At 41.9% G+C, this 72,089-nt stretch overlaps 1 protein-coding gene across 1 annotated transcript; it reads left to right on the plus strand.

Annotated features, from left to right (window-relative positions):
- The first annotated feature begins 200 nt into the window (after positions 1 to 200).
- On the plus strand, positions 201 to 43,091 carry NR1D2 (nuclear receptor subfamily 1 group D member 2). Its single transcript, XM_027872372.1, has 8 exons — positions 201 to 274; positions 18,152 to 18,403; positions 19,042 to 19,130; positions 23,323 to 23,467; positions 25,421 to 26,052; positions 28,817 to 29,002; positions 35,950 to 36,160; positions 39,557 to 43,091. Exons 1-8 carry the CDS (start codon positions 259 to 261, stop codon positions 39,751 to 39,753), a joined length of 1,728 nt encoding a protein of 575 aa, XP_027728173.1. The 5' UTR covers positions 201 to 258; the 3' UTR covers positions 39,754 to 43,091.
- The last annotated feature ends 28,998 nt before the right edge of the window (positions 43,092 to 72,089 follow it).

Here is a 72,089-nt window from a genome sequence, read left to right on the forward strand (position 1 = left end):
CATCCGCGCTGCGCAGCTTTGCAGGAAGCCTCCGCCGCCTCCTCCTCGGCCTCGGCCGCCGCCGCCGCCGCCGCCGCCTTTGTTGCCCGGTCCCCAGCGCGGCGGTCCCCGGAGCTCCCTCCCTGCCCGCCGGTCTCGGTCCCGGGGCGCCCGCCCGGCCCATGAAGGGCGCCCGCAGCCGCCGGCGCCGCCGCCTCCTCCTGCTCGGGCCCCGGGGGACGCAGGACTGAAGCGCCCGGGGCGGGCCGCGAGGGCACCATGGAGGTGAACGCGGGTAAGAGCCGGGGTCGGGGGCGCGGGGTCCCCCCCCTTCCTCTTTTCCCCCCTCCTTTCCCCTCCCCCAGCGGCCCGGCCCGGCTCGGGCCCCCCCTCACATGGACCGGCCGCGCGAGCCACGTGCGCGCTGTGTTTACGTTCGGTGGCGCGCGGCCGCGGGTTGGCCCGGGGAGCCCGTGACGCGGCATTACATAATGGGGGCCCTGGCGGCGGCGGCGGGGACACGTGAGGCCGCCGGGCTCCCTGACCCACATTCCCCGGGGCCGCAGGGACACGTGGGGGCGGGGCCGCAGCCCGGGAGGGAGGCGGGGAGAGGGCAGCCCCGCCCCTCTGGAACGCTCCAGGGATGACGCGGACCCCCGCTGCCCCTCCCCGCGGGCCGGCTGGCCCACTGCGGAGGCTGCGCGAGGGGGCGCGGGGCGCGGGCCGGGCCGGGGGCGAGTGCGGGAGTGCGCGCGAGGGAGACCGCAGTGCGCCGGGCGCCGCCCTCGAGGGGTCAGCGCCCCCCCCCGGACGCCCAGACGTCCTTTGTCCGGCTGCAGCGCAGGGGGAGGAAGCGAAATGACTGGGCAGGGGCACCGCGTCCTGGTGGCGTCACCGCCCCGTGCCTCAGTTTCCCCACCTGTAAAACGAGGGGTTCGGCCCTTTGCGGCGCCACGTCCGATGCCCTTGTGCGCCGGAGAGTGTGCCTCGGCACGAGCTTTGCCCCGCCCCCCCCAGCTCTGGTCGGTTCCGTCCGCTGCTCCCGGCCCCGCGGACCTTTTGGTGTGGCCCCGGCCTCTTCAGACTAGGCCCGTCTCCGGACTCCTGATGGGGATGACTCGGAAGGTGATGGCAGCCTCCCTGGCCCCGGGGCTGTCCACGGGAAACATACAAAGTTGGGGGATTTGGGTTTCTCGTGCCGTTGGCCCAGAACTGGACGGTGTGAGAGGAGCAGGACCCCGCACAGCGAGAGCACTGGAGCTTTAATGAGTGGAAGAGAGAATGGGGTCGTGGGACCCCACGACCCCGCCCCCGGGGGGGGGGATGGAGGGATTGTGGCCATGAGATGGAGTCGGAGGGAAGGAAGAGCTCGGGTCTTTTATTTAGACCCGCAGAGGAGTGCGGAGGAGAGAAAGGACTGGCCGGGGCTGCACCGCTCCTTAGAGCCCAGGGGTGGTGGGATTTAGCGGGACTCACTGTGCCAGGAAAGTAGGTAGGACCAGGACCAGCAACGAGAGCTTGAAGGGCGCCTGGGAGTGCCCTGGGGCTGCGATCTTGGGCTGCCTTCTGGCCTGCCTTTCCATAGCTCATCAAAGTGACACCACTTGGCTTTCCCTTTCACTCTCCCAAAGTCGTTCAGTTAATAAGCGTTGTTTTAATCACCTCCCAAGTTCCAGGCACTGCGCTTACACAGAGTATCCAAAAATAGGCCAAAGACAGGCCTCACCCTCAGGTAGTTCACAATTTAACACAGGAGACAACAAACACATATGTACAAGTAAACTATATGCACTGGAATTAAGAGGCATTGGGAAATATTTCCTGTAAAACGTGGGGTCTTAGTTGGGACTTAGGGAAGCCAGGGAGGTCAGTAGGTGGAGCAGGGGAGCGAGAGTTCCAGGCATGGGGGATGTCCAGAGAGAATGTCCAGAGCTGAGAGAGGAATGGGGTGTCTTATTCATGGGACAGCTAAGAAGACACTGGTATCGCTGGATCAAAGAGGATGTGGCAAGGAGTAAGGTGTAAGAAAGGCAGGAAGGGGCTGAGTTGGGAAGGGCTTCAAATTTGAAGCAGAATATTTTATATTTGCTCCTGGAGGTGATAGGGAGCTTGTGGGGGAGAGGGGGTGATAACAGTCAATCCTATGCTTTAGGAAAATCACTTTGGTGGCTGGAGGATGGACTGGAGGGGGTGGGCCTTGAAACAGGCAGATCCCCCCAGCAGCTATTGTAATAGGCCAGGTATGAATTGATGAGAGTTTGTAGGGGTGGGAGTGTCAGATGAGACAATATGGGAGAATGTATTAGAGAGATTGCACAGGTGAAATCGACAGACCTTGGCAACAGATTGGACATGGGAAGGGGCTGAGAGAGAGTGAGGAGTGCAGGATGACACTTAGGAGGTTGTGAGCCTGAGGGATTGGGAGGATGGAGGTGTCCTGTGCTGAAATAGTTAAGGTGGGAGCAGGGGGATGGTTTAGGAGGAAAGATAGTGAATTTAGTTTTGGACATATTGAGTTTAAGATGTCTGAAAGGCAGCAGGAGATTATTGGAGGTCAGCAGAGGGACTCGGGCAGGAAAGAGAGATTTGAGAATCATCATCATAGAGATGGTCAGTAAATCCATGGGAGCTGCTGAGATCACCAAGTGAATTAATAATAGAGGGAGAAGAGAAGAGAGTCCAGGACAGACCCTGTGGGACCCCTATGGTTAGAGAGTGTGGTCTGAGTGGAAATCCAGCAAAGGAGACTGACTGCCCTTAGGGATCATCTTTGACCTGCAACTCAGTGGTATGACCAGTTGACAAGCACCAACAGAAATGGGTTAGAATACTCTTCATTTTCTTACGTAAAGTATGACAGTCTTTTTAAAAAATATCCATTTCCCATTATTTCTTATCAAGAACCTATTTAAGTGAGTCAGATCCTTTTGGTTACATGATATGTCTCATTTTTAGTCTTTCTTCTTTGAAGATAATTTTGATATTTGTGCTCCTACAGTGGTCTGATTATATGCACAGTTGATTTGGGAATGATGCCATGTCTGTCTAGTCATTTCTTGTTTGGGTGAATCTAATTTCATTAAAAAAAATATTTAGTGTCGATTCTTTTTAATGCCTCCCAATTTTCTTGAAGAAAGGGAAAAATAACCAGCCTAGTTAAGTGATTCATTGGTGCAGGGAACTCCCTGGTGAGGAAATTCCCTCTCCCAATGCAGTTTAGCACCTCTGTAACTGAAGAGTTTGAGAGAGTTGTGCAGAGTACTGAGGGGTTTGACTTGTTAGGGTCCACCAGCTCACATGTGTCATGGGTGGGATCTAAAGCAAGGACTTCCTTGTTTGGAGGCCAGCTCTCTGTCCACTAGCCCAAGAAGCCATCTTGAAGATATTTATGATCCATGGGTGTGAGATTTCTGTAAAGTTTACAAGCCTTTGACCTGTCAGGTTTGCTCTTCTTGAACCATGTTTCCCACCTTTTTTGGTGGCCAACCATTGATATTACTGAATATTGAAAAGGATGTTGATTTAACTTGGAGGGCATTAGCTAGTCATCCTTCACATTTCTCTACTGCCTCATCTTGTGCAGTAGGTGTTGGCTTGTGAGGAGAGAGAGAGAAGGGAGTCCAACCAATGGAAACATGCCTGTTGTCCAGACTGATGGACATTTGGATGAACTATTTGTAGAGTTGTATCTTGGACAGATGCTGTGGAGGGAGAATGAGCTGGGTCTAGGATGGATAGGTGGAGGAAAGCATGCTTGATTGCACACAATTTAGGAAATTGTGTGGTGCTTTTATTTTATATTTTTAGAACATGCTTTAGTGATTTTTTTCCTTCTGTTATGTCATTATCACTTCCTATTGACAGCCCTCTCCCCACCCACAAAATTGGATAAATAAGTACAGTCTACCAGAACAAAACATGTTGGCCATGTCTGCAAATGCTCCTCTTGCAGGAGGCGTGCTTCACCATCAGCTCTCTGAATTGTTACTGGTCGTTGTATTCACATTCTGCAGTTTTGTTGCCTTCTGCCTATTGTGTGGTTAGTGTGTGAACTATTGTCCTGGCTCTGCTTCACTCTCATCAATTTATGGGGCTTCCCAAGTTTCTCTGAATTCTTCCTATTCTTTGTTTCATTTGTAGACCATATCCCCAACATAGTATTCATATGTCACAGTCAGTCAGTCTCCAATCCATGGACATCTCTTTTCTCTGTAATCCTTTGCTATTACAAAAAGAGCTGCTGTAAGTACTCTTACATATATGGGGCCTTTTCCTCTGTCCTTAATCTCCTTGGGGTGCATATCTAGTGGTATCACTGGATCAGAGGGCATGTTCAGAAATTTTTTAGTATAATTCCAAATTGTTTCTCAGACTGGACCTACAGAGCTTTAGGCTGCCTGCCTTTCCAAAGTCTTTGGGATATTTGTGGTTTTGATTTTTTTTGTCAGCTTTGTCAACCAATTGGCATGACGTGAAACCTCATAGCTGTTTTCATTTGTAATTTCCTTGGTGATTTTGAGCATTCTTTCATATGGTTGTTGATAGCTTGCATTTCTTCTTTTGAAGACAGCTTTTTCATATCCCCTAACTACGTATGTTTTTGAGGGATGGCTTTTGTTCTTTTGTATTTGTATCAGTTCCCTATATATTTTGTATATCAAACCTTGATCAGATATTTACTGAAATATTTTTCCCCTGTTAACTTTTCTAATTATAGTTATATTGATTTTGTTCAGTCTTTTCAATTTTATGTAATTGAAATTTTCCACTTTATCATCTCTGATCAGGTCTACTTCTTGTTTACTTAAGAATTTTTCTCCTATCCAGAGTTGATCAAGGTATCTCCTTCCATTCACCTTTTTTTTTTTTTTTTTGGTGCTGTGACCTTTTATATTTAGATTATGTATCCATTTGGAGCTTATTATGGTATATGGTATAAGGTGTTGAACTAAACCTCATTTCTACCAAAATACTTTTTGTTTTTCTCTATCAGTTTTTGTCAGAGGTAGTCCTTTTTCCGTTAGTTGGAGTTCTTAGGATTATTCAACACTTGACTGCTCTGTTCAGTTATTTCATTATCATTTATGTCATCTGTTCCATTGATCAACTTTTATGATTACCTTTTATAGGGTTTAGCTTGAGATCTGATAATGAAAGTTGTGTATTAAATAAATGATTCCAAGCCTCTTCCTGAAGCAAAGACTCATCTTTTCAACTTTAATTTTCTTCTAGTGGTGCTGTTTGGATATGGGTGATGGAATACTATGGAATTAATGTGATATGTTATAGTGGAAAGGCCCATAGTGGGCACAAGCAGATTATGTCGTGTCATTCCTGAAGTACTGAGTAGCAAACAGGAGAAGCAGCATCGGAGATAGGGTTAGAGAGATGTATTACTAAGAGAGGACATGGCCCAGTCACAGAGTGCAAGTTAAGGATGGCCCACTCATAGCAGGACACGTATGGGATGAGAGGGCCTGAGTAGGTCTTGATGTGCACAATCGGAAGTAGTACCCACATCAGGGAGGTCACAGATCCATCCAGACTTTGAAAAATGGATATCTTTTTAATCACAAATGAGCTTCGAATAAGATTGTTAAGGAAATAATTGTACCATAGAAGAAAGCATAATTTGAAAGAAATCTCACCTCAGACATTAGCTGTATTACCCTGGGCAAATCATTTAACCTCTCTCTGCCTCTGTTTCCTCATCTGTCACATGAAGACAGTGTAGCACACAATGGCCTCTCAGGTCCCTCCCAGCTTTCAATCTGTGATCTGACGATCCTCTAAGGTTGAAGTCACATTGTGGAAGTCCGTGAATATCTGACCATGGGCTCTGTAGCTTGTTTGGTAGACTTGGAGGGAGCCTAGATCTAGGGTTTCCATCTGAAGACTGACTTTGTTACCTCTCACCTGGCCTGGTGGTCATACCACTGAGAGTGTCAAGGAAGGGAGATGGATGGGCTTGAAGATGTAACTGATTGGTGAGTTTGAAAAAAGGCTGAGTGACTATTGGTAGGTAGTGGTACCATCAATAGAAAGTGGGAAGTGAGAAACTGGAAGATTTTTTTTTGTTTTTTTTTGGAGGAAAACGATGAGTTCTGTTTTTAACATGCTGAATTTGAGAAAGTAGGACAGCAGGCAGTTGAAATAGGAGATTTTAGGCAGGTTTCTTCTATCTGGAGATTTGGGAGTCATCTGCTTAGAGGCGATAATTGAAGCTATGGATGTGTATGAAGTTGCCAAGAGATCTCTCTCTTGTGTAGAGAGAAAAGGGAAGAGGGCTGACTGCCCTTGTGGGATACCATGCTTAGGGGGAAAAAGAAAGGGAATTAGTGCAGGAGGCAGAGGTGTAAACAGGTAGAAGTCAAATGACCAAGTCTCCATGTTTCCAATTTCCTCTCTTGCCAACTTGACTTTACAGGCAGATGCCAAAATAATCTTAAAACACAGATTTGAACTGTATCCCTTCCCTATTCAAAAGTCTCTTGCCTTTAGAATAAAGTAGTGTTCTGAGTTCGATGTATAAAGCCCCCTGAAATTTGGCTGTTACCTACCTTTCCAGCTTTCTTATATTATTATTTTTTTATTTACATTTATATATATATGTATATATATACGTATGCACATATATATATACACACACATATATACATATATATATATTTTTTTGGCGAGGCAGTAGGGTTAAGTAACTTGCCCAGGGTCACACAGGTAGTAAGTGTTATATGTCTGAGTCCGGATCTGAATCCAGGGCCCGTGCTCTATCCACTGCGCCACCTAGCTGCCCCCAAGTTTTCTTTTATTACACTCCTTCACTCACCACTTCAGCCAAATCAGTTTATTAGGTGTTTATTCTGTATGTCATACCTTTGCACCTTTACTCAGGTAGTTGGTTGGTGAGTCTCCCCTGTCTGGGATGCACTCATGCTTCACTGGGCTCCTTCAAATCCCAGGTTAAGTGACTTGCCCAGGTTTACACAGCTAGTAAGTGTTGAGTGTCTGAGGTCACATTTGAATTCAGGTCCTCCTGACTCCAAAGCCAGAGCTCTATCCACTGCACCACCTAGCTGCCCCTGAAATTGATATGTTCTTGTCTTTCTATGGGTCAAGTCCCCAGAAGAGAAGTTGCACTGAGTAGATGCTTCATATTTGTTTCTTGAATTGGAGGTGGTGGGTAGTCAACTGTGTCCAGTGGCTTAGCCTGCTTAGGAGGACAAAGGTCATCTTATTTGGTAAATTAAGAGGTCATTGGTGACCAGAAGGAGAGCACATCTTAAATAGAATGGTGAAGATCAAAGGTAGATTTCCGGGAGTTTTGTTTTTCAATTAAGATACCTCAATATTTCTAGGCATAGGAGAAGAAATTGGTTGATAGAGAAAAATTGAAGGTGAGAAAGGGCAGGATTGAAATAGTATATTCCCCCAGGAGAGTATGAGGGCCAGGACAGTGGTAGCTTTGGTAGGAGGGACCATCTCATCTTGTGAGAGCAGAGGGAAGGAGGAGGAGCTGGAGATTGGAGGAGAACAGGCTTCGGAGCTGAGTGGCACCTTGGAGGTCATTTCTCCTCCAGCCTCCTCATTCCAGATTTGAGGAAATGGAGTCCCACAAAAGTTCAAGGACATGACTAAAATAGCTTATACTGCAAATAGCAGACCCAGGGCTCGGACCCAGGCCCTTCTGACTCCACATCTCACACACTATGTCGAAAAGCAGAGAGGAAAACACTGAGGCTGCATTGCTTCAGGAACTGACATTTTCATGGAGGCTTTCTTTGTACAAAGCACATAACTGGCTATTGTTCACGCTAGACTGTTCCTGCCATCTTAGAACTTACTGTTTGAACCATTTGGCTCATCATTCTCCTTGCTTTGTGGGATAGGAAAGGAAAGAAAGAAAGAAAGGTTGGAATAGAAGACCCTCCTGATAGTTTTCTGCTCTGCTTTTCAGGAGATAAAGATTTGATTACAGGGCTCTTGTCAAGGTAGTATGGCTCATTTATATAGCTCCCATAATCCTTCACAATATAGTTGTTGAACAAATGACTGACTATATACTTATTACTACTACCAAGCAACACTGGTTAATTGATTTTGCAGAATAATTTCATAAAATGTAGGTAATTTTCTAAGTTATCCTTATATACAGTATTAATTTTTAAAAATAAAATTTTATTAATGTTTTGTTTTTTAAACATTGACATACTTTTCCTTAAGTATCTCTCTCCTTTTCCTTTCCAGAGTCATCTCATATAAGAAATAGTATTTTTAAAAGACAAAAAAGAAAAAGAAAAGGAAAAGTCAGCCTCAATGATTAATAGGTTAGAAAATCTGAAAATCTGTGTAATGTGCAACTCTTGTGGACCTTCCACCTCTACCAGAGAATGGGGGTGGAAGTGTCTTCTTGTAGATCTTCTTTTGAGCCATGCCTATTATTTGTAATTTTGCAACATTCACTTTTGGTTTTTTGTTGCTTCTTTCATTTACATTGTTGTTGACTTTGTGTATGTTGTTTTATATACAATATTTTTAATGATAAATTTCTTACTAGAGGTAATTGCCTTTGAGAGGGTGTTAATTGTCTTTAATGTAGAAGTTAGGAAAGTCCCATTAAAGAGGAAAAAAAAAAGTAGGTATTAGTTCTTTTCTCTGTCTTCCAAAGATGTTGGGGACTGTCTCCCAGGAATGGAATTAGCATACAGTATGTATGGATTATATTCTGAAAAAGGCAAATGTCTGTGACACTCTCCTGAGGATAATTATTGAGAAATAAAGAAATTGTAATTAACTCAGCATCCAAGTAGGTGGGTTGGGGGCAGGGGGAGCTGACTTTTTTTTACTCTTAGTAGCCTATTTTTATTTTTCAAATAACAAGTAGTTTTTCAAATTGATCTGTCCCTCTAACTGCTTCCCTAACCCCAAGTGGATGAAATTTAAAAACCAAAAAACAAACCTGAAAAGCAAATCCTTCAATACATGGTTACATAGTCTAGTAAAACAAATCCTCACATGACCCTTGTCTAAAATTGTATGTCTTCTTAAGCATTCTGCATTTGTAATCTTCTGAAAGGAGGTGAATGGTGTGTTTTATTTTCATTCCTTTGGACTCACAGTTTACCATTGCATTGATTATCATTCTAAAATCTTTCAAAGTTGTTTTTCTCTATAACATCATCACAGTATAAATTGCTGTAGTCCTCTTCACTTTTGCTTTGTATCAGTTTGTAAAGATCTTCCCAGTTTTCTCTGAAATGAAAAATAGTTGAGGAAATATGCCCATGGAGAATTAGGCATGAGATTCAGTTGAGCCATATCACCCCTGAAGCATTTCTAGATGAAATATGAAGAACGAATGGACCCAAAATAGAAGGAATCTACAGGCCTTGTTATATTACTCTGATGTAACAGTGGTGCTGGGGGAACCACCCCTTTTGACTCTTCCAGTATAGCACCCATCATACTCTGTGAGGAAGTGGAGTGATACTCAAGCATTTTGAAAGAGCAGATGGACCTGCCCAAAGGTAGGAGGGCACACAACTTTACAAGTGGTTAAGGATGGATTTTCAAGATATTTCCAAGATTGAATTAGTGGAAAAAATTATGGAGGATGCTTTTGCAAAAAAAAAAAGTGATGGCTAAGTTGTAAGCAGCTTCCAACTCACATGCTCTTTCTTCTCTCCAGCATTTTGTTTATATGACTCTATAAACAAAATAAAACTAAGAATACTTCTGAAAGTAACTCACATATATGTTAAAGTTATACAAGATGATGAAAAATGTGATTATATAGAGAACTTTGTTAGGTGATCTGCTGTATGTTACTATCAAATGAGGTGTTGAACAGGAAAACATGTTAGCCTAATTGTTTTTTGGTGTTCTGGAAGGTCACAAAGTCTTAACAAAAGAATCTCTGTTGATCTCAAGGTTTTTCCAAATTTGCACACTTCCATAGATTCCTGAAACAATGCATAGACTCCCTAATGAAAGATATTCACGTTGTGACATTGGTGTAATCTTCCCCATTGGAAATGAAGTAGATGAAAAGCTCCCATCAGACTGTCATAGCTATATATTACAAGTTTTTTTTTTTTTTTTAGTATGTATGTATGCTTCTGTGTGCTTTTACTAACTACTTAGGACTTACCTACTAATTCATAGTCAGGTTTAACTCTGAGAGCTCCCACACTGGGAGTTTTCCATACTGATGAAATTATAATTCTTTTGTGTATTTATGTATGTGATCACACATATAGGAGGACTGATATGGCATGGTGCCAGAATGAGACAGTAGATTGGCAGTGCATGATGTTCTAATACCCCAGAAATGATAATTTTTTATTTCTAGTTTTCAACAATCACTTCTTATATAAGCTTTTGAGTTTTAAATTTAAATCTCCCTCCTTTCCCGCCTCCCTCCCTCCTCGAGATGGCATGCATTCTGATATAGCTTTTACATACACATTCTCATTAAACATATTTTCACATTAGTCATGTTGTAAAGAAGAATTAGAACCAGTAGGAGGAACCACAAGAAAGAAGAAACAAAACAAAATAGAAGAAAAAAAAGCAAATAGTATGTTCTGATCTGCATTCAACTCCATAGTTCTTTCTCTGAATGTGGATAGCATTTTCCACCCAGAAATGATAAGAGGGAGGGAGGGAGAGAGGGGGAGAGAGACACCCACGCACACGCACACGCACACACATACACATCAAAGGCCTCTAGTGTGTTGAGGAGATCATCTGTGAAAGATTTATGAAGAAACATAGATGGGATGCAAAGGAAAGGTGTTTATATTAGTATTGGTGGAGGAAGTACATTAATAAAATAAAGAGTCCACCAAAGTACCATTAGTAGTTAGTGTTAGATAGTGCATGGGACAATTTTATAGCAAAATGGTTAGAGAAACTGCAGAGCCTGAGATTTTCCCATCTCAGAGCATTGAGTAAGTTAGGTTGTACTCAGAATGGCTACCTCCTTAACCTCCTCCCCCTTTAAAAAATAAATAAGGATAGCATGAAATTAGCTAATAGTTTCTGGCATGAAAGTGTAAATGTTCCCGATTGAATGGAGAATTTCTTGAAATAATCAGTTGTTATTCAGTTTTTCAGTTGTATCCGACTCTTTGTGACCCCGTTTGGGGTTTTCTTGGCAGAGATACAGGTGTAGTTTGCCATTTTCTTCTCCAGCTCATTTTACAGATGAAGAAACTGAGGCAATCAGGGTTAAGTAACTTGCCCAGGGTCACACAGCTAGTAAATGTCCAAGGCAGGATTTGAACTCAGGTCTTCCTGACTCCAGGCCTGGTGCTCAATCCACTGTATCACCTTACTGCTCAAAATAAATAGTAATCTGTCATATTTTCAGCATTTGTTTATTATAGGATATGAATTTAAATGTAGAAACTTCTTGTAATGCTCTGTATGGGAATTTGACCAAATTCAGTAGGTGAAGAGAAAACCACTGAAATTCTTTTGTTTTATGAATAGTTGAGTTTCTAACTAGTGCTGTATCATTACTTCCTCTGATTCTCCTTTCCTTCTAAAATGAAGGGCTTGAACTAGGTTATCTTTTCTGTTATTTTAGTTTATTTGTTATTCCATGTAGGCAGTCCCAGAGTGACTAACATCCAGTTTACAACTGCTGCATTGATAAAAAATGGCCTGTGATCTGCTGAAACCCCTACTTACCTAGATATACTTTAAGGTAGCTTTGTCTTTTCTGATTTTTCCCTAAACTTCCTCTAGACCAGTGGTGTCAAACTCAAAATAAACCAGCACATATTGGCTTAGTTTTAAAATGAAAGATTACCACGTTTATTGTATTTTTTTTTGTTATTTAGAAGAGGATGACCTAATGGATAGAGTGCTCCTTTGGGAGTCAGAAAGACCTACATTCAAATCTTGCTTCTGGAATGCTTGGCATCTACTAGCTGTGTGACTGTGGTCAAGTTGCTGAGTATCTTCAGTCTTAGCTTACTCATCTGTAGAAATGGGGTACTCTACTGCGAAGGTTTTTATGAGGTTCAAATGAGATGTTCTAGATGAGCTTTACATTGCAATTATTATCATTATTATTTTTGCACTAGACTTGTGGCCAAGTCTATTAGCAGCTCTTCTGTAATTTATGGTCTTGGAAAACAAGGTATGTTAGAGGTAAGGCTTGAGTCCAGGTTTTTTCAGGCTTAGTTATATTGGGTATTGTTTGTCAAATGCTATTTTTCTTCCTTCCCTTCTTATTTTACACCGATGTATTAACTAGAAGTTGCCCATATTTTGTCATTCTTTCCTATTTCAAGAATAATGATGTCTCACACTTAGGAACAACTACATTTCTATAGTAAGATAAGGAGAAAAAAGCATTTATATAGCACTTACTATGTGCCAGGCACTGTGTCATTTGATTAAGTATTAAAACAAGGGGTTTCGTCTATTTCCCTGGAAAGTATTCTTATATCCATTCATTAAATAATTATGCAGTATGTACTGTATCTGAGACCTAAACGAAAACAGGAAGCAGAAACAAAAACAAAATACCCACTGCCATGTATTTTAAGAAAGGTGTTACTGTGGTGTCAAAGACCTGTGCATCTTTGCATTTCTTCTTTAAGTTAGCTACTGTCATTTGAATTGTTGTTGCAACTGAGTGACCAGGATGGTTGATCACCACATTGAAAAAGGACATTTCTCATAGTGTTTGCTGTCTGTGAACAAGACTGAAGGGACCAGTGGCTCCATTTCTTTTTTTTTTAACCTTTTTAAAAAAAAATTATTTATTTTTAGTTTTCAGCATTCACTTCCAAGAGATTTTGAGTTCCACATTTTCTCCCCATCTCTCCCCTCCTCCCCCAAGAAGGCATACAATCTGATACAGGCTCTACATATACATTCATATTGACCCTATTTTCACATTAGTCATGTGGTAAAGAAGAATTAGAACCAATGGGAGAAACCACGAGAAAGAAGAAACAAATAAAAAAAATAAAGATCTAATAATGTGCTTTGATCTGCATTCAGACTTCATAGTTCTTCTTTAGGATATGGACAGCATTTTCCATCATGAGTCCTTTGGAGTTGTCTTGGATCCTTGCATTGCTGAGAGGAGATGAATCTGTCAGAGTAAGTCGTCGTACATTGTGCCTGTTATTGTGTCCAGTGTTCTCCTGGTTCTGCTCACTTCACTCAGCATTAATTCATTTAAGTCTTTCCAAGGCTTTCTGAAGTCTGCCTGCTTATCATTTCTTACAGCACAATAGAGTTACATTATATTCATATACCACAATTTGTTCAGCTATCCCCCAACTGATGGGCATCCCCTCAATTTCCAATTCTTTGCCACCACAAAAAGATGGGCTCCATTTCTGACTGTTAAATACTAGGTTGGTCAGTTTGCCTGTGGTTCCCAGTAGAACAGTCCCAAGTGGTACGGGGGGGTAAGCACCAGCTTGAGAGCAAAAGGATGGGATCCCCTTTCTACATCCCCCCCAGCTTTGTCATGTCCTTCCTGTGTCCGAGAGGAGCAAGTCATTTCGTGGCCTTCATTGCTCACCTCCTAGAGTGGTGGTGAGTGTCCAGTGAGATGATGCACATGAATTACTTTGCACGTCTTAAAGTACAATAGAAATGTCAGCTGTAGTTGTCGTGAACACTGTCACCATTAAGTGGCTGATCCTTGTTTTTTTGATCTGTGTGATGTGTGCACTGCCTGGTTCTAGATCACCACAGAGCCACTGCTGTTGGGGTTAGGTAGCAGTATGTAGCCTGTTGGGGTTGATCACTTGGCTGTCTTCCAGGACCCTGGTGGTACTTCTGGCCTGTCATTTATGTTGAGGTTGTCTCACAGTCAGTAGAGATGAAACTGCTCAGGAAACCAGAGGTGCTGTCAGGAGGAGGTCCAGATCTGGGAGCCACATGGAAGTTTAGATACTATTCTGATGAGCATCAGGATAAAGACTAATACCTTTGAGGAGAATTTCGCAGTATTCTTAGTGATTAACATTTTTTTTTTCTGAACAGTTTACTGTCTCGCTCAGTTTTGGCTGATGGCATATGTTTGTTGAGTAGAATTTGGAGTGCATTCTCTTTGGCTGTGGAAATGACTGGCTCATGTGGAGAGATGAAATCCACAGTCTTAAGGATCTCATCTCAGGCTTTTTAGAAGCGTAGAGAGCACCTCATTCAGTCTCCTCATTTAACAGATGAAGTAATGAAGGCCCTGAGAGCTTGGCTGGACTTGCCTAGGGTGAGAGCTGCTACTGCAGCTGCTTGGTGCCTTCCTCTTGTGACTCAGCGTAGGGCTTTTCCTGCTGTACCACTTGCCTCCTCAGAGGTTAGGCTCAAAGCGTTGTTTCTACCTCCTTCCCCCCCCCCCCCGACCCCTCATGATGAATTAATTTTTTTTTAAAAAATCCTGCAAAAACAGTGGTCCCAGCTCTAGTTCTCTCTTGGGTTGTTTTGGCTGTGAGGTTTACAAAATGTATTAGGTAGTTTAAGAAATGTTAAAACCTGCAGGAACTCAAATCTACCAGAAACCTACCTCATCAATTATCATGTGAAATTCTCAAAATTAAAAAAAAAAGAATCTTCTTCCACATCGAAGTCTGTGCGTCTGCCAGGTCCATTGGGTTCTGAGCAATTACTGCCACATTTGACAACGGTGGATCCCTTGTGCCTGTGCAGGTACAGGGGCTTGGGAGCATTTCTGTTCATTCAATAAGACAGCCAGCCATCTGGGGAAAGGTCTGCTAACCATTATTCAGAAAAATCTAGGTCAACCCCTGTGTCCATTCAACTCATGGGGTAACAGAACTAATCAAGCAGAATGACTGTAGTTTTAATTAATCTAGAACCTTGGCAAAAATGCTCATTTATGCATGACAGATATAGCATTAAAAAGTAATGGTAGGGAAAATAATATCTGTCATGTAAGTTTCAGAATCACAGAATTTCACTGAGAGCCCATCTAATCCTATCTGTAGCAGACTGAAAATCCATTCTACCCCCGAAAGGGGCATCTAGCAACTGTTTGAAGATCTTCAGCAGTTAAGTGTTCCCTGCTCCAGTTCATGGCCCAGTCTGTTTTAGGACAGTTCTAGTTGATAGGAAGGTAGGACAGGTAAAATGAATTTCATGTAAGAATTTTGTTCTGCTTGATGCTTCAGTAAATAGCTTTGTGGACAATGATGAATAAAACGAAGTTGTTTTTTAAATTAAGTTAAAAAAAAAACTTTTTCCACAGCTAAAAATTGTTCAGTGCTGTGTCTAATAAAATGAGAATTCAGGAGTAAATAAAACATCACTGTAGTCCTCAAAGAGTTTTATTATTTCATTAGATAAAGCAGATAGAAAAATAAATAAATGTAGATCAAAGGGCAGTTCTGTAGTGCAGTGGATATGGAAGAAGTAAGTTTAGTTTTTTAGACACCAGGCATGTGACTGTCCTTAGTTTCCTTGTTTGTAAAGTGAAAAGATTGGGCTTGAAGCCCTCCAAGGTCCCTTTCAGCTCTCTGTTGATGATCCTATGAGCTTCCTGACTGAGGCCTATTCTCCCTTAGGTTCTTAGTCCTTAAGACGTTGGGATAATTAGAAGTTGGGAGCATGTGTGTGTATGTGAAGGTTCTATTTCTGGAGCCATGAGGGGCTCTTTGGTGATCTCTGTGTGAATATGGCAAATTGATCTCCAACCTCTGTTACTGTTATTGTTAGGGAGGTTGACCCTTCTAAGAGGGTGTTAGTAGGAACTGCATATATAAACCAGACTATAGGATCTTTGGATAATGGAATGATGTAGAATGTAGTGAGATTGGGGAGGAAGTGAGTGGTGATGAGAATATTTAGGGAATGGCAAAAGGCATAAAAGTTTGGAAATAGTTTCAAAGTAGTACTTTTTAAAATGAATTTCCTCTTTCAGAATTACTGCTATTGCCTTACTTTTGAACAGTGGCATATAAATGAAGGAGTAAAGCATTTATTGAATGCTCACCATATGTAAAGCCCTGTGCTAAGCATTGGGGATACAAACAGAGCAGAGACAGCTTTGCCCTCAGGGAGCTCCCATTCTAATGGGGGGAGACAGTAACATGGAAGGTTTCAGCTATATGCCAAATGGAAGGTCAGCCCCTCTTCTTTAATATCACTTCCACTGTAGTAGGGGTGGTGGTCTGGGAGACTCTGTTATTCCCAGTATCCTGAGTTGGTGGCAGTGTTTGGACTTGCCTGGCCCTTGTCACCTCCTGTCTCTTTTTTAGGGTCCTTTGTTGCTTTATAGTGGATAGAATGTTGAAATTAAAATCAGGAAGACCTGTGTTCAAATCTTACCTCATATTCTAGTTATATAACCCTAGAGGAGCTGCTTAGCCTTTCAATATTTTTAGTTTCCTCGTCTGCCGAATGGTAATGATCAGTCCCGTCCCATGCTTTGCACACTTTAAAGCACTGTGTAAGTATTACTGCTGTTGTCATCATAATCATCACCACCACTTACATAGTGTTTCCCTTAGGTTTTGACTCTTTTTTTTTTTTTAGCCACATGCTAGAAGGTGTGTAGGACCAGCTTTCTGTTCTAGAGTTCTCTAATCAGGACTGGTGTGTTAATGGAGGGGTCCACATTGGAAGGAAGAGCGGGTTTCCTTGCCTCCAGTTGTATTTCATTCTGAACAGTAGAGTCATTCAGGATTTTCATTTCTTTGTTTTTGAAAACATGGAAGAAAAGAAGCCTTAACTTTGTTGGTCTCCTTTATACCATGTATGCCTACGTTAAACTAGCAAAAAACTTCTCACTGTGGAAATCCACGGTGTCTTTGTTGGAGCTGGGAACAGAAAGAAGAGAAGGGAACTGTCTTTTAGTTTTAATTTCAGCATTTACTTGGAATCACTTGTCTGTTTTTAGTGTTAGAATGTGGCGTCAAAATACATCATCGTGGTTTATGCAAGAGAAGAATGGGGCACAGAGAGTTACTTTATTGCACACTATCCTTTTATATTTCATTCCAGATTTTCATTAAGATTCTGCATCAGGCCCTGTGCTGATACAAAGGGGGAGACAAAGACCAATGTGAAATAGTCCCTGCCCTCAGGGACCTTACATTCTAATTGGGGAGAGAGCATGTATGTATCCAAGTATATACAGAGCAGATGCTAGGGGCCCAGCAGTGCAGGGAATCAGGAAAGACGGTGTAGAAGGTGGTACTTGGAGTGACTTTTGAAGGAAGTGAGCAGTTTAAAAATGAACGTGTGGTACTGCCCAGCTCTTCACCTTCAAGTCCTCAGGTATTAAAGCAAAAGCAAAGTTTTATTGAAAGACTAGAGAAAAACAAACTGAACTCTTGGAAAACTGGGAATCCTCCAGTTCACAGTTCTCTCTCCAAGGCCCTTTCTAAGTTCCTGATCCTTCAGATTCTTTTCCACTGCTGTTTTCTTGCTGCTTCCTGCAGGTAGTTATTTCCAGGTGGAATTCTCTGACATGGAGTTGTCTTCTCTCAAGGCAAATGTTGCTCCGTCATTGGATCCAGTATTGATCCCCACAGAAGGGACGGTTTCAAGAGTTTTCTCCTACTAGCAGCATCATAGCCCTACTGATAACAGTTCTACACTGGTGACTGTTTGTTTGCCTTTGTTGCCACTTTTGCTGACCCGGTCTCACAAAAGATTTGCCGGTGGAGCAGTTTTCTAGGTTTAGATATGGTGGTGATAATATTAAAAATAGGATTTACATTGTGCTTGAAAATTTGCATTGCTTGAAAGTTTGCATTGTGTGTGATCTCGATCCCCACAAACTGAAGGTAGGTGCTATTATTAGCTTTGTTTTACAGGTGAGGAAACTGAGCAGCATTAAGTGACTTGCTCAGGCTCACACAGGTAGGAATTGTTTGAGGCTGGATTTTAACTTAGGTCTTCCAGATTTCCAAGTCCAGCACTCTCTTGACACTCGGAGACTCACAATTTTGATGGCCTTCTGCCTTCTGCTACCTGAGAAGGGTGTCCTGCACCAGATGGAGTTTGCTCTGCTTGTTCTAGGATTGATCGAGCACCTCACTCACTCCCAAGTATTGAGAAATCTTTATTGAGTCTTTGGTTGGGATTTCTCAAATTCCTGTCTTTCAGGACATTGCCCAAGGGAGCACCTTTGGAGGACTGACTCATGTAACCATGCTTTCCTTGTCCCTTCCAGGAGGTGTGATTGCTTACATCAGCTCCTCAAGCTCAGCCTCCAGCCCTGCATCTTGTCACAGCGAGGGTTCGGAGAGCAGCTTCCAGTCCTCTCCGTCTTCGGTCCCATCCTCTCCAAACAGCTCTGCGTCATCAGATTGCAATGGCAACAGTATTGCTGAAGGCACCTTGAAGAGTGACCGGACAGATGGCCCCTTGAAAACCAGCAAGTCCGGTGTCACCGGGATGACTAAGGGTCCTGCAGGGGCGACAAGTAAGTGATTCTCACGGTTGGTTTGGCCTTATCTGCTGCCACATGCAGCATTCAGAGACCCCTAACCCCTTGCGTCATTCTGTAGACTGTCATATTCATTGGCTCTAATCAGCCCATTTGGCAGTCACGAGAGTTGTCAGTCATTGTCCCATGCTGGGTTTGGTCCTTTTCCTTGGCCCAGCTTAGCGCCTCTCTTAGCTGAGGTCACAAGTTGCATGGTCTTATAACCCTGCCAGCCTGCCCTTGTCTGAGTTAGCCCATCTATCTCTTTGCTACTAGCTTCTTTTCATCTAAACAACCTTTTCTGAGTCCTCTCTGCCCATAGGGTTTCAAGTAGTTGGACCCAGTACGAAAGGCCCTGTTTTCATATTATACCTCGGGAAATCAGAGCTATAGGATATATTTGGGGCAGTTTCATAAAATGTCACTGTGAAAGCAAAGCCTTATAAGATACCTTTGAGTTTGAGAATTGGTTGGTACAAATTACTATTTAATTTTAAAAGCAAAGATTTATTTTGTCCCCTCCAGCAGTTGATGCTTTCAAGTTGAATGGGATCAAAATAGTTGATTGCAAAAAAATCCTTAACTCCATGAAGTGTTTGCACCAGCTTTTCACCTGCTGTCTGTTTGTGCCCTAGAATTCAGTGGTATGGTTCTACTGTGTAAAGTCTGTGGGGATGTGGCGTCAGGATTCCACTATGGAGTTCATGCTTGTGAAGGCTGTAAGGTAATGCATGCTACAGTTCTTGTGCTGGTGGGTCTGCATTCAGAGTGGTGGGCTTTGGGGGGCCATACTCAACTCTCTGCACGAGGGAGAAAGAAATAAACAGTAACTGCTCCCTTTTATTTATGAATTGTAAGCCTAAAACATTTTGGAGTGCAAAAATATCTTGTTTAGACATCTGATTTTTAATTTTGTGAAAATATTCTTCTTTTCTCCTGACCGTTCTTAACAAATAAAACCCCAAACCTTACTGCTGTGGCTGAGTGAAATGTATCACTGTGCTGTCTGGACAGGGGAACAAACCCAAGCTAAATTGATCTTGAGCTCCTTGGACAAAATCCATCAGGCTTGATTGGCTCTGGAGAGAGGTATGGTGGATTGGCACTTGTAAATATGAAGGTCTTAAATCTTGGGGCAAGATTCTTCCATTGATCCACACCTGAGGCACTTTGGAAAGTGCCATTGACCCTACTCGAGCGGGGGTGGGGGTGGGGCAGAATATCTTCCTTCTCCTGAAGGCTTCGTCCGTCAGAGGAGCCCGAATGAATCGAGGGTCCAGCCACATACTTGCTCCATTTGGGTTTAGAACCTCAAACAGAAATAATCACATTTGGCAAAGTGGGCCAACCAAGATGATGAGTTCACAGGGTGAGACAGGAGGGCTTATCTTGGGTATGCTGAGCAGTTGCAAGGTTGATTATGTAAGTCTGGCCAGTTTTATTTCCTTAAACTAATTCAGCACCTTTTTTTCTACTATTTCTAAAGATTCTGTTTGTAAATAGAGTTAATAGCAAAGCCAAGTCTTACTGCTCTCATTCTATAGCTGGAGAAACTGAAGTGAGAAAGGGGATATCTTGATGGAGAGCCCATGAAAAGTGCCTCTAGACCCAGGTTGTCTGGGCACAGAGGGACTCCACAGTGCCAAACAAATGGTTGACTGGCCTCTGTTTGATGACATCCTTTCTGGAGGCAGACAGACCCTCCCTCTTTGGACAGCCTGAATTGTTGGAGGTTTTTTTTCCTGACCTCAAGCCTGAGTGTGTTTCTTTGCCCCTTCCACCTATCGCTGTGCCTGTTTCTGTGCCCTGAGGGCAAATAAAGCAAATCTAGGATGCATGTCAAACTGTTTCTATATTTCTTCTCCTTTTTTCACAAATTCTAGGATAAAGTGTTTACTTTCCCCCAAGGTTCCCATCATTTCAGCACCAGTGATGAAGTTCTCTTTGTTATGTTAGTAAGACTCTGATGCAGAATAGAATTTCCCCTAGTTGATCCTTCCACCTTTTGAAAGATGAAATTATTTCTTAGACAAGTCAAGAAATGATTAGCTGTTTTGCTTTTAGAAGGGAGAGAGAGCTCCAGTTGATGTCTGGATACTTGAAGTTCGTCGTCATTATTCTAGCAGGCCTTTGTTCTGGCTTGGGAATCTGTTTCTCAGACTCTTTCTGTCTAGGTGATCTGACTTGTTTCTCCCTCCTTTCACCTTCAACCACATTGTTCTCCTTCTCCCCTCTGATTCCTCGGTTTCGCTCCCATGAGTCGACCGCCTTAATATACCAGTTGGGGTCACCCCTCTGGCACGCACATGGGAGGCACTCAGTAAATGTTGACTTTGCTGTAAGGAATGCTCATCCAGAACTGTAGTCCGCTCACAGGCCTTATCCCACCCACATTGTCAGTGACATAACCTGTGAGATCAGTGGTGCCCTCTTGCAGTAGAGCCTCTGCTTCCTCTGGGTAGTTAATTAAACCCTAGGCATTTGTCTAGGCTGTGGATTTTTTTTCCTACTGCTTCCCTTTCTTGGATTTCTGTTTCCTGTGAATTTCTGGGTATCTCAGCTGAAATTCTGTCTTCTTTGTGGCTATTCTTTATAGTAATCTAACTTGGGGAGTAAAAATAGACAGTCTTTTCTCTCTTCCATCCTTTTTAGTGTAAAGCTCTTTTTTTCTTCCAATTTTTGAACATTTTTATTTAAAGTTTTATGTTCCAAAATCTATCCTTCCCTCCCCACCCCAAGACGGTAAGCAATCAGATATTGGTTATATGTATGCAATTATGTAAAACATTTCCATATTAGTCATTTTGTACAAGAAGACTTGAATAAAAGAAAAAAATGAAAGAAAAGTGAAAAATAGTATGCTTCAATCTGTATTCAGTCGATAACAGTTCTTTCTGTGAAGGTGGATAATGTGCTTCATCAGTAGTCTTTTGGGATTGTCTTGGATCATTATATTGCTGAGAATAGCTAAGTCATTCACAATTCTTCATTGAACAATATTGCCGTTACTGTGTACGATGTTCTCCTGGTTCTGCTCATTTCACTCAGCATAAGTTCATATAAGTCTTTCTAGATTTTTCTGAAATCATTCTCCTTGTCCTTTCTTATAGCACAATAAGATTCTATTACAATCATGTACCACAGCTTGTTTAGCCATTCCCCATTGATGGACATCCCTTTGATTTCCAATTCTTAGCCACCACAAAAAGAGTGAAGCCTTTTTGATTACATTTGCAAGACACCTGACAAATACATTCTTACTAGGTGAGAATGGTGTTAGGTATACTCCATCTCTGGCCAGGAATCTGTCAATCCTGTGTTATAAGCTGTGTTCCAGAAATCCAAATGCCATTCCCAGACATCAACTTCTTTGTCAGCTCTTAATTTGCCTTTAATGGCAAACTCTGAAGAAAATGCAATCTGTGCCCTGTGATCTGCACTTGTTTGCCTAGGACTGAAGTCTTATCATTGACAAATTTAAATTCCTGCTGGGAACGTCCTTTGTGTCTGTGTGAAACACCAGACGTGGGTAGTCGTTTGATAAAATCTTTGAACTTTAAGTCGCATTTCTAGTGAGAGAGGCAGCCTTCTTGGAGGCAGGAAGTCCTGCATTGTACAGTGGCCTCACCCCACCCCCAGCTATGTGATCCTCAGGGGGTGCCCATACCTCCTGGGCCCCAGGCAGCTTTCTGACTCTTAAGTTGCAGAAGAGTTGGTTTGCTTGCTGGGAACCTCCTGCATCAAAGAAATCACAGCTCTGGACCAAAAAAGAATTTAAAAGGCATAGATATTAACTTTTGACTATTTGTCATTAACCCAATTCCTGATTTAAAAATCAGTCAAGAGACATGTTTTTAGTGTTTGTCAAGTAGTGTGCTTGGCACTGTAGGGACTTCAAAGAAAGAAGTGTAAGTTCTTTGTCCTCAAATAAGCTATAATGCACACTTCAATAGACTAACAGTACAAGGCTAATTAATGTGTGACGCAGTGGACAGAGCAGCCAGTGGGTGTAAAGTCAGAGGTCCAGGGTTCAGATGCCGCCTGTTGCTGTGCAGCCTTTGATAATATGGTCGTTGAACCGCTCTGGGCTTCAGTTTACTCACCTGTCAGATGAAGGCATTGGCCTCTCTGGTCCTTTCTAGCTCTCCAACACTGTGATCTATGTTCCTGGGATTTCACTTGGCTCCATCACATGAGCATCAACACGTTTTCAACTTCATTGCCTACTGTGTGCGTGAACCTGAGTTATCTTAGGTGATAAGATCCTAAGGGTACATCACTAAGCACATTATACATTTGTTTATGATGAGGAAAACTTTGTAGCCATTACCACAGGCCAGAGCAAATCCAGAAAAACCACAACCAAAAAAAGTATAACAAAAAAATAACCAGAACAGAGCCCCTAGATCTGTCTGTAGCCACATGCCCTCTGGGATCTTTCTTTCTTTAGGATATTGAATAGGAACGTAGAGCACGTGGTACCGCATTAACCTACCTCAGCATACAGGCAGGGGAATTTGGAACACACGGTTGGTGTCCGCTGCTCCCTGCAGGTGACGTCCAGGAAATCATTGTGTATTTCCTGGCATCTCTGCAGAGTCGGCCTTTAAAAATCCTGCCATGATGATAGACATATCACTCTGATCCGGGACATCTGACTGGGGATGTGATGGATGTAAAAAGAGGGAGATCTGGTGCTTATTAGAGATATTTCCAAGTCTTGTGCTCTTGGACTCCTGGTGTTTTGGTATGGTCACTCTACTATTTCCCTCCATCCCCAAACAGAAACATTCCCAGGCTGTGGACACACATGTGAGTGGGATATTGATGGAGACCAGCATGGATCAGCATTGAAGTTCTTGTAAAGAACAGATTTTGATTTTTAAAGCCGGTTGTGTGTGTCTCCTTGTTCTCAGGGGTTCTTCAGGAGAAGTATTCAGCAGAATATCCAGTACAAAAAGTGCCTGAAGAATGAGAACTGTTCTATCATGAGGATGAACAGGAACAGATGTCAGCAGTGCCGCTTCAAGAAATGCCTATCTGTCGGGATGTCACGAGATGGTAGGTACCTCCAGTGTGTAGCCAGCTGTAGAATCCCATGGCTCCTACTCCTGGAGGGTAACATGCACTTCTGTAGGCCACCTAGCCTTGCCCCTTGGTGCCTTTTCACCACTGCACAGGGACTTATTGAAATCACATTTTGCTGCCTTTGAGGGCTTCCAAGCTCTTGAAAGTGGAAATGCCCAGGTTCTCTTCTCTCCTTAACTGTCTCGTGCTGGGTTTTGTCCAGATATACTTTTTATGTTGGCTTCTCCCCAAATAACTTGCTTTCTAATCAGTGTTTTGAGTCTTTGTTGCAAAGACACTTTACTTCCCTTCGACAAGGAGCCCCCAGGTATCATGCCTTGGTTTCTCGGCAGCCCCTTGGGACTTCCCTCCTTGTCTTTCTGTTGACCTACTCTAATGTGAATGTACTTGAATTGTTAGAATTTGGGTGCTTGGAAAGGAGAAATAAAGTGGAAAAGAATGTGTAAGAGCTCCTGTAGTCTGCAGGAGTTGATCCATATTTTTTTTTTTAGGCAATTGGGGTTAAGTGGCTTGCCCAGGGTCACATAGCTGTTAAGTGTCAAGTGTTGGTCTGAGGCCGGATTTGAACTCAGGTCCTCCTGACTTAAGGGCCTATGCTTTATCCACTGTTGATTCATATACTTTTTGTGATGTCCCACACAAGCAAAGTGATCCACAGGGTTGTCACTGCATTCTTTCTGCAGAGAGCTTGTCTTCTCTCTGGTTGGCACCTGCTCTTCAGCTCTTAGGGTAGTCTGGCAGAGGGAGGCACAGACTTTCTACCAAGCCATGGCCAGTAGGGTTATTTAGGGAGAATCCATGGGATTGTACCAGAGATAATCCTCATGTTACCAAGCTTCTTTGTACTCTAGCGATACCAAAAGAGACATTGCATCAAGCAATATGTTGAGAACAGAATTTGACGATTGAATGCTGGGATTATCAGTTGCAAGAACTTTGGCTTTCTCTCTCTTTCTCTCTCTCTCTCTCTCTTTCTTTCTCTCTAATTAGTTGAAGATATCAGGTGGGGTGTTTCATGCCCTTCCAAGAACATTACAAAGGTGACAATTTGTGAAGAAGGGGATGTACTCATTTTGGGTAGAGGGGAAGGGCTGTTAAAAACAAACTTTTCTTTGAAAATGTCAGTGTCAGTGACTTCATGTAAATTGATGAGACTTCTCACTGAGTGAGCATGTTGAATTTTGATGTGTTGTAAGCACTGGAATAGAAGTCGTTTTTCTTTTTCTTTTTTCTTTGGGATCTCTGGGCTCTTAGAACAAAGGGTAGACACCAAAACTGTGGATACTAGAAGAATGGAGAGTGAATAGTCTAATTTTTTTCCATTGATTTTTGTGAAAATCTGCAAGTGTCTGTTCAGATATTCGTTTTGGTTATCTTTTTTTATTTTCTAGCTTGAGAAGCTGCTTATGTGATTGTTGTTAGGGGTTAAAGAGTAAGATCACTAACATGATATGACAAGGGGAAAATTTTTGAGAAGACCTGGACCTAGAGCAGGATAACTTCCTTTTCATTATCGGACTGATCTCTGAGCCCCGTGGCCACTCGTGCTGCGTCTAGGCATAGGAGAGAGATAGAGACTGGGCTGATGACTCCACGTTGAAGACGTTCTTTCAGCTAGTGCAGGTCTACAGGTGCTTAGAGTATTGAAAGGGCAGGTGTCTAGCCCAAGGTCCTATATATGTTAAGGGTGGGACTTGAACCCAGATCTTCCTGCCTTTGGAGTCAGATCTCTTAATGGCTGTGTCACCTGTATACATATATATGTATAACATTGACCACATAGCCATCAAACTTAGGATGTGTTTTAGGGGCATAGAGATGGCCCTTAATTAAATGACTAGCAGCTTGCTACATAAAACAATTTTTGTTTTGTTTGACTTAATAACCATATTGTAAATAAGAATTAGATATCTTTCTCTTCAACAGCTGTTCGGTTTGGTCGAATTCCTAAACGTGAAAAGCAGAGGATGCTGATGGAAATGCAGAGTGCTATGAAGACCATGATGACCAGCCAGTTCAGTGGTCACTTACAGAGTGAAGCATTGGTGGAACGTCACGGGCAGACAACCTCACCGGCCCAGGAACAGCTGCGAGCCAAACCCCAGATGCAACAGGAGAACGTGAAAAGTCCCTCTCCTCCGCCTTCGGATTTTGCAAAGGAAGAAGTAATTGGCATGGTGACCAGAGCCCATCAGGACACCTTCATGTATAACCAAGAGCAGCAAGAGAACTCCACTGAGGTCGTGCAGCATCCGAGGGGAGAAAGGATTCCAAAGAGCATGGAGCAGTATAATTTAAATCTTGATCATTGTAGCAGTGCACTTGGAGGCAGCCATTATCCCAGTAGTGAGAGCCAGCACCACTTCAACGGACAGTACAAAGGGAGAAGCATCGTGCATTATCCAAATGGGCGTGCCATTTGCATTACAAATGGACACTGTATGAACTTCTCCAATGGCTATACTCAAAGAGTATGTGATCAAATACCAGTTGATGGATTTTCTCAGAATGAGAACCAGAATAGTTACCTGTGCAACACTGGAGGGAGAATGCATCTGGTATAGTGATGTTGATTACTTTTGCTCTGCTTAAATTAAGGAAATTTCAAAGATTTTTAAATTTTGGTGTGATAATAGCGAGTAGTGCCTGGGCTCAAAACATCCGAGAGATTTCTGGCACCAATTTTATGCAGAGTTTTAGCTTAGACAATTTAGTTTTTAACAAACATCTTCTAGTTGCTAAATAACTTGATTTCATGAGATTTAGATGTAGGTATGTGATTTGATTAGATAAGAGTAGGATTTTATTTTATTTTATTTCATTATAAAATAATGTATGCAAATTATAAATCACGAAGAGTGCCTTTTTTTCCCTTGGAAATGATTTTCAAAATTTAAGTCCTAGAGGAAGAAGGCATTTTTTTTTTAAAGACAGTGAGTGTCAGGGCCTCTAACAAGTTCACATTATCTGTGTTGAACTATATATTTTTTAATGTTGTTGAACCTTTTCCAATCATATTGTACAACAATGATATTTACAACAACACCACCACCCCCTTCAACACTTGTCTTTAAGAAGGAGGGAAAGAAAGAACCACTGTTTGTCCCACTTTGTTTAGTACTTCCAGCGTCTGTTTCATGATCATCAGCAGGATGAGTGTTGGACCACTCTGTTATTCAGTAAATGAAAAATGTTTCTGAAGAGCCCGTGTTTTTTAAGTTCTGAATATTTCTGGTTGGGACCAGTTTATTGGCATTCTACACTAATGAGCCCAGGTATTTTTCTAAGGGAAAATTCTTACAGGACAAGTGGCCCCCTTTTTTTATGGCACACAACATTTATTAAGGTATTTTAAAAATGATGTTTTTAAGAAATTGTCTTTTGACCCAACACAAAATCCCAGACTCACCACCTACAGAATACATATCTAAAAACAGTTAAGCAAAATAATCAGCTGTTTTGATACAGATTTGTACTAGGATTTTCTGTTATTTGAGAGTTAATTGTTACTTTAACGAAATCTGTTTTAAGGATTCTCTTAGAAACGTCCGTTTGGGGTCACCTTTTGGGAATGGAGAGTGTTAGCAGTTTTTTTTTTCCTTCACAAATTTCTCATTTGCTCATGTTCTAGAACAGATCGATGAACATGCAGTGTTCATCTCCTGTCAGAGTTCTACCCAGAATAACTGTTATCACAGGATTCACAACCCATGTGGTCCCTGGTCAGTGTGCGGTTTTTTTCTTCAGCCAACTAGCCAGTCTGTTGTCTTCTGTTTTCTAAGCAGGTGTCTTCTTTAGCCTTCTTCTTCCCCAAAAGCATTGGACCTCTAAGAGCCACCAAGCCTGCTCAGCCCTTTCAGTCTGAATGGTTTTGTAACATTTCCCACAGTCAGAGAACTCTGCAAGCACGCATCTTAGGTGTAACAGTTGAGAAAGAATGGAGGGAAGTCAGCAGCAGTGTGGGTCAGTCTCTTTTTTGCTGCCATCTAGCAATATTATCCTTTCTCTAGCAAATAGAAGGTCATCTCTGGTTCACTCACTGCTTGACTGAACAAGAGAGAGGTCCACCACCGACCCTGCTGCTGATCATGAAACGGACATTGGAATTACTGGAGGGATTAGGGGCTCCTCCTTAGGGGCAGCACGTAGCACCGAGGGGGTGGAAGGTGGCAGCAGATGGAAATGGAACTGAGACGTGGTTACCAAAATAAAGTGAAATGCAATACAGCGTAGCTTACGTTAATTTGTGGTCGCTGCCGTGTGCTGCTGCCTGTAAGGATCACTTCTATTTGATTTTGGCCCCTGGTGTAGCAAACAGAGCTGGCCCAGGTAGATTGATGGCTGCTCTGACTTCAGAAGAGCTGCTTTCATTGACAGGTGGCTTTTTCTTTTTTTTTTTTTTTTCTTTTGGTCCAGGTTGAGAAGGGACTTGAATTTTCCAAAGCGTTCAGTTTAATTCTCATAGGGAAGCTCACTTACCAGTAAATGATAGTTGCATGATTTCTGAAACATCAGCCTTGGATATACTTTGTAGTTCAAAGGGCCTGCTCCCTTGCTTTGGTTTTCCGTTGTAGAAAAGAAGCCTAAAAGCATTTATTTAAAAGCCCACTACTATCCATAATGCCAGAGGACGCCAAAGGCAGAAATGCAGCTGCCTACTATGGGCAAATAAATAATGGCCGTATTTTGGAAGAAAGTTTTCTTTCTACCCATCAAATTCTATAGGATCCAGCGAAAACTAGTGAGCAAGTGGAAGACTTGTCAGTATGGATCCTCCTTCTCTGCCTCACCTTCCCTCTTTCTCTTCTTCTTTCCCTTTCTTCCCTTACATCTCTTCCTTCCAAGCCAATGGAATCGTAGCCCCATTCCCCGTAGCTTTTTGGAAGTACTCTAAACTGCTCAGCCTATTTCTGGAGAAGGGCTGCTTTTTAATCTCTGACTGGAGTACCCATTAAAGTACTGCCATATACAAACTGGACTTTTGGGTCAGTGTAATCATTATTGGAAATAGAAGCTTGTTATAATACTTAAGATTCAAGTAACTCTTTGGTGATTAATATTAAGTATTTAATTTTAAATGCCCGTGAGAGTTTCTACAGCAATACAGCTAGCAAACAGAGTTAGTTGTTACCAGTGTTTAAGTGTGTATGTGTGTGTGTGTGTGTGTGTGTGTGTGTGAGAGTGAGTGTGTGAGTGTGTGTGAGGGTTGGGGAGAAGGGAGATAATATTTTGTGATGTTCTTATTTTTAAGACTCTTGATTTTGAATTTTCTTTTTTACTTTTCTCTTTTTAAAAAGAGTCCTTTTATTTTATGTCTTGTAGGTGTGTCCAATGAGTAAGTCTCCATATGTGGATCCTCATAAATCAGGCCATGAAATCTGGGAAGAATTTTCCATGAGTTTTACCCCAGCAGTGAAAGAAGTGGTTGAGTTTGCAAAGCGTATCCCAGGGTTCAGAGATCTTTCCCAACATGACCAGGTCAACCTTTTAAAGGCAGGGACCTTTGAGGTAAGAAAATGCATTTTGTAGAGTTTTGTGAAGGTTTTTAGTCTTTTATCAATAAGTCACTGTTTTAAAGGCAGTGTGGCCTAGTTGCTAAATGGCTGACCGCAAGTCAGGAAGACCTAGGTTCAAGATTTGCCTGGGATGCACACATACATACGTGCATAGATACACATACACATTTATATATGTACATATGTATTTTAAATTTTAGTTTTCACTTAACAGGCATTCATTTTCTCTCCCATTTCTCCCAGTTTAAAAGAAAAACAAAAACCTTGTGACAAATGAGCAAAGTCAAGCAAAATAAATTCCCATGTTGACAGTGTCTAAAAATATGTGTCTTTCTGCTTCTCAAGTCTTTCACCTCTCTGTCAGGAGGCAGTAGGGGAGCCTGCTTCATCATCAGTCCTCCAAAAGCATGTTTGGTCATTGCGTTGGTCAGAGTTCGCAAGTTTATCAGTGTGGTTTGTAAGACCTGCCTTCAGTAGGCTGCCCATGTGACACAGGGCTAGTGTCCTAACCTCTTGGTGTCCCAGACAAAACTCTTAAGACTCTAAGTTGTAGATCAGGTGCTGATTTGGTGGAGAGAATTTCTTCGCTGGGAGCTCCTGATGTTAATGAAATCAAGGTCTGGAAAAATACATTGCCCAGGTGTTGTAACCATGTGATGATTTTTGGTCCCAGCAGGCCCTTTTTGGAGGTAAACTTGTAAAACTACTGCTAAAAGGATGGGGGATGCTCAGTCTAAGTTCTCCTCGTCCCTGAACTCGGCGTTAATGATAAGCCATGTTTGATTATTTTCCTACTCCCATGATGCTCCTCAGAGGTGTCGCTGCTTCTCTGCTCCTGTCCAGGAGTCATTCAGTTGTAGTTGCTGGACGGCTGTCTTTAGTAGCTGCCTACTGCAGTTGGGGTAGTCTTGTACATGTCATTCAGTTTAACAAACATGTATAAGTACCTGCTTTGTGCAGGCCTGCCCTGTGCTAGATGCAGAGGATGCAGACAAAAATAAACCAGATCCTGCCCTCCAGGAGGTTACCTTCTATTGGGAGGATATAGCATGTGTACAAAGAGGCACATGTGAAGTATGTACTGATGAATGCAGTGTGATGTTAATTGAAGGGAGAGGGAGCTAATAACGGAGAGCCTCCATGAAGGTGTTATGGACAAAATGGCATCTGAGCTGGGTTTTGAAGGAAGGGAAAGGTTTGAAATGGAGGTGAGGAGAGAGTGCCAGGTAGTGGGAGATGGCATCTGGTGCAGTAGGAAGGCCTAGCAGGCCAGGTTGACTGAGAGGGGGCACCGCAAGCTTGGTTGTCTGCACAGATGTCCTACTGCAAACATGGATGCGTTCTGATGGTGTCTCCTGTACTTCTGCAGTCCTCTTGGCAGGTGTTGGGTCTAAATTCAGGTGTGTATGGAGCCAGCTTGGACAGTCTTGGAGAGCAGACTGTTAAATTTTCAGTGTGAATACTTAAGTCTTGGGAATTGGCAAGAGCTACACATCAGGGTTCGAAGTATTGTTTTTTGATTGTCTAGACTTAAGAGAGTGATGGAGGTTCAACTGAAAAGAGTGTCCCATGGACTTTTTTTTTTTTTTTTTTTAAGAGAACTAGTAGTTAAACATTCACCAGCACATCCCTGGCTATAATCCACATGCTGTGTCTAAGATAAAAGACCTTCTTTCTCTTCCCCATCTTATCTCGCCTTATCCTAAAGATGGCATGTTTTAAAGTGCACTCTGAACATGAAACTCGTTGGGTTCTAGATCGGAACACTTCATGTGGCACTCTCCTTTCCCATGTCTAAACCAGCTTTTTGCTCAGACCTTTTCTGGCCTCCATCTTTGACCAGGTTTTGTCTCCTAGCCAATTCCTGATCATCCTCTCAAACAGCTTTAGGCTTTGCTACCCTCATTCTGCATCCAAACCTGCTCTTACACCAGCATCCTAATGGAGCCTTGGAATATAGGTGGATTCTGTGATAATCCAGGATGCAGGACCACAGTCATGCTTCCTCCCATGCATAGTCAGTCCTAGGATTAACATGGCTCTGCCCTCTCCCCAGCTTGTAGAACCCATAAAAAAGAGGAAGTAGTGGCAGAGTGTGCCCTGCTGCCTCCCCTCACAGGTGTCTCAAAGGGAATCCCCCCAATAGAATAATATTTGCTTTTCCCAGTCTGTCTGTCATTTGAGTCTCTATCTGTGTCTCCTGGTATATAACCTACAGTTTTGAGGCTGAAAAAAAAAAGGAGCTGATGATCTGACCTGGCCCTCCCCTAGGGATTGGAGGGAAGGCTCCTTTTCAGATGTGACACATGGACAGATCGTCAGTTTTCTGCAGATGAGAAACTCCGAACTCTAGATGAAAACGTGACCACACAGGGACCTTCCCATTTGGGTGTAAGAAAGAAAACATATGTATGCCCGTGACATCTAATCAGTCTATAAACAAACATTTATTAAGCAGCTCCTATGTGCCTGGCACTGTGCTAATTGCTGAGGAGACACAGATAACATTGAAACAATTTATACCCTCAAGGAGCTTCCATTGTGTATGTGTGTAGGCAGAAGAAAGCATGCATGTATAGATTATAGATAAAGATGTCCACAAAATACATACAGAGTAACTAGAAAGACACTGTCAGCTGCAGGAAGGGCCTCATGTAGAAGTTGGCACTTGAGTGAATTTTTGAAGGAAATCGGAAATTCTGTGAAGCCTGGGTGATAAAGGAGAGCAACCCTGGGGATTACCGGTACAAAGGCACTGCGATAAGACTTGGCATTATCACTGCCCCTGCACATACTCAGTAGCACTGCTGGGGATACCTCTGGGTTGGGCTGTTCTTCTTCATTTCTAACTCTCCCTTCCACCAGCTCTGTTTAGGTCCAGGACACCTAACTTATCTCTCAGAGTATGGTTCTCAGCTTGCCAGTTGCCTGTAAGTGTTCTGTCACCCAGAGCTAGCTGTTAATGGATTTCTGGGATGTTCTTTCATCCTTTCCTGGTAAACCCTTGGACTTTGTTCTCTCCATCAATAGGAGAGATTCAGAAAAATGAGTAACATCAGTCACATCCTCCTGCTCTGCTGCTGGTTGCCAACACATTCTACTGGGGCATTGGGCTATTGCAGTCCCCTTGGGGTCAGTCCTAAGGCTTTCTCTGATGCTACCTGCCCAGCCAGCCTGCAGAGTGTTTTTCACTGTTGAGTGAAAAGAAAGTTTATATAGATGTCATTGAGCAGAATGTTGAACTCATAGTCTGCAGTCAAATATTTGTGGATCAATTCAGGTTGTATTTGATTTGAATACACTCTTGTTGGAGTATTTTTCTTTCACACATAATCTCTCAACACTGCATGCTTTTGGGAAAAAGTCTAGATGCTTTTGATGAACAGTTTTCTTGGGAATTTCCTTGGGCTGTTGACACTTCATTTCTCTGGCATCGATGCTGTCTGTAATCAGCCCTACTACTGACTATATAGATAACACTCTTTTCCCTGAGCACATAGATGCTTTGTCCAGTTCTCTGAAGAATTCCTCAGGGCCCCCACACTTGAGTTCTCAAAGTTCTGGGCACTTGTTGACTTGTTTTTTGCATTTCAGAGACTTTCTTTAAAGCAATAGAACATTAGCAACTATAAAGATTCTGCTTTTGATGAATTAATGGTAGAGGGCCCTCCTTTTAATGTCCTCTGACTTTGGAGTGATTCTTTCTTTGGTAGAAGATCTGCCCAAGGGAAATGAGTCTACGTATAAATTATTCATCATTTTTCCAATACTCTGTGTATCATTTTTTCCCTCCATTCAGATGCTTTGTCAGGAAGGATCAGCTGCTATTTCTTGTTTTTTTTTTTGTTTGTTTTTTGTTTTTCTTTTGGCTAGGCAATGGGGTTAAGTGACTTGCTCAGGGTCACACGGCTAGTAAGTGTTATGTGTCTGAGACCGGATTTGAACTCAGGTCCTCCTGAATTCAGGGCCGGTGCTTTACCCACTGTGCCACCTAGCTACCCCTCAGCTGCTATTTCTTACATCTGTTGAGGGTTGATGTTTGGGGTCAGCTAGTCAGCTTGACTAGTGGTCTTTGATTTCACCCTTGTTGGCATAGAGAGGGATGAAATTTAAGTTTAGAATCTGTAGTCTGAGTGGCATGACTTTGGACATCTCTTCTAGGAAGGCATCAGGTTTTCCATCAATTTAGTAATTGTGTTTGTTGTTAAATGCATTTAATTTGTTAACCTAAGTTATTTATTTATGAGCGGTGGACTTGAGTTATTTCCCTTTTTGTGGCTGAAACTCTGAGCATTCAGAACCTGTATCCTTGCTCCCAGGCTTCTTGTACATGCTGAATGGTTTCTCCATGTCTCCATATCTCCATATCGGTCTTCTGTGCTTTACCCACATGGACCTGGGTGATTCTGTCACTGTGCAGGTTTGTGGGGATGGTATCCTTCTATTGCCGCCTTCAGAGGTGTGCAAGCCTTTTAAATACTTCCCTGGCCTTTCACACTATGACATTCTTCAGCTTTTTAGGACCTCTTTGATTCTTCAGTGAACATGGTCTCCCATGTAGCAGGAGTGGAGCAATATTGATCCTGTAGAGGAGGGCTTTTGTGTTTGGGGAGAAGCTTGGGATTCCTGCATAAGACAGCTTGCATCCTTCTTTCTTTTCTAGTCTGGCTCAGCTTGTCGCTCATCTGTATTGTATATCTAGGATCTGTGCTCTAGGTGTTGTCCATCCATCTGCATAGTTGGATGTCTAGATCTTGTGCATCCTTCATCTGCTTGCTTTCTGGTGTGGATTATTGAGCTAAACTCTTTTTTTCCCTTTTAAATAGTATTTTATTTTTTCCAATTACACGTAAAGACAAATTTTAACATTAATTTTTTAAATAAAATCTTGAGTTCCAAATTTTCACCCTTTCTCCCTCCCTTCCCTCCTCCCTAAGATGGTAAGCAATTTGATATAGGTTATAGATGTGCAGTCATGTAAAACATTTCCATTTTAGTCATGTTGTGAAAGAAAAGAACAAAGAAAAAAACTACCAAAAAAAAAGCAAAAATAGTATGCTTCAGTATGCATTCAGACTCCATCAGTTCTTTCTCTGGATGTAGATAGCATTTTCTCTTGAAAACTGCCTATTCATATCCTGTATTGGACATTAAAATCTTCATCAGAGAAACTTGCTGTAAAATTGTTTCCCGATTGTTTCCTTTTTTGTCTTAGGTTATTATATTTATGCCAAAATTTTTAATTTTCTGTAATAAAAATTATTCCTTTTATCTTCTGTGATCTTCTCAATCCCTTGTTAGATTCTGAACTTTTCTTCTATCCATAGACCTTATGGGTAATTTTTTTCCATTTTTCTATAAGCTGTCTATGATGTAATCTTTTATAGTTAGGTCATGTATCCATTGATAACTTAGCTTATAATAATGTGTGAAGTTTTGAATCTAATTTCTTCCATACTTCTGCCCAGTTTTCCTAGCATTTTTGTCAGATAGTGAGTTCTTATCTCAATAACTGGAGTCTTTGTATGTACTAGATAGTAGCATACTAAATTCATTTCCTCCTGTATGTTATGTACTTAATCGTTTTCACAGATTTCTCTCTGTTTTTTAACTAGCACCAAATTGTTGGGAGAATTACTGCTTTGTAGTGTAGTCTGAGATCTGGCACTGCTAAGGCCTGCTTCATTCCTAATTCTTTAATTTTCCATGAATTCTTTACCTTTTCTGCTTCCATTTGCATTTTATCAGTATTTTTTTTTAGTTCTGTAAAGTAATTCTTTGGTAGTTTGCACCCTCTCCCAACCATGCACTCATGCACGCTCGCACACACATACATATATACCTATATATACATACATATTACACACCTGTACGCATACATATACACATGATTGTGCTAATGGTTATTGTCTACTCAAAGGAGAAAAAGTGTGACCTATTTTGCTGACAACTTAAAAGTAACAAAAATGGCATTTCTTTTAAAATTCAGTAGCGCTTCTCTTTTCCATCCTACCTTCACCCCTGTAACATTTGAACCCATGAGACTTTGTACAATGAGAAGAGGAAAAGTCTCTCTCTCTCTCTTTTTTTTAACCTTGATACAAGAGCTGTAGGACAGGAGTTGTGGGATAACAATTCAGGCTTCTAATATACTTGGGGGAAGGGGACGTTTCAGACAGCTTCTTTCTATTTTGTTTGGCATAGTCCTTGGAACCCAGGGTTGGTCGGTTTCCTCTTTGTAAAGGCAACAGATACTCCATTTGGTACCATGCATTGAAGGGAACAGCTAAGTGTCCTGTGTAATCATTGCTGTTCTCCTAACCCTTCCTCCATGATGACATGTTTTCTCTTCTAACTGCAGTTTGTTAATTTTCTTTAAGCACCCTCTGAGCAAGACTGAAGTTATGTATGTTCTTCTGGGTGTCAAGTGAGGTCCCTCATCTCTTTTTAAAAAACAAAAAACAAAAAACGATGTAGGTTATTTGCATTTCCTGTAGAAGTTATATTTTTTTTGTCTCCTAAAACTTGTTGCCCAAAAAAATTTGCAGGAAAATAAAGAATGGTAACTGTTCTAAAAAGATCAGTTCATAGATTTTGAGTTAGAAAATAGGATCAGTTACCTTTTCGTTATTGACCATTTTCCTGTGTAAATGAATATAGAGTTATTTATAAACAAATCCTTGAAAATTCTCTTTGGACAGTGGAATTATCTGTAGCATTTAAAAAACAAAATAATTATAAACAGTTGTTTGTCTTCCTTTTTTCTGGGTTTAATTGTATACTTTTGATTCTTTTTATTTTAAAGTGATGTTGGAAATAGTGTGCTTTTTACATGGTTTGTTTATAGTGAAGATGTTTCTTATTGGCTTAAATGTTACTAAACTGTCTTACTTGGTACTATTAATGAATTTTTAAAAGCATTTTTTTTTCTCTTGCTAGGTTTTAATGGTACGGTTTGCATCGCTGTTTGATGCAAAGGAACGTACTGTAACCTTTCTCAGTGGAAAGAAGTATAGTGTGGATGATTTACGCTTGATGGGAGCCGGAGAGCTGCTCAACTCCATGTTTGAATTTAGTGAGAAACTAAATTCTCTACAACTCAGCGATGAGGAGATGAGTTTGTTTACAGCTGTAGTCCTAGTATCTGCAGGTAATCAGTTGATCAGTAGGCACTTATTAAGTGCCTGCTGTGTGCCTGGCACTATGTTAGGTCCTGGGGATAAAAGGATAAAGAGTGAACTAACTCCTCTCCCAAGGAGCTGAAGGGAGCATAAGGCAGGCCAGTTTCACCACACAGCCAGGAAGACAGTGAGAGAGAGTGTCGGGAACCATGTGTCTACTTTGAAACTGTTTGTCACCATCATAGTGAACGCTTTAGCCCTCACAGGTTTGGCCATAGTCCTTACAAAGTCCTCACCCACTACTGTGTACTTCAGCTTCTGCTGAATATTTACAACACATTGTGTCCTTATATTATTTCTGTGATATAGCTTTCAAAAAACTTTGTAAGTCAGACAAATGGTACTTGTAGGCATGCAGATATGATGGAGGTGTTGTATTAATCAGCTAAAAACACTGTCCCATAGAAGAAGTCTTCCTCCCTCACCTTCTCTTTCCTCCATTTTCCCATTAGAAGAACCCAACCTCATACTTAGCTGTCATTTAGGTCCTGAGGGCCCCCCCCCCAATTCAGTGACTTGGTTGTAGCATGTGCTTTATAAATGTTTGTTGACTTGACTGGAACCTTTAAGACAAGAGATATTTTCTGCTGTGTATAAGGAAACTGAGGCATAGGTTGTACCATGTCTGGGTCACTGAGATACAATAATATACCTCTCTGTATGCTCCATCATTAAGATTCTGTGATATGTTGATGTAGAAAGTAGGAAGTGGGGCTGATATTAATTAATCTGCAGAGGTTTATCGAGGGCCTGCTGCTATATGCAGAGCTGTGGGCAGTGCAGAAGCTCGCCAGAGCTCAGGTCCCTGCTGGGGATGGCTAGCTACTGGACGTACCTGAAGGCTGGACCAGTGGGGAGTGTAATGCCAGAGGTGACCGCTAAACATAAGCGTTGTGGTAATAGTCCCATGAAGGGATTCTGCCCAAGGGTGCTTTATTCACCAGATAAACTTTACAAATCTCTTCTGTTTTTCTTGGCTCTTGACTGTTCTTTGGTAAGTAATAACATTAAAATAGTAACCCCACCATCCGAAAACACAGGTTTTAGTTTGGACACAAATCCACGTGTTTCCCTACAGTGTGCTGGGGGCTGGGGTCTCTGCCCGTAAGGACCTCTTGCTCTGGTATGAGAAACAGACAGCATAAGGCACATGTGACAGTGGGGTGCCAGCCTGTACCCTGAGAAGACGTGACTGTGGACTGGCTTGGGGGAAGTGTCTTGAGGGGAGCCAGGTGAGGAGGAAGAGGACTGCAAGGGACCTTCAGCATCAGCCCACCCCCCAGACCCCCCTCCTTTTATGCAGGAGGAAACTGAGCTGAGACACTAAGGGAACAGTGGTGCCACTGCAGAAGTAGCATGTTTCAAAATACAATTCAAGACAGGATGTTAAGGTGGTAGATATCAGTGCACACACAGGTGGCTGCTTTGTAGGCATAGGGAGCTAAGGAAAGGAGGATGCCAAAGAGAAGTCAGGGCGGCAGATGAAGATCTGGGGGTTATCTCCATAGAGGTGACTGTTCCAAATTGAGTCAAAGGCATGAGCAGGGAAAGGAAATGTCTGCATATGGGAGCCTGAGGGCCGCCCCAGGCAGGAGGAGAAGGTGTCAGGCCACAGGGTTTATGTCTTTATGTGGGCGGCAGTGCCCCATGAGTCATCCACCACCTGGCCTACACATTCGGGGTCAGTGCTGTTGTATAACCATGCTATCATGTGTATCAGGAGTCCACGATTAAAGGACGGGATAGGATGAATACTGCCCATTGCAAGGTGTTGTCTCAATGTCTTCTATGCTGCTGCTGTGAATTCTTTATAATGGCTGTGTTAAAGGGTTGGATTAGCAACGTAGGACCTTTGATATGGTGGATCCCTTGGGTTTGGGAGTGGTGAGGGGCAGCCAGGCTAATGACTTTCATGGTGTTGAGGTCAGATTTGGGAGAGTGGTTCAGGTGTGAAAGAATTCACTTAGACCTTCTCTTTAGCCATTGAGAGCTTTATTATGTGAAAAAGCATTATGGATCTCCTTAGCAAGAAAGCTCAATGAGACCCTGATATTTGGGGGAGTTATGCTTATGTAGAGATTTCAGAATGATGTAGTTTTAGAGGTTTTTATGGGGGTTAAAGATTAAAGACAGGACAGGATGAAGGAGACGAAAGGAATTCTTTATGGTTTAAAGATTTAAGGACAGGGCAGGGGGACACAGCTTTAAAGATTAAACGACGGGGGGATGCAGGATAAGGGAGACACAACAAGAAGTTTTGTTATTTCAGGATGAGGGAAAAAGGACTTTAGGACTGCTTCAAGTTACTGGATAAGCTACAGAATAAGCTTCAACCCCCTGGGAGGCGGGCTTCACCAAGTGCTGGAAAAGCAACCCTTAATATTCTTTTTAACCCTTAGGGCACCGATTGTATCCACATCAGTGGGTCTGCTTTAAGGTCAGCACTAGTGTGGGGAGCCCCCCTGCAGTGAAGGCCACCAGGCTGCCTGGAGAGGGGCATATTGGGCCAGGTTGGAAAGCTCCACTGTTAACCAGTGATAGGCCGGGGCCTGGGAGTGGCCCCTGTGCTTCCTGCCTGGACAGGAAAGACGGAAACCAAGTCTCCCAAACAAAACCAAAGAAAGTGGAGAACACAGTGAACATTTTAATTGTTCTTTCCAAGTATAAAGCGTGAGTGAGCATGCGGTTGGTGAATTGTAGAGATTCTTTTTTTTTCTTCCTTGCTGGTCATATACCAAAAGGGTCAGAAGGTGCCACAGAGCAGCAGTGCCTCCTTGGGATGTTAAACAGCTTTGTTTATTTTTGCACTGTGGTGTGAAGGTGGAGGGAGAAGCTAATGCTGTCATCACTGCGGGAAAATAGCTGCATGAGGTGAGAGGCAGAGTGGCCTAGGGGGAGCTTCAGGAGACCTGGGATGCTAAATACACACACACTTCCAAATGGAAACAGTCGTATTCAGTGATGATAGAGCAGTTTGTAAAATTAGAATATTTCATTGTATTAAATATCTAAAGCTGTAAAGAATGCTAGTTTGTTTCATTTACCAAATGACAACATGGTTTTTTATATTAAAAATATAATGATAATGATTCTTTTTTATAAACCCCTCCATTTAAGATTTACTTAGTTGTGCAGTTAGTAAATAGAAAATTGGTTCACGTTTCTTAGAACCTTTTTTTATATCATTAAGTGCTACTGTATAAAGCTGGTGAGTAAGAATTAAATGCTAATACTTAATAATACTGTTTAATTTCTCTCTCCCTCCTTTCCTTGTCCCCCTTCTCCTCCCTTCTCCCTCATCTCTCTCTCTCTCTCTCTCTCTCTCTCTCTCTCTCTCCTGTTCTTCTCCCCGTCCTTCATACTAGATCGATCAGGAATAGAAAATGTCAACTCTGTGGAGGCTTTGCAAGAAACCCTTATTCGTGCGTTAAGGACCTTAATAATGAAAAATCATCCGAATGAAGCCTCAATTTTTACAAAACTCCTTTTAAAGTTGCCAGATCTGCGTTCTTTAAACAACATGCACTCTGAAGAGCTTTTGGCCTTTAAAGTTCACCCTTAGGGCTGTTTGTTTATTTATACATGGACTGGTTCATGCAGACTGTACATTTTGTGCTAAAATGCTTATTTATAGGTTTGTACCCTGTGTGGAGAAAGAGGAACCCTTAAGACATTACACGATTGTTAGAGATCCCTGTAATCATGCAATAATACTGAGAACTTTTCAGCCACCCGGCAATGCACCTGTCAGCGTCCTCCATGACATATACCAAATCAGCTGTGTCGCTCTTAAACAGGAGAAGCTACACTGAATTATAATCACACTGAATGTTAAGGCTTTTTTCATCTGCCAAAACCAAAAAGAATTTTCATCTCCCTGTGGTATAAACAGAACGCACAAATAAAATGAGGTGGGCTCTGAAGTTATCCTACTTTCATGAATATTCCAAATCACAAACCTCCATTTGACCACCAGGCAGACAGGGTGACCTAATGAATGGAGAACTGAGCTCCATGGGTTGTCCCTGGCCCTGCCACCCAGCGGGCTGCTTGGGATCCTAAGCAAGCTACTTAATTCTTTAGGCCTCAGCCTCCTCATGTGGAAACTGAGGCAAATAGCTCCTTTGCCTGCTTCACAGTGGCATCGTGAGGGTTAATTTGAAAATGTCTGTAAAGCATATTTACCTCCTGGGAGATAGGCACTATGTAAATAAAGCATTATTTTTCTTCTTACTCCTAAATAACTTTTTTGGAATGATTTCACAGTCCACACCAACTCATTCATTATTTAGGGCACATGCAATGTGTATGTATAGCAGTACACACACGTTGCATGTTTATGAATATATGAATAACATAGTTTTGTGTACAGATATGTATGTGAATATAGTTTTACATATTTCTTCACAATATTTTAAACTGTGAAGAAGTTTATCATACAAGAGGTTTAAAAATAGAGGTATGAAAAGAACCAAATAGGTACTTACTGCCTACCGATTGATGATCTAACCATCACTTACAGATGTTTTGATGTTATCAGATGGAATTTATGCTCTATTTTTGTTAATTTAAAGAACACATAATGTAAACATGCAACAATTAAGTCCAACCCTAAGTAATATATTTTAGAATCTGCCTTTGGGAGAAGAGAATTAATTGTCTAAGGTACTAGTTCATTTAACAGCCCATTTAGCTGAGATTCCAAGCTTGAGCTGATAAAATTTGAGCCGCTGGCCACTATTTACATACTGTAGCACTGCTAAAAAAAAAAAGGAAAAAAAAAGAAATAGCAGCGAAGTGGTTAAGAAAGTTGATTCTTTCTACAGAACTAATAACCTGTAGTTTAAGGAATGTTGTATTTAATATGTTAATAGCATATTTTTCATATTCTGAGACCATTTTTTTACACTACAAAGAATTTTTTGTTTTATTACTGAATAGGGTCTAAGTCCAGAATCAGAAACTATCAGTCCAATGACCTAACTTGACCTTCTCTCTGCTGTGCACATTTAGACTTTTAGGTGGTATGTGCAAGACATTTGGAATTTTATTAACTCCGTTTTGTAAAAATGTCCTCTCATTTGCAGCAATTGGGGAAATTGCCCAATGGGAGGTGCTAATTTGTGTTTCTGTTCTCCCTTCCCTTCCCAGAAAAGAGTCATTTAGTGATGTTCTCTGAAAAAGAGGTGTCTGTCCCCTTTGTCATTTGTGAATTGTATGGAATTGTGAAAAGATGAAAGGAGTCCAGTTTACTGATACGCCTGTTACTGTTGTGTAATGTGAGCAAAATGCCTTATTTTATGAAAGTCTCGTTAAAACTGTAGAGCATCTTGACTAGGATTTGAATTGCTGCCACACTTCTGCTTTACCAAGTGGGGGAGAAATCTAAGCCCTTCCATTCTCCAAGGCTATGAATAGTGGCGACATCTCTGATACCATCTCTCTAAACCATAATTGGGATTTACCTTTGTCTGGGTGTAACTTTTATGGACTATCTAATGGAGTTTCTGTGAATTCTTTACATGGTAGAATTATCTTTTTGAGATTTCTTATTGTTTAAGATATCCAAGGACATGATTTGCTTTCTTCTCTGGGAGTAGACACAGCTTTTTGGGGTATGTTTGGAAAAAAAAAATAGAAGGTCAGACTAATCAATTTTTGCCTTTTGCATATGCGTCTTTATCTCATGTATCTTAAAAAAATGATTAAGCCTTTAGGAATGTATAACCAGAACTGTGTAAGTATTGCTTATTAAAATTTTAGTTAGGTTCAATATATACACATCTATATATACATATATATAGGTATATAGATACGTATTTTGTCTTGTGACATTTTATTTGAATGAATTCTTCCTGTAGATGATGGGAAATGAATGGAGAGTTCATATGAAAAAACAAGGTGCCACTCACAGCACTTCTGTGTTGGAAAATGATCCATATGTTGAAACCTCGAATTCCAAAATTAAGCCAGCAGTGTTTTTACAAGCACATTCTTTTACTAAGTCACTGGTCATACACTACACTTATGAAATGCTGAGAAGACAACTGATGTGGACAGACAACTTTCTCAGTTTGTGGAACATGGCTGATTGACTAAATGATGTACTGTATGAGTTCAATGACATTTTAATTCTGCTTTTGCATTTTAAGAAACAATGGGCATTATGTCAGCAAACTAAGGGCATTCATTATGTCAGCAAACTAAATCTTGTCTGTGCTTTTCATGTATCCTTCTAAGACCCTGGGGAGGGTAAGGTGGGGGAGGGTCAGCTTGTAGACAGAAAAGGCTGAGGAAAAGGGCAAACCCTGTCTTCCTGGGGGGGGGGGGAGGCACTGTTTCTTAAGGGGGGGAGGAAGACAGGTGGTAAATTAATTGCAGGTTTAAAAAACTTCTGAGCAGGTAATGGTTATGGGTTAAGTGTTTATCTTTCAAATCTACATTTCAAGAAATCAATGTAACCTGATAAGATCTGATTTATTTTCTGTAAACATCATCTAGAATTATTACTGTGCACGAGAGTAACTGCTTATCTCCATTGTTATGTTTCTTTTCCAGTATCAAGTTTGCTGAATGTAAAGGAAGAGTTTATCACTTAGGATATAGAATTTTTTTTTAGGGGGGGAGGGAGGAGCATCTTGAAATCATGACTGACAAACAAGGAACTTGTCTTCATATGATCCAGAATAAAACTTGAAGCTATCCTTGCATTAAAAAGAAAACAAATGGTTTTGGGGTGTTTTTTTTTTTAATGAGAGATGCATTATTGTAGATAGGACACAGGTTCAGTTTATTGACAGAATGATAACTGATGAGGGCATGGACAATATCTCATCCTGTGTTTCTGAATAGTAGCCTGTACATGGGATGGGGCGGATAATAAATATGATTTCTAACCAAGTGTTTGGTTTGGGACTTTATAGTTCTTTTTTTTTTTTTCATAAAACCATTTGTAATTGAAACTTACTGTCTAACACCTACATCTTGACCACAGGAATATCTAAAATCATTTAAGTGTTAACAAAGTAGTCAATAAATATTTATGAAGCACCTACTATATACCAGACACTGTGCTAAGTGCTGGGGATACAAAAAGAAAAAGCCGGTACCTGCCCTCAAGTAATTAACAATCTAACTGGGAAAGAGAGCACACAAAAGAAAACTTGGGGCGAGGGAAGGTATCTGGCATGGGGGCGGGGTACATGATGGAAAGAAGTGTAAAATGAGAGATGCCAGTGGGTCTGGGAGCATAGAGCTGGGTGGAATCTTAGAGACAGTCGAGCCCAGTATTGTCAAACTGAGAAATGGAGGCCACTAACCCATACATAAAGATCGTTGCAGGGCCCGTATTGACTTCTATGTTGTATTTTTAACATATTTGTTATATGTTTTCCAGTATATTTTAATATGATTCTGGGCACATTTGGGTGTGTTGGGGGTTGTGTGTTTTGACAACCCTGATCTAGTCCCTCCCTGCCCCCATTTTACAGGTTAGGAAACTCAAGAGGAAAAGTGACTTAAGATCACACAGCGAATGTGATAGCTGAGAACTTGAACTAATGTTATCTGCCTCCGAAGTCCCTTATTCTGAACTATGCTCTTCTGCCTCTCTTAAGTAAAGGTTGTTCTCCCTATCCTAGTTTAAATCCTGGCCTTAGGGGGTCTTGGTTTCCTCATTTGTAAAATTAGAGGGTTGCATGACTACTTGAGGCCTGAGGTCTCTGCTGTCTCTAAAGCTTGGCCTTTAGGATGCACTCCTGGCAAAGTGAAACAGTTTGGTGGCAGTTTATCACTTCCGATGAAAGTGCCAAAGGAAAAATGATTTTGTTGGGCTTCAGTCACCAACCTAAGCTGTCAGCTAGAGGCATCACCAAACCTGGTGGAGAGTTGATTGCATTTTGCTAGGGCAGACCAGACCTGCTGAGAAATGCAGCGTCAGCAGAAAGGCCTTTGGTGAGCACAGAGGTAAGGGGGACGTTCATTTGAAGATTTGATTTTAAGCCCTAGACCAGAATTGACGTGGGTTGAAATTTGTTCTGTTTTCCCCTTTAGTTTTGAGTTTTTCTAAGTGTTTAGTAGGCTGCTATGGCTTAAGCTTTCTTAGCCAGAGTACTAATTGCCAGTTAAACACCCTTATTCTTTTGTAGGAGTCAGTCATACAAATACCTCTAGTATAATTCTATATGAGAACCAACTTTGGCAGGAGGTTATCCAGACTGCTGCTTCAACTGACCTGTGATGACAGGACAAAGAGGATTTTGTAAAAACTCATTCTCAAAGTTTTTGATACATCCTCAGTTTAGGTCTTGGAAGAGAGCAGGATAAATTCCTTCAGAAAGGCAGTTTGGATACAAACTCCAGAAGACAACTCTCATGTGCCCAAGTTTTTCTTTTAGGTTTTCTTACACAATGAACTTGAAAATTCCCATCATTTTTTTTTTGTTGTTTTTTTGTTTATTTTTTTTTTGGTGAGGCAATTGGGGATAAGTGACTTGCCCAAGGTCACACAGCTAGCACATGTCAAGTGTTTGGTCTGAGGCTGGATTTGGACTCAGGTCTTCCTGACTTTAGGGCCGGTGCTCTATCCATTGCGACACCTAGCTGCCCCCCCATCTTTCTTAATTAAGCTTTGGGAAGCCAGTGCTGGGTCTTTCTCCTTTTCTGTTTCTTCTCAGTGTTGTTTTTTTAAACTTCCAATTCTTTAGATAGTCTCACCTAGTGTGTTTTCATTCCATTTGTTTGACTATTGCTCAACTTGTTAAGTTTTTCCTCTAATTATTTTTACATTACACCTGTCTCTAATTTTCTCATTTGTGTGCACCTATTGACTCAATTTTTCTGTCTCCTGCAACTAGCATATACAAGAATGGTAATTCTCATCAATGAGAAGCATACTTGCATTCTCCCTGATCACTAATTTGATACTAATAAATGTTTTGATGTTGATCTAAAATATTCAGCAGGAGCTACCTCTGAGCCATATAGGTTGCTAGGCACAGTGGGCTCCCCTTGTGTTGCCTGCTGTGATAACACAGTTTTATCTATGACAGGACATTACAATAGGTGGGTAGGGTGGCGAACAGAAGATAGAACTACTCACCTATTATTTTTCTTTCTTCTTTGCCATTGAGAGTCATTGCTGAACTGGAAAAGATGATGGTTGATAAGGAGTTACGACTACCAATACATACAGAGATCGTAAGAAAGAAACCCATTGCTTTTGATCACTGAATCAACAAGCATTTGCCTCCTATGTTCTAGGTGCTGGGGTTAAGTTCAGGTCACCAGGCCCGAATACATTTCAGGTTAGTGAAATAACTTGCTGGGAGATTCAAATACTGAACCACTCAGTGATCTTTGAAAGGGTGTGGAGAATGGGAGAAGTGCTATAGGTATAGAGAAAGTCAAATGTTCAGATAAAAGAAAAAGGAACAACGGAGTTCACAAAACTGTATAAAATAATCTTAACTTTGACTTGTGGCAAAATTTTAGAATTTATTATTAAAGGGCTGGTTAGACACCATCTAGAAACGGAAAAATCACTAAGAGCAGCATGGTTTCATCAAGAGCAGTCCATGCCAGACTTGACTTTTTTTTTTTTTTTTGATAGGGAGAGAAGATGCATTTATGTAACACATACTGTGTGTAGCCAGGCTTGAGCCCCACAAAAACTCCCAAGTGGTAGGTGTTGTTATGCCCATTTTACAGTTGAGGAAACTGAGGCAAACTGGTTCAATGACTTGCCCAGAGTCACACAGCTAGGAAGGGTCTGAGACTGTATTTGAACTCGGGTGTTCCTGATTCCAGTGTGCACTGAGCTGCTTCTATGGTTGCTGCATGTTGTAAACAGTTTCCCTATATTTCAGCAAGGCATTTGGAAAGGTCTTACACTGTCCTTAAATACAACACAGATATTAGGTGCATTTGTAACTAATGGAATAGGCAGACACACCCAGAGATCAGTAGATCAATGTCAACCTGGAGGGAAATGTCTAAAGGAAAACCACAGGGTCTGTGCTTGGCCATTTACTGTATATTATGTTTTATCCATGATTGGCACTAAGGCATGGAGGTTGTGTTGATCACGTTTTCAGACAACAGGAAGCTGAAAGGGACCACTAACAATGGGTGACTGAATCAGGATACAAGGTGACCTTGACAGACTGGAAAATTGGGCTAGAACATCTAAGAAGATGAAACTTGGTAAAGATAATATGAAGCCCTTTGTGGGTTAAAAAAAAAAATCAACTTCACAAGCACAAGGTGGGGAGGTTGTGTGAAAAAGAGCTGACGGGTTTTGGATCAATAAGGGTGATATGGTAGCCGACAATGTCCATAACATGGAAAGTAATAATCTCACAATATTCTACCGTCATCTGGCCACTCATGCATATATTGTGTTCCCTGGGTATCTTATTTTGGGAAGGATAGTTATAAGCTGAAGGGTTTCTGGGAAAAGGGAACCAGGATTTTGAGTTCTGACCAGTTTATATAGGAATCATTTGAAGGAACTGGAAGTATTTGTCCTGGAAAATTTAGAAAGGATGTAATACCTGTCTTCAAGTATTTGTGGAAAAGGGGAGGGGTTAGAAGGCAGAAGGAGGCACAATAGGGGTAAATCACAGAAAAGTAGATTTAAACTCAGTGTTAGGAAAAACTTGAACAATTCTAAAATGGAATGGGTTGCCTCTAGGGAGAGTGGCTTCTTCCTCACTTAAGGCAAAACTTGGTGAATACTTAATCTGGAGGATATTAGGGAATGTTTGGCCAAATACCAATTGAACTTGGCTTCTGAGAACCCTCCCAACTGAGATTTTATTGTTCCAATACACTTCTGTTGCTTTGACTTGAATTACTTTTGCTGATGGAGGGAAAAACCAGCACTAACAACAGTCTGGGGAAAATGCATCTATATTTGAATAAAGCATTTCTTTGCTTACCAAAAGACATGAGTAACACAATACTATAGAGGGTTGCTTCTCCAGTTTCTTTATCCTATCTTTGTCCCCCACCAGTTCACTTTCCTGCTCCCAACCTCCATGTTGGTGATGGACTGCTAATACAATTGGACACTCACACTTCTTTTTTTTTTCTTTTCTTTTTTTCTTTTTTTTTCTTTTTAGTTTTCAATATTTACTTCCACAAGATTTTGAGTTCCAAATTTTCACCCCATCTCGACCCTCCCCCCACCCCAAGATGGCATGCATTCTGAATACCCTTTCCCCTAATCTGCTTTCCCTGCTATCTCTACCCCCCTTACCCTTCTATTTTCCTGTAGGGCAGGATAGATTTCTGTACCCCATTTCCTGTATTTCTTATTTCCCAGTTGCATGTGAAAACATTTTTTTAAGCATGTGTTTTTAAAACTTTGGGTTCCAAATTTTCTCCCTCCCTCCCCACCCACCCTCATTGAAAAGGCAAGCAACTCAATATAGGCTGTACTTGTGCAGTTATGTAAAACACTTCCGTAGTAGACATGTGGTGAAAAACTAGCACTATTTCCCTTAATCCTATCCTGCCCCCCCATTTATTCTACTCTTTATTTTGACCCTGACCTTCTTCAGAAGTATTTGCTTCTGATTACTCCCTTTCCCATTCTGCCCTCCCCTCTATCATCCCACTACTCTCTTGTCCCCTTCCCCTCCTATTTTCCTGTAGGGTAAGACAGATTTTCATACCCAATTGAGTGTATATGTTATTCCCTCCGTAAGTCAAATCCTATGAGAATAAGATTCACTCATTTCCTCTCACCTTTCCCCGTTTCCCCTCCACTGTAAGAGCCTTTTCTGTTTTTTTGTAAGATAATTTACCCCATTCTACCTCTCCTTTTCTCCTTCTCCTAGTATAATCCTCTCTCACCCCTTAATTTTATTCTCCAGATATGACCCCTTCATCTTCAACTCACCCAGTGCGCTCTCTCTCTCTCTATAATTTTTTCCCTCCAACTACCCTGATACTGACAAAGGTCTCGTGAGTTACAAATGTCATCTTTCCATGCAAGAATGTAAACAGTTCGACCTTAATAAGTCTCTCATGATTTCTCTTTCCTGTTTACCTCTTCATGTTCCACCTGAGTCTTGTATTGGAAAGTCAAATTTTCTATTCAGCTCTGGTCTTTTCATCAAGAATTCTTGAAAGTCCTCTATTTCACTGAATGACCATTTTTTTTCCCTGAAGAATTATACTCAGTTTTGCTGGGTAGGTGATTTTTGGTTGTAATCCTATCTGCTTTGCCCTCCGGAATATTATATTCCATGTCCTCTGGTCCCTTAATGTAGAAGCTGCTAAATCTTGTGTTATCCTGATTATGTTTCCACAATACTTCAATTGTTTCTTTCTGGCTGCTTGTAATATTTTCTCCTTGACCTGGGAACTCTGGAATTTGGCTACAATATTCCTAGGAGTTTTCCTTTGGGGATCTCTTTCAGGAGGAGATTGGTGGATTCTTTCCATTTCTATTTTGCCCTCTGGTTCTAAAATATCAGGGCAGTTTTCCTTGATAATTTCTTGAAAGATGATGTCTAGGCTGTTTTTTTGATCCTGGCATTCAGATAGTCCAATAATTTGTAGATTTTCTCTCCTGGATCTATTTTCCAGGTCAGTTGTTTTTCCAATGGGATATTTCACATTGTTTTCTAATTTTTCATTCTTTTGGATTGGTTTTACAGTGTCTTGATTTCTCATAGTCACTAGCTTCCAACTGCTCTATTCTAATTTTTAAGGAAGTATTTTCTTCAGTAAGCTTTTGGACTTCCTTTTCCATTTGGCCAATTTTGCTCTTTAGGGCATTCTTTTCTTCATTGGCTTTTTGGACCTCTTTTGCCATTTGGGTTAGGCTGTTTTTTAAGGTGTTATTTTCTTTAGTATTTTTTTGGGTCTTCTTTAGCAAGCTGTTAATTTGCTTTTCATGATTTTCTTGCATCACTCTCATTTCTCTTCCCAGTTTTTCCTCTACTTCTCCTACTTGCTTCTCAAAATCCTTTTTGAGGCCTTCCAAGGCTTGGGGCTGATTCATATTTTTCTTCGAAGTTTTGGATGTAAGAGCTTTGACTTTGTTTTCTTCTTCTGGTAGTATGTTTTGATCTTCTTTGTCATCAAAGTAAGATAATATAGTCTGACTCTTTTTGCGCTGCTTGCTCATGATTCCAACCAATTACTTGAGTTTTAAACTCTTTGTTAAGGTAAGAGTCTGTTTCCAATGTGGAGAATGTACTGTCCCAAGCTTCGGGGATTTGTTCAGCTGTTTTCAGAGGTACTTCTAGGGACCTGAAAAGTTTCAGTTCTTCCAAGGTGCTGTGATAAACGGTGATGTGTTTCCTGTCTACCACCACAACAAGCTCCACCACGCCAGAGATCTTCCTCGACCCAGGACTGCCCCTCAGAACTGTGACCCAGATCCAAGCATGGGCAAAGCAAGAGATTCCTGCCTCAGCACTGGCAAAGAGATCCTTGCAATCCCCCTCTGATCAGCCACTCAATTCCCCCTCAGCCTGTGGGCTGGAAGCTCAGGAGGCAGCCACTGCCCCAGAGGCCGTGCTTGGGACTTGAGGCTGAGACCTAGCTTCTTCTCTCGCCATAGTCACAGACTTTTCCCATTGACCTTCTAAGCTGTCTTTGGCGTTCCTGGGTTGAGAAGTCTGGAAACCGCCACAGCTGTCCGTGATTCAGTCCTCTGAGGCCTGCTCCAGGTAAGCTGCGGTCTGCGCGCCCACGCCCGAACTGCACCCCTCTCCCAGCCTCTCCCAGCCATTGCAATATACCTTTCTGATCAACCTTCCTGGCTGTCTTGGGCTGGAAATTTGTTTTGCTTTGTTTTTTCTGTGGGTTCTGCTGCTTTAGAATTTGTTTAGAGCCATTTTTTATAGGTATTTGGAGGGGTTGGGGGGAGAGCCCTAGCAAGTCACTGCTTTCCCTCTGCCATCTTGGCTCCACCCCCCACACTTCCTTTTTTAAATTATCTCTACTGAAGTCTTGCTCTAACATCAGAGCATGACATGGAGGTGACCCTGGACTCTCAAAGGCAACGTTCATCAAGTTCACATTCTATCCAGTCCTACTGAGAAGGAAAGAATTGAGCAGAGAGATCTGATAGACTGTCCATTGTTTGGTTATCAGCCTAGTTTAGTTTGAAGAGGCTTTTCCCCAGGTTGGCTCCAACGTGATAAATTTTCGCCACAGCAGCTCATAAAGACAGTTAACTAAGGTACAGAGAGGAGAGAGAGGCAAGGTACAGAATTTTAATGCCAGGGTGATCTACCTGGGTCTGCAGGCATGTGGGGAAGATGGCTTCCCTATATGTCTGTTGATTACTAGTTCTTGTTTCTCCAGAGACAGCTTAGAATGTATATCTTGGGTAAAATTGTTCAATCCTTGGTTCTGTTGAGATTTCTTCTAGTTCTTGAGGGAAGAGCCCCTCTACTCTTGTGTATTCTATCAGCTAAACTGATCTGTATAATTTCTTTGGTTGCTATTTCACTTCTTGGTCTGATAAATGTTTGCTTGTTATCTTATGATTGCCTTTTGAGTAACAAGCATTTGGTGGGAGGAAGTTAAGCTTCTCTGTCCTTTGGAGCAACAGAAAATGTGACTTTTATCTTGCCCTCCCTTCCCATGACCCACTAATCAAAGGGCCTGCTATACTTATACTCCAGTCCAATAAACATTTACTAAGTGCTTACCGTGTGCCATGCACTAGCCAGGATACAATTAACAAAAAAAATACAGTTTGCGCCCTCAAAGAGCTAACAATCTAATGCCAGGGGGAGGGGACAACACATAAAAGGAGGCAGGAAAGGGGGGAGAGGGCATACCAGGCAGTATCTTGTTCTATAGAGTTGAAACCAGACAGAGCAGCTGATGCAAAGTGGAGTGAGCTGAGAGTTCAGTTTCTGCCTTCTATAAAGGAAGACATTGGGAGGAATTTGGTACTCCAACCTCCAGCCCTTCAGACAGAGGGGAGAGGAGGCCAAGGGAAGTGGTGTTAATCAAGGCTTGAGTTAGTAGCTTGGTGGTGGGTTTAGAAGTGATGAGCTTGTCCTAGGAGGGGCATCTTCTTCCTTGGAGGTGAAACCAGGCAAGGCAGCAGATGCGAAGTGGAATTGTATTAAGAGAGATATTATTCTAAACCATATCCTTCTTGGAGACAGAAAAATAAAAGAGTGAGTACCCAACCATGGTCCTCTTCCTGCTCCCCACGAAGGTGGAAGTCAAAGTCTCTCAGGAGATAGGGCTGGCCAGATCCCAGATCCCATCTATCTAAATACATCCTTGCAATAAGGCCTGTCCCAGCTCCCATTGCCTTAACTTTGGACAGTTATCTCCATTAGATAATATAGTAACTGGTTAAGCATGAGCCCCATGTCAGTGGTCTTCCACTGGTGTTCCGTTACTTGGTCTTCCATTATAATATGGCTTTCGTAGGATGTCATATGTTACATGGCCCTATGACATGAGCTGATCCACATTGGCTATGCAATATTACTTTTTTTTTTCATTACTATATGGGTGCTGTGATGAGCTGGCAGGGTGATGTAGTGGAAAGACCCCTGCCTTTGGAGTCAGAGGACCATTTCTGTTTCTGCTACTTACTATCTATTACTGTACGACCTTGGGTGAGTCATTTTCCTTTGGACTTCAGTAAAATGAGGAGCCAGAGCTAGATGATTTCTAAGGGTCTTAAAAGCTTTAAATTCATGATCTAATTATAGTGGGAAATGATAAGGGCTGGGCCGGTAATTCTACTAGTATAGTTACTAGTTTGTACTAGGTCCTAGTAGAGTTTACTAGTGTAGTTACCTTTCTGATGAGGAAACTCCCTCCACCAATGCAGGTCATCATCTTCTCTGCAACTTTTGGTCTTAGAGGGTTGTCTAGAGCAAAAAGAGGTTAGGTGACCTGCCCAGGGTCACACAGCCGTTACGCATCAGAGGCAGGGCTTGAACTCAGGTCTTCCTGGCTCTGAGTCTGACTATATCCTGCTTTCTAGGGTAGTGAGTACTGTAACAGTACTCTGACCCCAAACAATTGGGCATGTGGCCTAAATGTATTATAAAACAACAAACAAAAGCTATATGCCTAAAGGTGTTTCTAGCAACATTATTGTTAATTATTAAAAACCAGCAGCAACTTAAATGTTCAGTAGTTGGGGAGTGGCGAAATCAACTGTAGTTCTCTAATATAATGGAATATTCCACTAATATAATTCATTATCATATCAATAATTATCAATTAATATTATCAGTGAAAATGAATTTCAAAGAATAATCAATGAAATTAATGAATAATGAAATTAATAAACTTAACGAAAATAACCAATGAAATTAATATCAATAACTATGAGAAAAAAAAGAAATTTGGAAAAACCTTTAGAAAATAATCCAAAGTGAAAAAAGCAGAACTAGGAAGAGAACACACTAACCAAAACAGAGAACAAGTGAACAAGAATGTTCAGCGGCAGAGACTGAGAAGTTAAGATACTTTATACGTTCAAATTAATTTAAATATAGCTGTCATTAGTAAATGTAGTTGCATTGATGGCCATTATCAAGTGTTTAATAAATCATTAAAAATCTCTTGCATCTAAGATATAATTTGGAGATAGAAAGGCCAGATAATCACACATTTCATTCGCTGATCTAAAAATTTTGCAATTAAAAATTTGTTTTTCTCTCTCCCAATAAAAAATAAAAACAACTTACATCCAAAAATTTTTCAGTAAAAAAAGAAAAAAATAGGGAATTTCTCATTTCTCCTGGTCATCACTTCTCTAGACTTACACAATGGGATCCTCGGATGTCCTAGCAGGTACCCAACTGTGCTGGGACCACCCAGCGTCCTTGCCTTGGTTCTCTTTCTTCTTTAGGCCTTCCATTGCCTAGTGAGTATTTAAGGAGCACTCCCCTCTCCCACCCTTCCTCCTCCACCCTACAATTCAGTGCCCAGCTTTGCAAGTTTACATTACTGAATTTTCCAAGTAACTCAGAGATTGCCAAAAAAAGACACATGCATCTTCTTGCCTCAGTGGCAGTAAGCGGGATCTGGTTTCTCATTGTCTCTGGTGAGAGCCAGAGTGAGGCATGGCTGGTAGGGATGGATCAGCTGATCTCAGGAATGGGGCCTGTGTGCTGAGCTCCCTGGGAATGGAATGTAAGTCAGGGAGAAGGCAGCCAAAGATGCAGGATGGCCTTCGGGGAGTGAAGCAGGGGTGGTCTGCAAATGCTCAGCCTTGGCAAGGATTGTACACACACACACACACACACACACACCACACACACTCACACTGTCTCTCCCCTCTCCTCTCCTTTACACATGTAATCTGGAGGCAGCACCTGTGTCACCGTCTTCCTTGCACAAGTCAAGCTCTCTGAGCCTCAGTTCTTTCATCTATAAAATAAAGAGATGAGATTAGATGGTTTCTAAAATTCCTTCCCCATTAAAAGCCTATCAATTTGTTTATTAAAAAAAAACTTTGGACAATTGCAAATTAAGATATTTAGATACAAGAGAATTTACTGCATCGGTTGAATGACCTCTTCCCTTGCTATGCTAGAGCTATTGGTCTCGACCTCTGATTTCACATGTTGGGACTCCCAGGCAGGGAGCTTTCTCTGCCAGTGCAGATATGCATCTGTTCTGTCATTTCTAATGGGTGGGGGGCAGTGCCAAGAAGTGATTTAGCCAGGCTTAATCATAAAGTCCTAGAATTAGAGCAGGGAGGAACCTGGACTAGCCAGGTCAAGTGATTCCCCCTCCCCCCCAAGATCACACAATTAACACGTAATAAAGCAGCCATTTGAACCCTTGTGGCATGGCGGATAGAGCACTGGGCTTGGAACCAGGGAGACTCATCCTCAGGAGTTCCAGTCCAGCCTCAGATACTTCCTAGCTGTGTGACCCTAGGAAAGTCACTTAACCCTATCGGCCTCAGTTTCCTCATCTGTAAAATGAGCTGGAGAAGGAAATGGCAAGCCACTCCAGTGTCTTTGCCAAGAAAGCCCCGACTAGGGTCATGGACACAACTGAAATGACTCAACAGCAACAACCAAGCCTCCTCTGACTCCACGTCTGGTGCTCGTGAAATACATGATCCAAAACTCAGAAGCAAATTCCAAAGGTCACTGAGTGGCTAAAATAGCTATCATCGCGCTCGGGGGCTTTAGTCCCGAGTAAACCACTGAAGTCTCCATTCAGAGCTAAGCCATTTTGAATTTAGGCAAGATTCTAACAAACTTGGTTATCTGGTTTCTATTAGCGCCATGATAACATCCAAATAGGAAGAGAAAGGTTTGCTTAGGAAGTACATGCAGGGAAAAGAACACTGAACGTGAGGTGTCGGAAAACCGGGGGTAGCGTCGTCCCAGGTTTACCATTACTGGCCATGTGACATTGGGAAGGCCTCCCAGGGCTCCCTCATTCTCTGGTTGCTTCTGCAAAGTTCGCAAAGTGCTTCCACGATTTAATTGTAATGCACTATGTAAATGAGAGTTAGCACTATTATTAGGCACAACAGCACCAAGAAGTGAAGCTCACAGCATTACCAGCAAGGAGAACTGGGGAAAACTATAAAAATTCATAACAGTCTGAGGGAATTTAGTAGGGGTGCACACAACCATAGCCCCAGAGTTCATTATCATGTTACAATGTGCTTAGAAACTAATGCTCATAAGGTGGCCGTGCCTCATGAAAAAATAGGCACTTAGGGTTTGTATATTTTGTTTGAACGAGGAGGGATTAGGGTCCTGGCCCGGTACTGGCTCTCTGTTCCCTATCCAAGCACTCAAGGAGTCTGGAAGTAAAATGCTGTAAAAATGTTCTTCATTCAGTCAATATTTATTAAGTGCTTCATGCCAAAGTGCGCTGCACACAGAAAGTGCTCAATATATGCTCCTTGGATTTGAGTATGAACATGTAAACAATCTTGAAGCTCTGCTGCCATTTTCTTTTCTCTAACTTAAAAAAAATTGATACCTTTTATTTTTAGATTATAATTATTTCTGGAACTTGCTTTCCCTGTCCTCCCTCCCCTCCCCCACACTCAATCATTCCTTGTAACAAAGAAAAACAATTAAGCAAAAACAGCCAACATGGCGACCAGGCATGGGGACAGTCACACAGAAGCAGCAGCTGGAGTGCCAGGATTGGCCATTGGACGGCACCACACAACAGCCTGAAGAGGAAGAATGTGAAATTAGACAAATGGGAGCTGGGACCAGACTGTGAAGAGATTTCAGTGTTGTATTTTATCCTTGTGGCAATAAAGAACCATCAAAAGTACTGGTGTCAGAGTCACCTGCATGGTCAGACTCGTGCTTTAGGAAGATTATTTTTGGCACCTTTTGCTGAGCGCAAATTGTGTGAGAGAGAGCATAGCCTGACTGGGAGGTGGGGAGGGTCTGAGCCAGATTGGTGGTGGTGTGAGAGGAGAGGAGATGGGTGGGTGTGAGAGGTGTTATGGCAGTTGATTAGCTATGGGGATGGAGAGGGAAGGATGATACCAGCGTACCCGGTGCCTGGAAACATAGATATGACCTCACCAGAAATAGAGACATCAGGAGGAGAGGTAGGTTAATGTGAGAAGATCATTAGTTCAGTTTTGGACTTTGGAGTTAGAGATACTCACAGGACATCTGGTTGGAGATGTCCAGCACGTAGCCACTGGTGATGCTCAGGAGTTCAAGAGAGACGGAGGGCTGGATATATAGGACTGAGAGCCATTTGCTGGACATGATCATTGAATCCTTGGGAGCTGAGGAGATCACGGAGATGGTGCATGTGTGTATTGCCAGTCTGGGACAGTTGCTAAGGGCTCTATTACTCTAATTGACCTTGCTTATTTTCATTGGGCTGGACCAATGACTATATTTTATGTGATCGTAACTTCAAATAGTGCATGCAACTACTTCATGAAATCCGTTATTTGCACTAATTAGGACCTAATTCTAGTGCTCTCTCTCAATTATTTATATGGTTTATCTATAGTCTCTATCTCTTTTTCTCTCTCAATTCTATATAGCTACACATAAAATCTCTCTATATAGCATAAACTATATTTACATAGACTGTATATAGACGCTCTCTCCACATATGTGTGTAAGTATGTATGTATGCATACACATATACATATATATGTTATATGTATAAACATTTCTTTAGAGATTGAGAGACAGAGAACGAGAGACAGACTGACAAAGTCAGAGAATATGAGAGAATTCAGGACCTGGTAGTCCTGTTGTAGGTTGGGAATTGTTCAATCCTGTCTCCCAGTGCCCTCATTTTTTGTGAATATTCTTTTGCAGCCTGAGAGCAGGTTTGGCACCTAGACATTTCACAAAGTTGTTTGCTTTTTCTTCCTTTTCTTTGCTGTCTGAAAAGCCCAACCTCCCCCAACCTCCTCTGAAAAACAAAAAATCCTCTTTCATTCAGATGCAGGGAAGGATTCCTAAGCAAGTGCCTTCTTATTTTTCAGCTCTCCATGTCAGACGCTAACAAGCTGATAATCGTCCATCAGAGGTACCATACTTTATTTGCTCAGGATTTTCCATTGTTGCTTTTGAATTTAGGAGGCTGGGGAATTGCAGGTTGCCAAGGGAGCACACACAATGGTTGGATGCCTCAGCCTTAAAGAGACAGAAACCTCATTTTCTTCTACTGCCTCAGCTCTGTTGCTGTTAGGAAGCAGCTGCTTCCCCCACCCCCCAGGCCTGTGTTACTTTCCTCTTCTGTGGTTTGGACGTTTTACCAGGTCCCTGAATTGTGTAGTGTTGGGAGTTAGAGAATCTGGAGCTTTGGACTTGAGTTCACACAAACCACTGAGTTCTGGGTTTGTGAGCAGCACCAGGACGCTTGCTGGGGATGGACTGAGGACCTGAGGAGGAAGATTCTTTGTGAGTTTGGGGAAAGGAGTGGATTGGCTCCAGCCAAAGCCATTGCCCTGGGGTCAGAGCAAAGTTTCTGAACAAATGAAAACTTTTACTTATATCATATATTTAATTATTTTTTATAAACATATATGTTTATATAAACATAATATAAATATATTTTATAAGAATATACTTATTCATATCATATATATTTTATACATGAACATATATTTATATTATATTTATATATTTATTTACCTATATCATATATATTTACATATAAACATCATTTATTTATTACTGTTGCTGTTGTTCAGTTGTTTCTGACTCTTCATGACCCCATTTCGGGTTTTCTTGGCAAAGATACTGGAGTGGTTTTGCCATTTCCTTCTCCAGCTCATTTTACAGATGAGGAAACTGAGGCAAACAGGGTTAAGTGACTTGCCCAGGGTCACACAGCTAGTAAGTGTCTGAGGCCAGATTTGAACTCATGCAGATGAGGTGTTAGCTGCCCAAATATATATATAGGTAGATAGATAAATAGATAGATGCCTCTTTGTAAATTTGCCCTCATTTTAACCTCTGGGCCCTGGCAGAACAACTCAATTCCCATTCCTCACCACAGTCCTTCAGATACTTGAAGACAGTGATCATTCTCTCCCTAAGTCTTTTCTTCGCCATGTTATGCATCCCTACTTCCTTCAGCTAGTTCTTATATGGATATGCATCAGCTCTCCATCTTGGGCATTGTTCTTTGGATGCTTGTCCATGGCACCGAGAACCAAACACAGTGCTCTAAATGTAGCTTGTCCCAGCCTAATTTTGGAAAAATTCACATTTCTTTCAGTGGTCAAAGTTTGCAGGGTGTTTTCTTTGCAAGGACCCTATCAGCTAGGTGGCATAAATTTTATTATTCCCATTTCATAGATGAGAAAACTGAGACTCTGAGGCTAAGCAACTTGCTCACAATCACAAAAATAGTAAGAATTTGAACTTCGACCGTACCGTGTCTCGGTGTGGCAAGCGGTGCAACTGAGATCTAATTTCCCATCTAGTTCGGGGAGCACATCCTGCCATGAGAGAGTGGTGTAGTGGAAAGACCCCTCACTTTGGAGGTAGAGAACCTGGGTTTGAATCTGAGCACTTGCTATTTGTTAGTTTTGTGACTTAACATCCTTCCTCTTTTCCTCCATCCTGGCTCTCCTCCTCCACCCCAGTTTCCTTACCTATTATATGAAAGGGTCAGACCAGATTATCTCCAAGGTTTTTTCCAACTCTAGATCCATAATCCCATGATCCATTCTGCCTGAAATGCCCACCTTCATTTTATTAAAAGACTGGTCATAATTTAGAAGTGGGATCTGTTCACAAGGTACCAAACCAGAACTTGGCAGGCCTGAGTTTGAGCCGTCTCTGTTTCTGCCTTCTGATTTGCTGTGAGACTCTGATAATCACTAAAATCTGTATCTGATTGTCTTCATCCATAAAATGGAAATGTAATCATAAAATGTTAGAACAAGAAGGAAACTTAGGGGTCATCTAGTTCCATCTTATTATTTTTCAGTTGGGGAAACCAAGGCTTAGAGAGAGGAAATGTTTCTACACAGCTAGTCATTGGCAGAAGGACTAAAATCAGAGGAGGGGGCAGGCTGGAGGCCCTGGAGAAGTTCTCCTCTGGGCTAGTTACTCTGTGTTGCCTGGTAGCTTCCTACTTTAAGTCATTATTTTTACTAAAAAGCTACTAAACTTGTTCCCCCCCCCCACTGCTGAAGTGACCTCTAAATTCTTCAGTTCTTTTCTATACCGTGGAAGCATCCTCTAAATTCTGGCACCAGGACTGTCAGCACCTTCCAAATTTCAGTGCCCTGGATCAAAGCTCTGCTTGCCGTGTCCTAGCTACAGCTCTGCTATTAGATCCAAGATTATATCAAATGCTGCTCAGTGAAGAAAACCATTTATCATCTAGAGAATTGGTTGGCAGCATTTGCAGCTGGGAGGACTGGTTTGGCTGGGTTAAACTCATTGAACAAGTTTTACATTTAGAATAAATTTTTTTTGGTGAGGCAATTGGGGTTAAGTGACTTGCCCAGGGTCACATAGCTAGTAAGTGTCAAGTGTTATTTCGAATAAATCTTAAAGACTGGATAAGGAATCAAACTTATATTGTGCATATTTTTGGAATCCATTGAAGTTCAAAGGTGTTAGGAGGCTTATAAAATGACTCAGAATGTAACTCGTACAAAAGAACATTTTGATGAATTTAGTGTAAATAGCGTTAGTAGTAAATAGATTCCATTCCCCTTAGTAATCCACATGGGTTTAGGAATGAAGGAAAAACCCTCAGGGGGAAAAACGTGTTTTGGGTTTAGTAAAATGCAAAGCATCAGGAAAAAAATGGTTCCAGACACTAGCTGAACCCAAACTCCTGTCATATTTATTCATTCTTCCTTAAGACCAGCAAGACTGATTTATCACCCACAGTCTAGCTGAAGTAGGTCATAAATCCTACATTATGTCAATAAGATGAAAACCACTGGGTTGAAAAATGGTCAATATGGCATTTCTGGCGGCCTCTAAGTGAGTCACGTTGGCTCCTTGGCTGCTCTGGTGCAAGGCAGAAAGTGTATGTGGAGATGGTCCTGTGAAGGATCGTGCGTCCTCTACAGCACTTCAATCCTTCTCTTCTTTGGAAGCCCAGCTTTGTTCCATTTACTCTATGAAGTTTTTCCTTAGCTCTCCTCCCTTCCCTCTCTCCCCATTTGCCATGTCTTCATTGGAAAGTGATCACCTCCTATTGAAATTTGTAACAATCCATGGTTTCCTTTGCCCATATATATGGTAGTGTACTTTCCACAGACATACACATTGGTGGTAAGGTGGATGCATGCATTGCCGGAGCTAGCTCACTGTTTGGGAGGCTCCGAAGGAAAGTATGGGAGACAAGAGGTATTAGACTACCAGACTGAAGGTTTATAGAGCTGTTGTGCTGACCTCATTACTGCATGCCTGTGAAACCTGGACAGTCTACCAGCGCCACGTCAGGAAGCTGAATCTCTCCCGTTTGAATTGTCTTAGGAAGATTCTGAAGATCGCCCGGCAGGATAAGATCCCAGACACTGAGGTCCTTTCTCGAATTAAAACTGTCAAGCATTCAAACTCAGCTTCAGAGAGTGAAACTCTGATGGGCTGGCCACATCGTTCGAATGCAAAATGTATACTTGCCAAAAAGATTGTTTTATGGAGAACTCACACAGGGCAAGCATTCACATGGTGGTCAGAAGAAGCCATACAAGGACACTGTCAAGGTCTCTCTTAAGAACTTTGGATTTGATTGTGTGACATGGGAGACACTGGCACAGGACCAATCAGCATAGTGTGCCCACATCAGAAAAGGTGCTGTGCTCTATGAGCAAAGCGGAATTGAAATGGCACAAGAGAAATTCGAGATAGGCAGACTTAGAGAATCCACCCCAATGTTCACATGGACTATTTGTGTCCGACCTGTGGCAGAACATTCTGAGCTCACGTCGGTCTGATCAGCCACAGTTGGGCACACTGTAAATTGACTTTAGCATAGTGATGTCATTTTTTCCTCTTCAAGAACAAAGGACGACCACCACCAACCACCTTAAAGGTTTGTTTTGTTGAATTTTCGAATTGAACTGGAGTGGCTATCTTGGCATCCATTTTTTATATGCAAGACTCCGGGCACGAATCCTGTTAGGTGACACGACTTTCAGAAAGCTTTTTCTTCCAAAATCCTCCAAATTCATTGGATTTCAAAAGTGTTAGGTGGCTCAAAAAATGACTCAGAATGCATCTCGGCCTTGAAATAGTTCTTTTAAGAACATTTTTGATGAATTTAGTGTAAATGACACCATTGAAACTTTGTTGTTGTTCAGTCATTTCAGTTGTGTACTGCTTTTTGTGACCCTATATGGACTTTTCTTGGCAAAGATACTGGAGCGGTTTGCCATTTCCTTCTCCAGTTCATTTTACAGCTGAGGAAACTGAGGCCAACAGGGTTAACTGACTTGCTCAGGGTCACACAGCTAGTAAGTCTCTGAGGCCAGATTTGACCTTACGAAGATGAGCCTTCCTGACTCCAGGCCCAGTGTTCTATCTGCTGCACCACCTAACTGCCTTTAGTGAAATTTAGTGAAATGCAAAACATCAGAAAAAAAATTGGTTCCAGACACTAGCTGAACCCAAACTCCTTGGTGACTTCAAGTTCAAGTTGATTATGAGCCTGACCCAAAGGGTTCCTCTCTCTGGGGCTTTAAGTCTAGATGGGTAAATTCAATTCAATTAACTTTCAATTCAATTCAATAAACATGTATTAAGCACTTTCTTTATGCTATTCATTGTTGCCTGGTGGTGAGGATTGTAAACAAAAACAGTCCCTGCCCTCAAGGAGGTTACATTTTCCTGAGGTTTCTTTGAAAATGTCATCTCTAGTTTGCTGGTTCTTTACAAAGACGGCCATTGACTTTTGCCTTCAAAGTTCAGTGACTAGAAATATCCATGGTGAAAAATATTTTTTTTTCTCATATCATCCACACCCACTTTTCTGAGGTTCTGAGTTCGGCGCATGGAATCAAGATGTCTCCAGGGTGCGAGTTTTTCAAATAGATGAGAAGGAAAAAATTTGCTGCCGAAAATTATGGCTCACTTACTCAGTGGCTAACCAAGTAATTCTGTGAACAGGTGGTGACCTTCTAAGACAAAGACTCTCTCAAGTAAATTGAAGAAGTATCTAAGCCTTCAGAAGTCCCACCAGATACTTGTGTCATTGTCTAGATATTTAACTTGGGCTTGGACATCTTTCGAGCACATGTGTGGAACACCAAGGGAATAATTTTCTGGACCACATTGTATTACTTGATATTCTGAGAGACTAGTAGTAATAATAATAGCTAAGGTTTGCAGAACACTTTACAAATATTATCTCATCTAACCCTCGTAACAATACTGGGAAGTAGGTGCTGTTACAATCTCCATTTTACAGAAGAGAAAATTGAGGCAGACAAAGGTTAAGTGACTTGCCCAGGGTCACACAGCCAATAAGTATCTAGGGTTGGATCTGAAGTCAGTTTTTCCTGACTCTGGGTCTAGCACTCCATTCACTGCACTATATAATTGCCCGTTTCTTTCATAAATGTTTGTTCTTGGTGTTAGATATTGTAACAAGAGATAACCTAATGAAAGATGTGATTTAGGAGAGGGGAGAGTGGGAAGTTGTGGAGATATGAATTGGAGGTCTAGCTGGGCTAAAATTTTCCCGTCGGGATTATTTTACTTAATCTTTTTGTTCCGCACTTTCCTCAGCTGTAGAAGTGAGCACCTCTAGCTCCACTGGTGTGTGGTGAAGAATTGATAGTTGTGATTCCATGCATCAAGGATTCAGGCTGATATTTGTAACTATCGATGAGTAATTCACTCAGTCAACAATCATTTGTTAAGTGCCTACTATGTGCCAGGCACTGTGCTAAACTCTAGGGCTGCAAAGAGAAGCAAAAACACGGTCCTTGCTCTCAAGGAGCTCCCATTCTAATGAGGGAGACAACATGGAAATAATAGTCAATTATTAACTACCTACTGTGTGCCGGGCATTGTGCTACTGTTACGAAAAAGAAAGGTATTCCTTGTCCTCGAGGAGCTTACAATTTAGTGAGGGAAGAGAGCTGAAAAAGTGTGTGTGTGTGCGTGTGTGTTTAGCAGTCGTACTCTCTTGACTGTTGTGGATCACTGTGGTCCCTGGGGAGAGTTGGCTCATTTAAGTGGTTGCTGAAAGCATTTCCATCACCAAGTTCACTTCTGGGTATGGCGCAGCTAATGGACAAGTCCCAGGGAGTTGGCAGCAGTCAGAATGGATATTTTACATTCCCAGGACTGAGCTCTCAGTGGCCGGTTCCCTGTTGCACAAATTTTGCCTATATCTGTATGTGTGCCTGTGCTCTCCTGTGTTAGAATGTAAGCTTCTTGAAGGGAGGGACTGGTTTCTCATTTGACTTTGTGTCCCTAGTGCTAGCACAGTGCCTGGCCCATGGTAAGTACTTAATAAATGCTTATTGATTGATTAATTGAAAATAATAGAAAGAGAGCTGGATTTGGAATGAGAGGACCCTTGCTCAGATTCTGCTTTCTGCCACTTACTATCTTTGCAAATTTGGGCAATGAGCTCTTTGGCCTCAGTTTTCTCAAGTGTAGAATGAGGAGATTAGATAAGGCAATCTGGGACTCCCTTCTGTGACCATTACTATCACAGGACCAGTTCCTTGCATTGCAGTCTGGCTAGCCATGCAATGAGTTTTCTATGTTTGGTTAGGTCTGGGGGTAGTGGTGCTAGAGTGTCACTGTTTTGGTTTTTCTTGCTTACTTGTCATTTGGTAAGTCAGCAAACATTTATTAAGCACCTACTGTGTCCTACTCACTGTGCTAAGCCCCTGTTCTCAAGAGCTCTGCAACTTCATTGTAACACAGTTTCAGAGAGGTGCCTGTGGTACTGAGAGGTTAGACACATCCTACCTTAGGCAAATAACTTTATTTTCCTGTGTTTTCAGTTTCCTTATCCATAAAATGGCTGGTTAATTAGATATCTTCTAAGGTCCCTTTGCATTTGTAAATCTATGGACCTAGGACCCTAGGATGTGTCAGAGGCAGGATTTGATTCCAGGTCTTTTTGGACTGACTATTTTTTTTTTTTTGTGAGGCAATTGGGGTTAAGTGACTTGACCAGAGTCACATAGCTATAGTAATCATTATGTGTCTGAGGCTGGATTTGAACTCAGGTCCTCTGACTCCAGGGCCAGTGCTCTATCCACTGTGCCACCTGGCTGCCCCAGAACTGACACTCTTGAATCCATCCCCCAAAGGTTAATACTGAATTGTATGAGAGTAGGGGTTGTTTCCTTCTTTGTATTTGTGTCCACAATGCCTAGTATAGTACTTGGCATATAGAAGGCGCTTAATAATTGCTTGTTGACTGTGAGGTTCTACCCCACCAGGGACAGTGACCAATGCTTTTAGAAAAATGATTGTGAAGGAAGGGGGCAATAGAATTAGGAACTGTTTTCTTTGTGCCCCATTTCCCACTTTCTTATCATTGATTGGAGCTGCCATTCTCCATTTCCTCAGCAGGGTGTGCTCCAGCACCAGAGACAGCAGCCCTGGAGTCAGTTTAGGGAAACAAGGACATTTTTGGTTAATGTTTGTTTTTTAGGGGAAGGAGAAAAGCTGTTAGGAAAAACAAACAGCTCATCAGGCATTGCGACAAAGACATTTGATGGGGAAGGCAAATCGTGTCTTCAAGGACAGAAAGAACAAATCTCTAAAATTATGGAAACATCAGGAAAAATAACTTGCCAGTGTATGTGTGGGGGAGTTCTATAGGGAGGGAGGAAGGAAAAACAGCAGCAGGAGAAGAAAAAGGCAAATGAAAGTAGAGAATAATTTAAAGAGACAATGACTGATTAGACAAGGACAGCCAGAAAGGAGAGAGAGGATGACTGAAATGAAGGGCAGCGACTTTGAAAACAGAAACGTAAACTCAATGTCATGGGGAATAATTCTAACCATTCAGATAGACCATTTACTGCCAATGTCAAATTTCCCGCCTAAGTAATTTCAGCTGTTCCATTGAAGTCCGTTTCTTGTTTCATAATTACTGGCTAATTTGGTTCCTGTACCTGATGAAAGCCTTCCAGGCTTGCCCCAGTCTCACGTTAGGCATTGAATGAAGGTGTGGGGTCCCTGGAAGGGGGGTCCAGTAACAGGAGGAAAGTGAGAATGGCCATCTTGGGGGTGCATTTGACAAGCTGTCATTGGTCCTAGCCTTTGTCATCAGTGAGGAGCTTTTACTTAGGGAAATGGCTCGTTCAGTCTTCTTCTTGGCCATGACGTGGTTCCATTTTCCATCAGCTTCTTTGCTTTGACTCTATGAATATCTTATCATACTTCCCCCAGGATAAGCTCATCACCAGAAATCTCATCATCATGGAGATTGCTTCTGCTTCAAGCCTCATCAGGACTCTTAAGTTGCCTCTCCACTCTGATTGGGGGGCTTGGAGGGTGGAGCAAAAAACCCCCAATGTTCCTGCCATCTCTTCACTTCCCATCAGTTGCTCTCCATGGTTCCCACCCCTCCTCCCTTACCCTCTAGTGCTACCTGCACCCTTTTCAGTTTACTTTTATGCAATGTGTGCCCTCATTAGATTGGAAACTCTTTGAGGGCAGGGACTGTCTTTCTTGTTCTCATTCATAGCCCCAGTGCTTAGCACAGTGGCTGCCACATAGTAAATGTTCAATACATGTTTATTGACTGTTGACTAGAGAGACAATGTGGGATCCCATATTTAAAGGTGGAAGGGGACTTAAAGGTCATCCAGCCTCATCCTCATTGTCATTTTTAAGCCATTTTTCACTTGTGCCTGACTCTCTGGGACCCCAGTTGGGGTTTTCTTGGCAGAAATACTGGAGTGGTTTGCCATTTCCTTCTCCAGCTCATTTTACAGATGAGGAAACTGAGGTCAACAGGGTGAAGTGACTTGCCCAGGGTCACACAGCTGGTAAGTGTCTGAGGTCATATTTGAACTCAGGTCTTCCTAACTCTAAGCCCTACACTCTGTGTACTATGGCGCCACCTAGCCGCCCCACTAACATTTTACAGAGGAGAAAACAGACCTAGGAAAGTTGAGACTTACGGATCACACTGGTAGTAAATATTAGAGGCAGGACACGAAGCCTGGTCCTCACACTACAAAGTCAATGCTCTTTACACCATTTTCACCTGCCTGCCTCCAAGTAGACTGAGCATTGGCTGGAATTCAGGAAGACCTGGGTTCTAATCTAGCCTTTGACGCTTAACTTAATATGTGACCCTTGGCAAGCAATTTAACCTCTCTGGCCTTCTTTTTTTCTCACCCGCCATAGGGGATTTAAATATCTGCAGCATTTACTTCATGGACCAGTAGGGAAAAGATCCCTATATAAAGCCTATGCAGATATTGGTTATTATTTAAAAGGTTTTTTGTATGTTTCTTTGTGTGTATCAAGCCACCACAGACTGATTTTGTTTTTTTTTAATATAGAGAATTTGAAAGGGTATGGGATCTGAACGCCTGGAAACATGATGGGGTTAAAAACCTGCTGGATTGTGAGTCACAGGACGTGAGTTTGAATCCTGGCTCAGCCTTTTTCTAGCTTTGTGACCTTGGGCATTTGGCCCTCAGTTTCCTCATCTGTAAGGTGAGAGGATTGGACCACATGTCATCTATGGGCCATTCTAATCCTAAATATATGAGCTTATGATTCTGCCACTCACTTCCTGTGTGACCTCTGTACTCACCTAGACATGACATCCCTGAGATTTAGTTTCCTTATCTGGGCAGATGGAGATCATGAAACCTGAGCATCCTATCTCCTAGGCGTGGGGTGAGAATCAAATGAGATAATGTAACCATAAAGGGTTAGAAAAATATAAGCTCTTACATTCTTATCTTCAAGGTTTTTGATGTAAAAATTATTTCCCTTGATTTTCTTGGATAAAAAATTAAATCAAAGAGCATTAAAAACACAGAAAACAATTAATAGAACATATAAGATGATAAATTATTAGGTCCATGATTCATCTTTAGCTGCAGTGTAATGGATGCTATAAACACACTACAATGATTTGCAAATGGGTGGAGTAAAAGGAAATTTGCATTTAGCATGTGAAGCATGTGAAGACTTCCCCTGGCAATATGGGTGGATGAGAACAGTTTGTTCCAACAGCCACGAAGGCTGCTAAAGCAGGGACTGCGGCATGCTCTGAGCTTGGTCAGACATTGAAGATGGCGAGGTCATTCGCTGCATCCTGAACCATCGTCAGTCATCTTGACTTTTGTCTTGCCACTGGATCTTGATGACTCAAGAAGAGGGAGTGAGGCTGATGACTTTGTGCAACTCTGCCTCACTGAAATCCAATTCACGGCCGAGTCAAGCCATCACCTTGTGATGTCATCGGTCTCCTAAAATGAAGGACAAGCAACAATCACAACATTTAGTGTAACGTTTTGTGTTGATCTTTCTAGTCTCATACCAGGGTTACAAAAGGCCGGAATCAGATCCTCATTGAACAGAAGATCTCAAAGCCCTCGTGGCAGTTCTCTTTTGAATTCTTATCGCTTCCTTTGGAGAGCAGTGAAAGTTTTAAACCAGCTTTACTGTGGAAATTAACAGAAGAGTCTGGAATAGAACCAGGCTGGTTCTGGGGCTTCCAAGAGATGAAAAGCAGCATATCTGTCTCTCTGATGACAAGACACATTCCATAGTTCTTGTGTTCTGCCCTGTCCTCTCCCCACTTCTGCCAGCGTGCTCTGCCCCGTCTGAAGTTGCAAGGTACAAGTTTTTTTGAATAAAATTTTTCTGCATCAACAGCAACCAACTTTATTGGATGTCCATTTGGGTGCTAGGAGCTGAGCTAGCTTCCTAGTTCAAGGTGTATGGGACATTTGAACAAAAGCTACCTAATTTTTACTTCCTTTACCATGGCCCTCTTTTGTTGGGGTTAGAATACTTTGGCCGTGAAGATTCTCATGATGCCAAGTTTTGGGGCATAGCTTTTAATGACAGTATTTGTTACTGTGCCTGGCACATAGTTGGCACTTACCAAAAGCTTGTTGATTGATCAGTTATTGATTGAGGAAAGATCTGTGCAAGATCACTGGGGAGGGGGGGGACTGGCGATGGGGAGATGGAGATAAAACACCTTCTTCACCCATCTGTTCATTGCCTAGATTGGTTGGACCACATCTGGACTGTAGTGTTCAAGGGTCACGTTTTGGGAAGGACTTAGACAAATTGGGGCATGTCCAGATGATGGCTATGAGCCTCATGCCATTTGAGACCTGATTGAAGCAATGACAGACATTTAGCCTGGAGAAAAGAAGACTGAAGAACATGATATTAAAAGGGAATTTGGTTTCCTCTGCTTTGATCTGGAGGGCAGAACTACCCCCCAGTAGCTGGAGGATACAGATTGCCAGAGTTCCCTTTATTTGAGGGAAACACTTTTTAACGATTAGAGTTGTCAAAAATCAGAAAGGGCTGCTGTGGAGGCTGTGACTTCTCTATTAGTCGAGGCTTCTAATTACAGGCCAGGTAACCATTCATTGGGGATGTCAGAGAAGTTCCTTCCAGGGGCAGGTGGGTGGTGCTAGGCCTGGAGTCACAAGATGTGAGTTCCAGTGTAGCCTCAGACGCTAACAAGCTGTGTGACCCCGGGCAAATCATTTAACCTTTGTTTGCCTCAGTTTTCTCTTCTGTAAAATGGAGGTTGTAATAGCACCTAGCTCCCGGGGTTGTGTGAAGATCAAATGAGATAATAATTGTAAAGCACTTAGCACAGTGTCTGGCACATAGTATGTGCTATATAGTTGTTAGCTATTATTATTAATGCTTTTTTTGGGGTTTTTGTTTTGGTTTTTCATTTTTATCTCATCTTTACCCAAGGTTACCCCACAGACCACCAAATATTCTCCTACTACAGTCATCATTTGTCACTTATTTTGTGATCCTTCTTTAAAATGAAGCTTGAAGATTTTCCTGAAGACCCTTTAACTGAAGTTTTTTTAAAAAATTATTTCACTGTAAATTTAGGCAAAGGGGCAGCTAGGTGGCACATAGTGCATAGAGCACCTGGCTTGACGTCAGGAAGACTCATCTTTGTGAGTTCAAATCTGGCCTCAGACATGTATTAGCTGTGTGACCCTGGGCAAGTCACTTAACTCTGTTCTGCTGTCTTCTCATCCATCAATTTATTCTTATCAATCAATTTATTAATCAATCAATGTTATTATTGATTATTATCAATTAATATTATTAAGTGCCTATTATGTACCTTGCACAGTGCTAGGGGTTAGAGATACGAAGACAAGGATGAAAATGTTCCTGTCCTCAAGGAGATGACAGTCTATTAGGGAAAACAATGGAAGACAACCTGCGTACTCATAAGAATCTGTCTCTGCACCCATTAAAGAATTAAGCCCCTATGATGTGCCAGGCAATGTCCTAGACAAAGTTGAAACAATTCCTGCCTTCAAGTAGCTTGCCTTCTGCTGGGGAGGTTGGGGGGGAGGGGAGGAAGAAGCGTCAGGTACAAAGACAAGGAAATACCACATAAATACCAGATGAGTCTATCCTGACCCTCAGCCTCTTCACTCAGGGGTGGCAGGACTCCAGGGGCAACCCTGATGCTACTTGTTACTTCCTGTTTGGACATTTCCAAGGCTAATGTATTTAAAAAAATACTTATGCTAAAACCTCCATTAACAGCCCCGGAAGGGGATGTTGTGGTTCAGCGAATCTCCCAGTTAACTCGTGGTTAACCAGAAAATCCTTTCTCTCTCAATTCTTATTGTTGTGCAATTTTTTTTTTTTATGAAATGCTTTGATTCACTTCCCTGCCATAACATGCTCCAATGCTTCAGGCATCTGTAATATTCCCCCCAAGCAGTGACTCCCTTGATCAACAGAGATCCCGGCTCGGCTACAACCTTGGTGGTTTTCTGGAGTTGCTGTGGCCCCCAAACTCACCACCCTGTGACCCTCCTGGCTTCTGCCAAGTTAACTCCACTGGTGCTAGATAATAGCTCTCTGACAAACCATACACACGAAGGTTCTTCATCTTAGTAGAACCTTGCTGATGGACTCCTGTGGAGCCCTTGGATGAAGGCTCCTCAGGAAAGAGCTCCCTTCTGCCGTGCACCCACAGAGGGATGCTTTAGCAGGAATTCCCTGGGTCAGGACGACATAATGTTGTTGAGGAAAGGCATTGGCTTGCTGTGCCACTGATGGTCACATTATGTGACGTAACACCGACTTTGTACAGGTGGATGGTGCCTGCTGGAGTTTGACACAATATCGCCAGACTTTCCTCTCCATTGGCATAGACTTTAAGAGATTTAAGAGGAGATTGCTCACCTCCAACCCATAATGAGGCATCACTGGAAGGCTTCTTTGGAGTACAGCAACAGTAATCATCATTTCCTCCAGTTATGTTTGATATATGTCTCTACACAGAATTAATGGTCAGGGACCACTCATGATAATTGTCTGGTCCCATGGGGATAGTTGTAGAAGGAAAAGGATATTGGGAAAGGGCTCCCTGTTCCCAAGACAAACCCTGGAATCCCTTTAATATTTTGTTTGAATGAAATCTCTGATACATAGATTTCTTGGGATTTACGTTTTCTTCCTAAAAGTGAGATAAAGGGGCAGCTAGGTGGTGCAGTGGATAGAGCACCGGCCCTGAAGTCAGGAGGACCTGAGTTCAAATTCTGCCTCAGACTAAACACTTGACACTTACTAACTGTGTGACCCTGAGCAAGTCACTTAACCCCAATTGCCTTAAAAAAAGTGAGATGAAGAAAAATAGCCTAGTTAATTGAGACAGTGAAACAAATTTCAGTTCAATGTATACGTATTGCCTAGCACAATTCTTGACACAAAAAAAATGCTTCATAAAAATTTGTTGATCAATTACTAATTAAAATGAGAGAACTTTCTATTAATCAGAGCTCTCTAAAAATGGAATGGGCTGCCTTGGGAGCAGAATCTCGATGACTTCTAGGAATGTTGCAGAAGGCCCTCATGCTTCGTATGAGGTCTAGATCAGGTATTTTTAACCTGGGATTCATGAACTCCTTGGGGTCTGTTTCCAAGGCCTGTGACTTTGGATGGGAAAAATATATCTTTATTTCAATATAATTGTATTCTTTTGTTATCCTATATATTTTATGTGTTTAAAAACAGTCTTCTGAGAAGGGGTCTATAGACTTCACCAGACTGATTGCCAAAAGGCTTCATGATACTAGAAAACCTCTTCTTAAGAACTTCTTCTGTTGATGATCTCTGTAGTTAGTTCTAGGACACTCATTCTAGTCACTTGGGTTCTGAACTAATGGAGTTTAGACTTCTTATTTCTTAAGTTTTTTCCTTTACCTCCTTTCTTAGTAAGCAGAATTTGTGCTTCGATATTGGGATCCAACAGTAGCTCTTTGTTCAGAGAAGACAAACTAAATAATTGGGAAAGATAAGACACAGGAAATTTAAGTGCAGCTAAGAGTGCCATTAATTAACTTAAGGCTGGGGCCCAGAGGAGCCACCTGAATCTAAGTTTGTGCCAACAGAGCCATTAATTAATTTGAGGCCAGACCTAGTTTGGGAGGGAAGGTGTTGATTTCTCATGCTGAACAAAAGAGACTAGCCCACACAATTGGATTTAGTTGTATTGAATAACTGAAAAGTAATTTGCTCACTCAGCATCAGGACATATGGGAAGCAGTGAGTTGAGGCTGAAAATCTGGGCTCCCAGCAAATTTCAGAAAGGGCCTCCCGCCCTTAATTCACTAGAAAATAACCATGGCTCCCATGAAGAAAGGCTCTCCTTTCACAGGGATCATTGGAACATATCTATGCCTATAGGACAAGGCCATAGACTTTTCCTAAGGCCAGATTGCCAATCTGCCAGAACACATCTGGAGTGTGTGCCATTTTCATCTCCCCCTGAAGGGTACTTCCTTTCTCACCTCTACCTAGAAGACCCAATTTCCTTCAAAGCATAGTGCAAGAGCACCTCCTACATGATGCCTTTCCTGATCCATTCAATGATTAGCACTATTCACCTCTTGAAATAACTTTGTATTACCTTGTACATGCTTTGGATTTACTTGCTCATTTAGGCAGCTACGTAGTACAGTAGATAGGATGCCAAGCTTGGAGTTAGGAAGACCTGAGTTCGACTCTGGCCTCAACTAGATGTGTGACCTTTGGTAAATCAGTTAACCTCTGTTTGCCTCAGTTTCCTCATTTGTAAAATGGTGACAATAACAGCAACTATCTCCTGGGGTTATTGTGAAGATTGATCAATAAATGTTTATTAAGTACCTACTGTGTGCCAGGTACTGTGTGATAGAAAAAGAGGTAGAAGACAGTCCTTGGCCTCAAAAAGCTTACAACCTTGCATGGGACATAACATAGACTGGTATTTAAAGTTTTT

The sequence above is a fragment of the Vombatus ursinus genome, unplaced genomic scaffold (assembly GCF_900497805.2).
Source record: "Vombatus ursinus unplaced genomic scaffold, bare-nosed wombat genome assembly UNPS02014799.1, whole genome shotgun sequence".
In the NCBI taxonomy this organism is placed as follows: domain Eukaryota; kingdom Metazoa; phylum Chordata; class Mammalia; order Diprotodontia; family Vombatidae; genus Vombatus; species Vombatus ursinus.

Excerpts from the sequence above, each read along its gene's own strand:
- NR1D2 (XM_027872372.1), top strand. Across the intron at positions 18,404-19,041 it reads GGGTCCTGCAGGGGCGACAA|AATTCAGTGGTATGGTTCTA; the intron begins GTAAGTGATTCT and ends TTTGTGCCCTAG. Across the intron at positions 23,468-25,420 it reads TGTCGGGATGTCACGAGATG|CTGTTCGGTTTGGTCGAATT; the intron begins GTAGGTACCTCC and ends TCTCTTCAACAG.